The following is a 72089-nucleotide window of genomic DNA, read 5'->3' as shown; positions in this document are numbered from 1 at the left end:
TTACTTTTACTATTTCCTCTTGATAGAGGCAGGAGGCAGAGAAACTTTAGACAGACAGGGGTGGATCCCTGGCAAAGCCCCACCTTCAAGCCAAAAAGCCTGACACCCACGGCTCAAAGTGAGAACTTCCGTCTCTGTTTGCCTGCTCTCCCTGTTGGTTTTTTCTGAATAATGTGTTTTTACCACTTGAATGTTGCCTTTTCTAAAACTACTTATGGCCTGCCCCACCCCCCATCCTGTGCTTGTAAGGACCCCAGATTTAGCTGGTAGAGAGAAGCAGCTGTACTTCGGAGAGAGGCAACCTGATTTCAGAGGAGGGAGGCAGAGGCTGCTTGACTTCAGGGCAGAGTGACCTGTCCTTTTTGTCCCCTTTCCGGTTCCACTCTCTGCTGAGAGCCACTTTCATCACTCAATAAAATTCTCCACATTCACTCTCCTTTAATTTGTTCATGTGACCTCATTCTTCTTGGACACTGGACAAGAATTCAAGACCTACCAAATGCAGGTACCCAAAAAGGCTGTCACACTGGCCCTTTGCCCTCACTGGCAGAGGGCAGCTGCCCCACGGAGTGAGGCAAAAGGCCCACTGAGCTGATAACACACTGCTGTCTGTGGACAGCACAGCTAAGAGAGTATTGCAACATGCCCTCTGGGGCCCCAGGATTGCAGGCACTCCCACCTGGATGCTGACGCAGGGCCTACACAGAGTTTGCTCTGCTGGTGCCAAAGTGGCTGCTGGTTCCTGCACTAGCTCGCCTACTTGCTCCCTCTGGTAAGGGGTGAAGTGTGGTGGACTGGAGTCAACAGAGTTTGCTCCTGCTTGCACGGAAGTCAGAAGTGGCTGGCTGATTCCTGCACTGGTTCTCTTGTGTGCTCCCTCCTGTGAGGGGTGAGCACGGTCAGCTGAGTACAAGGGGCACCCTTCTCATGAGTCCCACAAAGGGTCAAGAAAATATCCTGTCTCACTCTCATCCATGTCCCCTGGAGAGCATGTACCTCCAATGCTGATGCTGTCTTGGGAGCAGGAAGAGGGAAAGAGAATCAGGAGTCTTGGGTGATTTTAACCTTTGGTCAGAGATACTTTATGACAAATTTCCACCAAAGGGGCAATTTTAACAAATACAACATTCCGTGGCAGACACTGCTTCTTTCTGTAATTAGCATAACACAAAGAAAACATTTCCCTCTACAAATGGAGATAGGAAAGAGACAGATAATGGATCCACTGGCAAGGGGTGGCTGCCCTCCACACTATTGATTTTTCTAGCCCTGAAATGCCTCAGGCCAAATGCAGTCAGCTGAGAGGTGGTAATGGAGAGGGAAAGGGTCTATTGTGTGCATATGTAATGCATACTGCTAAGTTGATGAATCTTCTGGAAGGACTCTGTTTGCTGTGGAAAGTAGGCCAGGGTATGCAGGCCATCCGTTGTGTGGAAAATTTCATTAGAAACAGAAATTCTCCACTCAGTGTAGGCATCGTGTTCTGCCTGCTGACTCTGTGGGTTCCTGGCAAGGCCAGTGAATGAGGACCCCGCAGCAGCTGCACACATTTTGAGAACAGTATTTTGTTGAGTCTCAACACATAATTCTTTCCCTCTTTGATGGGCCTTACTATTAGCAGCAGAATAGACTTGCTTGGTTCCAGGCAGAGGATGGAGCTCAGAAACTACGTCGTTGCTGTGAGGACACGAACGTGCCACACACGTGTCTGTGGACCAGCTCCCTTCGTGTGGGCAGCGTCACAACTGGCAGGATTGCAGCTCAACTTTGTGCTCTTTACTTTGACCTAATGTGTCATCACAAAACTCCACTATAAAATTATGTTGCTATACTTTGTTGTAAGTTAAAAATTATATGTTGTACATAAAACTTACCTATTTTTATATAAAATAAAAGTTAGGCTTCATGGAGGAAATTGCCTGCTGTGTTCCAGGCAGGGGAGCTCACAAACCTCCCTGCACTTTGCAAGTGAGTGAGGGGCACCTCATCGCCCACGGAAAAGCAGAGTTTCCAAGTCAGGAACAACTCTCTGTTAAGAAGAGGGCTCATGTTTGAAGGAAACTCATATAACAGTCACATAAGATATGTGTGACTTAACCAAGTGGCAAACGAGCATGAGGTCCTGGCATTTTTGGGGTATGTTTTGAAATGATTTCTATCTGTGTAGGACATGGTTTTTTTATGTTTTTGATTTTATTTTAGGTTTAGGGAGTATGTATGCGGGTTTGTTGCATGAGTAAATTGCATGTTGCTGAGGTTTGGGGCGTGAATACTACCATGATATCATCATCCAGGCAGTGAGCATAGTACCTGATAGGTAGTTTTTTTTTGTTTTTTTTTTTATTCGACTTTTATTTTAGGTTCAGGGCCAGATTACAAAAAATCACTGGTGGGTTCTATGTTCTACGCTTAGTACCTGGGTGACAAAATAACCTGTATACCAAAGCCCTGTGCACGAGTTTACCTGTATAATGACTCTGCAGCAATGGGCGCACAGAGGGGAACGACATGTAGGATGGAGTTCAAACCTGAAGGGATCAGGAGAAGGAGAAAGAGTTGGTAAAAATAACAATAAAAGTGCACCATCTGCGGCTAGGTGAAAAGTCAGTGGGCGGGGGCATTCCCAAACTATTCAAACTCATTCTCGGGCCTCAGCTACCAGCAGAGGACGGATATTATTGTTGGTTATGTGCGAGTTTCAGTGTTGTGTTTTCCCTCTCAACCCCGGAAAAGCTGATCTCAGGAGCAGTTGGAGGAGCTCTGGGCTCTCCTAGACCAGTCTGAGGATGCCACATAATACAGAATTTTGGGCTTTTGGAAAGACACCGAGATGTGCTCCTCGAAGCCTTCTGAGCCCGGATCAGTGACACATGGAGGACGCTGACCCAGGCAGCACAAGCTGCCGGCAGCCTCTTTCCATGCGGCTCCGCAACTTCTCAAGAAGGGAATCCGCAGTGAGACTTGGGTGTATAAGGCACTCTGGGGTCGAAAAATCGAAAGTCATGATTAAAAATGACCTATCGGCATCTGTGCAGAGCCTGTAGACTGGTGCTGGGGACCGTGTGTCCCCTCGGCCCGTCGGATCTTATTGATTTGTCTGGTCATTCAGTCTGGTTGATCAAGCCCAGGCCAGGCAGCTCAGCAGGAGTGACAATGGCGAGTGTGGGGTGCACACCTCGCAGGTGAGGCTTCTGGGGCAAAAGGGAGAGCCAAAAGCCTTTGCCTAGGACACTCTCAGAGTAACTGACTCACGGACAAAGAGGACGAGATTACTAACATTTTTATTCTTGTGATTTCGTGAAAAAGGAACAAGTGCAGATCATTTTGCAGACTCGGGACCCTGAACGAATCTCCACTGGGGATACAGGTACACATTCCATCTGCATCTTTCAGGCAGACAAGGGGAATGAGCCAGGAAATTCTCTGCCTTTTGAGAAAAAAATGCACCTACAAAAAGGTGCAAAAGCAAACAAAGAAACAAAAAACCAAAGGCAAACCTCGTTCTGTGTCAAGGCTTTGCAAATGCCAAATGGAAACTTGGTTTTTCTTTGCAGCCCCCTGCAGCCTCCTCCACCTGCCCATAAGTTCTAGAGGCACTGCCTGGGGCAGATTCTTGGCAGGAGGGATTTGTGGGGCACCATGGTTCTCTTTTGCCCCTGGAAAGGGTAGGCTGTGGTGGGGAAAAGAATGTGTAGGTCCTCAGGCTCTTTGCTTTCTTGAGGAAAAAAATGACTCAGCTTTCTTGGTGGTTAGAGCCCACATAATTTCATTTCAAGGGCTTGATTTATATGTGAGAAAATTGCACATACACCCAATATACAATTGTTGAGGGTTTTTATAGATCCCCTTCACCACCAGGGGGCCCATAACTCCAGGTTAAGAATACCCTGAGAGAAAATTTTGCAAAGTGCAGGAAATAAAACCAAACCATATTTCCACAGCCACCACAGTTAACATTTTGCTTTTCTTTTCAGTCTTTCTCAAAAGTTTATGCTTTCAAAAAGCCCTTTTCCATAAAAATTCTTCACAAACTCTTTTTTGATGGCTACATAATACTCCGTCTCCGAACCATAGGTTACTGTTGGATTTTTAGGCTGTTCCCATTTTTTGACCATTAGAAACAGCACTCTTGTCATCACTGTGTGGATATAATTTTGTCTGTTTTTCATTTAATTTCTCTTGTATATATTTTTAGAAGTGGAACGACTAGGTCAGAGATGTAAATAATTTTTAACCTCTTGATACACATTGTTAAATTCTCATTTTCAGACATGCTGTCCCAATTCACAATTTTGACAGCAGTAGGGTGAGTGGAGTGGGCTTCCTATGGCATCCTTGCTGTCATAGGCTGTTAGCCTTTTCAATGTTTACAATTTCGTGGGCAAAACATGCCATTCCAGTATGGCTCAAATCTGAACTTCTTTAATGACCGTGAGTGCAAACATTCATACAGGCACTTGTTTGCATATTTGTGTTTCTTCTTCTTTGAAGGTTCTGTCTCTTGTTTATTTTTTTTCTTTCTTCTTTGAGACAGAGTCTTGCTCTGCTGACCAGGCTGGAGTGCAGTGGCACCATCTTGGCTTACTGCAACCTCTGCTTTTCCGAGCTAAAGTGATTCTCCCATTTCGGCCTACTGAGTAGCTGGGACTACAGGTGTGTACCACCATGCCCAGCTAATTTTTGTATTTTTGGTAGAGGCAGGGTTTTGCCACGTTGGCCAGGCAGGTCTTGAACTTCTGGGCTCAAGCAATCCTCCTGTGTCAGTCTCCCAAAGTCTTGGGATTACAGGCGTAAGCCACCACACCTGGCCTCTTTTTCAATTAGGGTTTTCTCACCAAATTTGTGGGCTCTTGAAATATTATGAACATAAACTTTCTACTATTTAATGTGAACATTTCCCCTTTTGCTTACTGCGTTATTTAATTTTATTTATGGTAATTTCAGTTCTATTAGGGTTTTTTTTTGCTATTTTTTATGCAAAATCTCCTAGCACCATGCAAAAGGAAGATAACTATTCACCTACAGTTTTTCTAATACTTTTATGATTTCAGATTTATATTTCACCTTTTAATCCATTCAACATTTACCTTGATAACATATCTTGATAACATGAAGTTAGACTAGACAGCTGATTAATTTTTCCCTCAATGAGGTCAATAATTTTCCTAGCAGTAAGTATTGACTAATCCATGACAGTTGGGTTTGTTAAAATATGTTAAGTTCTTATCTATAGAAGTATGTGGTAGGCAGAATTATAAGACATCTCTGAAGATTATACACATCCTGGGACTATGAATTTTCACTTAATGTCCTTTGTGACAAATTTTACTCTTGTGATTAGGTTAGGGTATGTAGCATGGTTGACCTCAGATAGGGAGACTGTCTTGTGGGCTAACCTAGTCACATGAGCCCTTCTCTGGCTCTGCTGGCCTAGAAGACAGCAGAGTGCCTGTAGTCAGTCAGTGAGGAGACATGTACCCCAGGCCCATGGCTACAAGGAACTGGATTCTGACACGACAATAATGAGCTGGGAAGCAAATATTCCCCTAGAGCCTTCAGATGAAGACTCAGCCTGTCAACACCTTGATTTTATGCTTGTGTGACTCTGAGCAGAGAACCCAGCCATGCCATTGCAAAATTCTGAGCTACAGACCTGTGAGCTGGTGAAGTGCTGTTTTAAACCATAAGTGTGTGATAATTTGTTACACAGCATTGAGAACTATTACACCTACCTGATATATATACACCTGGTATAATGTGTTCAAATTAAATTTGAAGAATACAAAGTCATTGCCAGTGGACAAACTGGGTGAAAAAGGTGGTTCCTTCCATGAGAGGGAGCAGTGTGTCATGCAGCACAAAGGACACTAACAAAACAGCATTTTTCCAGAATTACAAAAAGCATAGAAAGAGCCCCTGACACCCTTCAGCCAGATTCTCCAATTTTTCACATTTTACCATATTTGCCTCATCATTCCTTCTCTCTCTGTAGACAGAGATGTAATTGTAAACACACATACACACACACACATAGGTCTTTTTTTATTCACAATGTTTACTTACACCAGTGTGTCAGTTTTCCACACCAACAACCAATTCTGCAACTCTCCAAACACAAACTGAGTGTCCAGTAACTCAGTCCTATTCTTGTGGGCAAGCAGTGACTGCCTGGGCCAGTGGTGCAGGGGTAAAATAATTTATCGAGACAGTTGTAGGCAAAGAAAGGCAGATTTATTAGAGGAAGTAGGAAAATACATTGTAAGAAAGCAATGGACAGAATCAGCAAGAGAGGAGCTGACTGCAAGGAGACAAAGGCTTGGTGGGGATTTTATAGAATAGTGTTTATGCTATAAGCTGAAGAAGAGTTTGTGCAGTACTGAAAATGCCGAGGTTGCAGTGAACTGGCTTGCAGGTATCTGGTGACAGTTGGGCACAGGAAGATTGTGAGTTATTTGCACAGGAGGGTTATGTGTCCTGGATCATGAAGAAAGGCAGACTTAGAGCTTATCTGTTTTCTCTTTTTGTTTTTCCTTAGTCCCACCAGTCTTTTCCCTAATTAGGACTCCATAATTCTGACATGAACTGCCTGGAGTTAGCTGACCCCACAGGTTTAAGGGCTCAGTCCCACAAGATAGTCCCCAGTTCAGACTCCAGTTGCAAGAACCAAATCCTCAGGTTGTCTACATTTCTGTCTAATTTAGCTACAAAATTGGGGTTCCCACACCCCCTCCCAGGTTTAATAACTTGGTAGAATGACTTACAGAACTTAGAAAAGTGCTTCACTTACCGTTACCAGTTAATTACCAGTTAATTATAAAGGAGCAGCCTGAAGGAAGAGAGACAGAGGGCAAGGTGTGGGGGAAGGGCGGGGAACTACCATGCCCTGTTTGGGCACCTCATCCTCCCACCATCTCCATGTATTCTCCAGCCATGAAACTTTCTGAACCCCTAATTCGTTTTTATGGAGGCTCCATTACATAGGCATGATTGATTATTGGTTATTAGTGATTAACTCCCCTCCAGCCTTTCCTTCCTCCCTAAAGGTCAAGAGTGGGGACAAAAGTTCCAAGTTTCTAATGAAGGCTTTGTCTTTTTGGCCACTAGTTCCAATCCTCAAGCTATCTAGGGAGCCACCAAGAGTTGCCTCATTAGAACGAAAGATGCTTCACCCTCCATTCCAAGATGGCTGAATAGGAACCACTCCAGTCTGCAGCTCCCAGCGTGATTGACGCAGAAGATGTGTGATTTCTGCATTTCCAACTGAGGTACTGGTTCATCTCATTGGGACTGGTTGGACAGTGGGTGCAACCCATGGAGGGCCTACTGAAGCAGGGCGGGGCATTGCCTCACCCAGGAAGCACAAGGAATTGGGGGATTTCCCTTTCCTAGCCAAGGGAAGCCGTGACAGACCATACCTGGAAAAACGGGACACTTCAGCCCAAATACGGCACTTTTCCCATGATCTTAGCAACTGGCAGACCAGGAGATTCTCTCCTGTGCCTGTCTGGGAAGGTCCCACCCCCACGGAGTGCTGCTCACTGCTAGCACAGCAGTCTGAGATCAACCTGTGAGGCTGCAGCCCAGCAGGCAGAGGGGCATCTGCCATTGCTGAGGCTTGAGTAGGTAAGCAAAGTGGCCAGGAAGCTCTAACTGAGTGGAGCCCACTGAAGCTCAGCAAGGCCTACTGCCTCTATAGACTCTACCTCTGGGGGTAGGGCATAGCTGAACAAAAGGGAGGCGAAACTTCTGCAGACTTAAACATCCCTGTCTAACAGCTCTGAAGAGGGCAGTGGTTCTTCCAGCATGGTGTTTGAGCTCTGAGAACGAACACACTGCCTCCTCAAGTGGGTTCCCGACCCCTGTGTAGCCTAACTGGGAGACACCACTCAGTAGGGACCAACAGACACCTCATACAAGCGGGTGCCCCTCTGGGACGAAGCTTCCAGAGGAAGGATCAGGCAGCAACATTTGCTGTTCTGCAACCTCCACTGGTGATACCCAGGCAAACAGGGTCTAGAGTGAACCTCCAGTAAACTCCAACAGACCTGCAGCTGAGGGACCTGACTGTTAGAAGGAAAACTATCAAACAGAAAGGAATAGCATCAATATCAACAAAAAATGCATCCACACCAAAACCCCATCTGTAGGTCACCAACATTAAAGACCAAAGGTAGATAAAACCACAAAGATGGAGAGAAACCAGAGCAGAAAAACTGAAAATTCTAAAAACTAGAACACCTCTTCTCCTCCAAAGGATTGCAGCTCCTTGCCAGCAATGGAACAAAGCTGGATGGAGAATGACTTTGATGAGTTGACAGAAGTAGGCTTCAGAAGGTCGGTAATAACAAACTTCTCCGAGCTAAAGGAGCATGCTCTAACCCATCACAAGGAAGCTGAAAAACCTTAAAAAAAAGTTAGACGAATGGCTAACTAGAATAAACAGTGTAGAAAAGACCTTAAGTGACCTGATGGAGCTGAAAACCATGGCATGAGAATTACGTGACGCATGCACAAGCTTCAATAGCCAATTTGATCAAGCAGAAGAAAGATATCAGTGATTGAAGATCAAATTAATGAAATAAAGCAAGAAAACAAGTTTAGAGAAAAAAGAGTAAAAAGAAATGAACAAAGCCTCCAAGAAATATGGGATTATGTGAAAAGACCAAATCTACGTTTGATTGGTGTACCTGAAATTGACGGGAAGAACAGAACCAAGTTGGAACATGCTTTTCAGGATATTATCCAGGAGAACTTCCCCAACCTAGCAAGACAGGCCAACATTCAAATTTGGAAATACAGAGAACACCACAAAGATACTCCTCTAGAACAGCAACCCCAAGACACATAATTGTCAGATTCACCAAGGTTGAAATGAAGGAAAAAATGTTAAAGGCAGACAGATAGAAAGGTCAGGTTACCCACAAAGGGAAGCCCATCAGACTAACAGTGGATGTCTTGGCAGAAACTCTACAAGCCAGAAGAGAGTGGGGGCCAATATTTAACATACTTAAAGAAAATAATTTTCAACCCAGAATTTCATATCCAGCCAAACTAAGCTTCATAAGCGAAGGAGAAATAAAATCCTTTAAAGACAAGCAAATGCTGAGAGATTTTGTCACCACCAGGCTTGCCTTACAAGAGCTCCTGAAGGAAGCACTAAACATGGAAAGGAACAACCGGTACCAGCCACTGCAAAAACATGCCAAATTGTAAAGACCATTGATGTTATGAAGAAACTGCATCAATTAATGGGCAAAATAACCAGCTAACATCATAATGACAGGATCAAATTCACACATAACAACATTAACCTTAAACATAAATGGGCTAAATGCCCCAATTAAAAGACACAAACTGGCAAATTGGATAAAGAGTCAAGACCCATCAGTTTGCTATATTCAGGAGACCCATCTCATGTGCAAAGACACACATAGGCTCAAAATAAAGGAATGGAAGAAGATCTACCAAGAAAATGGAAAGCAAAAAAAAAAAAAAAAAAAAAAAAAAAAAAGCAGGGGTTGCAATCATAGTCTCTAGTAAAATGGACTTTAAACCAACAAAGATCAAAAGAGATAAAGAAGGCCATTACATAATGGTAAAAGGATCAATTCAACAAAAAGAGCTAACTATCATAAATATATATGCACCCAATACAGGAGGACCCAGATTCATAAAGCAAGTCCTTAGAGACTTACAAAGAGACTTAGACTCCCACACAACAATAATGGGAGACTTTAATACCCCACTGTCAATATTAGACAGATCAACAAGACAGAAGGTTAACAAGGATATCCAGGACTTGAACTCAGCTCTGCACCAAGCTGACCTAATCAACATCTACAGAACTCTCTACCCTAAATCAACAGGATCTACATTCTTCTCAGCACCACATAGCATTTATTCCAAAACTGACCACAGAGTTGGAAGTAAAGCACTCCTCAGCAAATGTAAAAGAACAGAAATCACAACAAACTGTCTCTCAAACTACAGTACAATCAAATTAGAACTCAGGATTAAGAAACTCACTAAAAACTGCACAACTATATGGAAACTGAACAACCTGCTCCTGGAATGACTACTGGATAAATAACAAAATGAAGGCAGAAATAAAGATGCTCTTTGAAATCAATGAGAACAAAGACACAATGTACCAGAATCTCTGGGACACATTTAAAGCAGTGTGTAGAGGGAAATTTATAGCACTAAATGTTCACAAGAGAAAGCAGGAAAGATCTAAAATCGACACCCTAACATCACAATAAAAAGAACGAGAGAAGCAGGAGCAAACAAATTCTTAAAAGCTAGCAGAAATAACAAAGATCAGAGCAGAACTGAAGGAGATAGAGACACAAAAAGCCCTTCAAAAAATCAATGAATCCATGAGCTGGTTTTTTGAAAAGATCAACAAAATTGATAGACTGCTAGCAAAACTAATAAAGAAAAGAGAGCATAATCAAATAGATGCAATAAAAAAATGATAAAGGGGATATCACCATCAATCCCACAGAAATACAAACTACCATCAGAGAACACTATAAATACCTCTATGCAAATAAACTAGAAAATCTAGAAGAAATGGATAAATTCCTGGACACATACACTCTCCCAAGACTAAACCAGGAAGAAGTTGAATCTCTGAATAGACCAATAACACGCTCTGAAATTGAGGCAATAATTAATAGCCTACCAACCAAAAAAAGTCCAGAACCAGACAAATTCACAGCTGAATTCTACCAGAGGTACAAAGAGGGGCTGGTACCATTCCTTCTGAAACTATTCCAATCAATAGAAAAAGAGGGAGTCCTCCCTAACTCATTTTATGAGGCCAGCATCATCCTGATACCAAAGCCTGGCAGAGACACAAAACAAAAAAAGAGAATTTTAGACCAATATCCCTGATGAACATCGATGTGAAAATCCTCAATAAAATACTGGCAAACCGAATCCAGCAGCACATCAAGAAGCTTATTTACCATGATCCAGTCGGCTTCATCCCTGGGATGCAAGACTGGTTCAACATATGCAAATCAATAAATGTAATCCATCACATAAACAGAACCAACTAGAAAAAACACATGATTATCTCAATAGATGCAGAAAAGGCCTTTGACAAAATTTAACAGTTCTTCATGCTAAAAACTCAATAAACCAGGTATTGATGGAACGTATCTCAAAATAATAAGAGCTATTTATGACAAACCCACAGCCAATATCATACTTAATGGGCAAAAACTGGAAGCATTCCCTTTGAAAATCAGCACAAGATAAGGATGCCCTCTCTCACCACTCCTTTTCAACAGTGTTGGAAGTTCTGGCCAGGGCAATTAGGCAAGAGAAAGAAATAAAGGGTATTCAATTAGGAAAAGAGGAAGTCAAATTTTCCATGTTTGCAGATGACATGATTGTGTATTTAGAAAACTCCATTGTCTCAGCCCCAAATCTCCTTAAGCTGTTAAGCAACTTCAGCAAAGTCTCAGGACACAAAATCAATGTGCAAAAATCACAAGCATTCCTATACACCAATAACAGACAAAGAGCCAAATCATGAGTGAACTCCCATTCACAATTGCTACAAAGAGAATAAAATACCTAGGAATCCAACTTATAAGGGATGTGAAGGACCTCTTCAAGGAGAACTACAAACCACTGCTCAATGAAATAAAAGAGGACACAAACAAATGGAAGAACATTCCATGCTCATGGATAGGAAGACTCAATATCATAAAAATGGCCATACTGCCCAAGGTAATTCATAGATTCAATGCCATTCCCATCAAGCTACCAATGACTTTCTTCACTGAATTGGAAAAAACTACTTTAAAGTTCATATGGGGCCGGGCACAGTGGCTCAAGCCTATAATCCCAGCACTTTGTAAGGCCGAGACGGGTGGATCATGAGGTCAGGAAATCGAGACCATCCTGGCTAACACGGTGAAACCCCATCTCTACTAAAAAATACAAGAAAAAAACCCCCAAAAAACTAGCCAGGCAAGGTGGCGGGCACCTGTAGTCCCAGCTACTCGGGAGGCTGAGATGGGAGAATGGCATAAACCCGGGAGGCGGAGCTTGCAGTGAGCTGAGATCCAGTCACTACACTCCAGCCTGGGCAACAGAGCGAGACTCTGTCTCAAAAAAAAAAAGTTCATATGGAACCAAATAAGAGCCCACATTGCCAAGATAATCCTAAGCAAAAAGAACAAAGCTGGAGGCATCACGCTACCTGACTTCAAACTATACTACAAGGTTACAGTAACGAAAACAACATTGTACTGGTACCAAAACAGAGATATAGACCAATGGAACAGAACAGAGGCCTCAGAAATAACACCACACATCTACAACCTTCTGATCTTTGACAAACCTGACAAAAACAAGAAATCAGGAAAGGATTCCCTATTTAATAAATGGTTCTGGGAAAACTGACTAGCCATATGTAGAAAGCTGAAACTGGATCTCTTCCTTACACCTTATACAAAAATTAATCCAAGATGGATTAAAGACTTACATGTTAGACCTGAAACTATAAAAACCCCAGAAGAAAACCTAGGCAATACCGTTCAGGACATAGCCATGGGCAAGGACATCATGACTAAAACACCAAAAGCAATGGTAACAAAAGCCACAATAGACAAATGGGATCTAATTAAGCTAAAGAGCTTCTGCACAGCAAAAGAAACTACCATCAGAGTGAACAGGCAACCTAGAGAATGGGAGAAAATTTTTGCAATCTACACATCTGACAAAGGGCTAATATCCAGAATCTACAAAGATCTTAAACAAATTTTCAATAAAAAAACAAAAAGCTCCATCAAGAAGTAGGCAAAGAATATGAACATGCACTTCTCAAAAGAAGACATTTATGCAGCCAACAGATACATGAAAAAATGCTCATCATCACTGGTCATCAGAGAAATGCAAATCAAAACCACAATGAGATACCATCTCATACCAGTTAGAATGGCGATCATTAAAAAGTCAGGAAACAACAGATGCTGGAGAGGATGTGGAGAAATAGGAATGCTTTTACACTGTTGGTGGGAGTGTAAATTAGTTCAACCATTGTGGAAGACAGTGTGGCGATTCCTCAAGGATCTAGAACTAGAAATACCATTTGACCCAGTGATCCCATTACTGGATATATACCCAAAGGATTATAAATCATGCTACTATAAAGACACATGCACACATATGTTTATTGCGGCACTATTCACAATAGCAAAGACTTGGAACCAACCCAAATGCCCATCAGTGATAGACTGGATTAAGAAAATGTGGCACATATACACCATGGAGATACTATGCTGCCATAAAAAAGGACAAGTTCATGTGCTTTGCAGGGACACGGATGCAGCTGGAAACCATCATTCTCAGCAAACTATCACAAGGACAGAAAACCAAACACTGCATGTTCTCACTCATAGGTGGGAATTGAACAAAGAGAACACTTGAACACAGGGAGGGAAACATCACACACTGGGGCCTGTCATGGGGTAGGGGGATGGGGGAGGGATAGCATTAGAAGAAATACCCAATATAAATGATGCGTTAATGGGTGCAGCACACCAACATGGCACATTTATAACTATGTAATAAACCTGCACATTTTGTACATGTACCCTAGAACTTAAGGTATAATTAAAAAAATATATATTATATACTTGTAAATTGCCAAGAGAGTAGATTTTAAGTATTCTCACTACAAATCATGTGTGAGGTAATAGAAATGTTAAATAGCTTTATTTAGCCATTGCACCAACACTACATACTACAATGTAAGTATATATAGTTTTGACTTACCTAATAAATAAGTTTTTGAAAAGAATAAGATACATCTATATGTGCTGACATAAAAGAATAGACATGATATATTGTTAAGAGAAAATAAGTGGAATATAAATTTTTATCTGATATAAATTTTTAAAATCATGCAGTTTAATTTATTCCTTCTGTAGACAAGTGAATAACATGGGAAAAGGTTGAGAAACATTGCAGAGAGTATTTATTTTTACTTCCCAATAATTTCCTTGCTACTCCAAATAAAAAAACTGTTTTTTCAGAATCACCTCAACTATGTTCAACTTCTATCTTGTTAGATGGGGAAGAGCAGCCACCCTCACTCCTGGGTGAGAGAGGCTCATTCAGGGATCACTGTCCTTCACTGCCTTGTGTTCAGTCTAGAGAGGCTAAGTAATGTTTCTGAGGACACATAGCTTATAAGACACAAAGCAATACTAGACTCAGGTCTGTCTGTTTCAAGTACCTGCAATTGTAATCTTCACACCATAAAGCCAATCAGAGTGTATTTCAACAAAAAAAGGAACAGTATAATCAAGTCTATAAATGCCCTTGACTAAGATTTTCAGCCCACTGTGTCACCATGAAACTCGCTCTTAATTTTTAGATACAGGACAAAAACGAAGGTGAATCAGTGACATGCTTCCTCTGTATGAATAGCTATTGTAGGCAGCAGGAGTAATAGGGTGATAGGCCTGCATTGCAATAGCAAGGTCCGCAGTTGCTATTAAATCTTGATAGGCCCCACTGTGGGACAAAAGGCATGCTTGCCATGCCAAGACTGGGTAAGATCCAGAAAACCCCAGTCTCCACCTGTGTTCTAGACTGAAGTCCACAGATCTGGTCCTCAAGTCTCAGAAGGCTTCATCCTATCCCTGAAGTTTTCTAATTATAGCCTTTTCCAACCAGGGTCCCAAAAGAGAATTAGCCTACAGACAAGTGATTTCAGTGACTAATTCTCCATTTCCCAAGAATGCAACATAGCTAGTACCATTGTAGACGGAGAGGAGATAAGCTAATTTGTTAGGTATTTGGTTGCCTTAATGGACTGGAGCTTTTATTCTATCAGCAATCTTTATTGAGAAAGGTCAATTGAAGTTTCCAGTCTAACTTGGTTTACAGTGGGAGTACACAAGGTTGATGTGGAGTCTTCTACTTTATCTGGGAAGAAATATCTGACTGTATTTGAATGGGCACCGAGCCTGAGCCCCATGAACCCAGTAAAATGGTGTGGCCTCATCTGGTCCGGGCTAGACATGCCCCTTTCCCATCCAGCCCTTCCTGAATCCTTGGGTGAGGATGCTTATCCAGCCCAGCGGAAGACTCAGGGTTATTTTGGGAAGGACAGACACACGTCCTCGTCCTGGGACAGGGCAGGCTATGACCACTGAAATGCAAACGTTAAACTTGTCACTTCCAAGATGTGCCCAACTCTCCTCCTCCTGCTCCAATTCAGTTCCCATAAATGGACAGAGAGCTGATTCCCCCTGGCTTCATCTCAAGACCAGGTCACTATGTTCCCAAAGTCTAACTTGGCTCAAACGTCTTTACCTACTAAGGTTGTTTTTCTGCTGCTGTGGTGGAATTGCTATTTTCAGTAGCCGAGAAAAATTCAATATTTATTTTTCTTGGTGGGAAATCCACAGTGCAGTAGGTGGTTCCTGGAAGCTGTTTATTCCCCCTATTGTATTGTCTTCAGCAAATGACCGTGATTAATAATATTTAAAGGGATTAATCTCATTCTGCAGGAGGCAAGCAGTAGAGCAGATAGATGATATAAATAGAGATATTGAAACAGATATAAATACAGATATCTCTTGCCCATTTTAATTCTACATATTTACAGCCTCAGGGCATAATACAGATGGACAAAGAACCTAGCCGGCAGCAACTGAATAAAATTCCAACAGGGAGATTTATTACTGCCTCTGGAAGTAAATCGTAGCTGATATTCTGGACTGAGTTTACTCTGAGCATGTGATCTTACTCAATCAGATCATGCTAAATATAGACTTAGAGAGGACTCATGGCAGAACGTTGACTGAGGCCATAAGCTGCCATCTGGATTTTTTGTATCTTTTTTCAGAAAACAGTGAATTCATCCCGGCATTCAACTTCCTTAAGATCAAGCACAGAGGTCAACTGCTGTGGATTTGTAGAGGGGAGTTCACACTGCTGTGAAAATATATTCCCAGTTATATTTGAATTTCTATTTTTAGGACAAAATTCTGCTATTTTTTTACAAAAAGCCCCCTTGCCCTCATACCTCATAACATGCCACTCTTTATAGGATTATCACTCATGATTATTCTGATGACAGGAAGCATTGATGATGACTCATTGATTTTTTTCTATATGCCCAGAGGAGTTGGTGTGATCTTTCTGGAAAAGAAGACCTTCTTTGACACACAATGTTTATGAAAATATCAGAGGTTCAGGTTTGGGTAATCTGTCTCAAACTCTCCCCCCAGCCCCTCTACTCTCTCCAGGAAGAACACAAAATGAATCCTGCAGGATGACTGAAAACTCCTCTGTTGATCAGGGCGTTCAGCAAACAAGTCCGTACAGCCCTGCTCACAGTCACTCCACTCTGAAACTGGTTCTGCTCTGGGAAATTATTTCTTGGGTTTAACAAAGTCCCTTAGGCTGATGCCTGTGTATTTTTCTTTATTCTGCTTCAATGTAATGTAGAACTTTAGAATCGTAGAGCACTAGTGCTGTAAGGGAGCTTAGAGCCTAGCCTTAGAATTTAACAGGAACAAAAGCTTGGGCTCAGGAAGCCTGGGTTCCCACAGCTTGTTAGGAGTAGAAGAAAGGCTTGGTCTCCTTGGCCTGCAAGGATTTCTTTTCTACCATAATGGCTGTATTTGAAGATATATTTAAATCCCTCCTCAGCCTCCATTTTTCAAGTTGAGATGTTCTTTAGTCTCCCAGTAAGTATAATTTTCCAAACGTTAGACTCTTCTCTCATATTTTCTCCTCTTTCTCCATGTGCCCATTAAATTATGGTGCCCTGTGCTCAGAATAAGTAGCAGACTTTAGCTAATACTGTCTGGGATAGTATTATAATTCATAATAATCCATTGACTGTGTAGAAATAGCTCTTAAGCTCTTAATTCATAACATGTCTGATAGTGATATATACCCCGAGGGTATAGAAATGAATAACAATAAGGTTCATTCTTCAAGGACCTTGAAGTCATGCAGGAGAGATGTGTATTGAGTGGTTGACCATAGCTAGGTAGGAGGTAGGAGGTGTGCATGTGTGTTGGGGAGAAGCGTTGGGGCACAAAAGAGTGTGTTCTCATATGTATAGGATTTTAAAAGAAATTTTAAGTCATTTTTTAACCAAAAGTGGGGTGTTTTAGCTGGATCTGAAAGAATCCAGCAATGTTTAAGAATTGAAATAATGCTGTTACTATTATTTGTGTATATGTTTGTGTATCTTGGGTATTATTCGGAGTCATGGGATCACATTAGTTATGGAAAGATCACTTTGGTTGCAATGTGAATAACGGATTGAAGGGGAAAAAAAAGAAAATTCATTTAGGAGCCTAAAGTAATATTCCAGGAAACAGATGGTATAGATTTTGGCAGAGCTGTGTCAGAAGACTAATCCTGAGGATTTAGTGACCTCTTGAATGCTGTGTGTTGAGGAAGAGGTCAGCAGTGATTTCCAAGGTTGTGCTTTGGACAACTGGGTTGACTAATAATAACAGGCTTGTGGTTATTCTTTTAAATATATCAAATGATCATGGAATAGTAGAGGGTTTTGGGTGGAAGATAAGGAGTCCAATTCTAGCCACGTGGAATTTGAACAACTTGGAATTATCCAGTTTGCATTATCCAGTGGGCAAAATGATACATGGGTCTGGAGGGCAGGGGAGAATCCTGGGATAGGATATAAGGTGGCAGTTAAACCAAAAAGTGGATGACTGTATTCAGGGAGATGTTAGAGTATGAACAGAAGAAGGTCACTTGTCAAAGAATAGACAGGATGCCTCATGAAGGAGACTGGAAAGAAATGCTCGGATGACATGAGGAGAACCAGAAGCATGTGGCCAACAGGCCTCATGTCCTTGAGGGATCAAGTGACGGAAAGATTAAAATCTATTAAATTCTGCAGTGAACTTGCAATTGGTGATCTTAGGGCAATTTATTGGGGTGTGGAAAGCCCTGAATCCAGAATGCAACACACTGAAGAATCAGTTTCTTCCTTTATTCTATTGACAATGCTGTGTTACTTTGATTGATTTTTATATGTTGGAACCACTTTCACATTCCTGGGATTACTCTCACTTGGTCATAATGTATAATCCCTTTAATATGCTCCTGGATTCAGTTTGCTGGTATTTTTTATTTTATTTTATTTTTTGGGGGATGCAATCTCACTCTGTCCCCCAGGCTAGAGTGCAATGGTTCTGCCTTGGCTCACTGCAACCTTTGCCTCCCAGGTTCAAGTGATTCTCATGTCTCAGCCTCCCAAGTAGCTGGGATTACAGGCATGTGCCACCACACCAGGCTAATTTTTGTATTTTTAGTAGTGAAGATGTTTCACCATGTTAGTCAGGCTGGTCTCGACCTCCTGGCCTCAAGTGATATACCTGCATTGGCCTCCCAAAGTGCTGGGATTACAGGTGTGAGCCACCATGCCCAGCCTTCAGTTTGCTAGTATTTTGTTGAGTGTTTTGGCATCTACATCCATAGGAGACTTTGGTTTACAGTTTTCTTTTCTTGTGATGTCTTTATCTGGTTTTGGTATCATGGTAATGCCGACCTCATGGAGTGAGTTAGGAAGTTTTCTCAATTCTATTTTTTTGGAAGAGTGTAAGAAGTATTTCTACTAATTCTTTAAAATTTGGTAGAATTCACCATCTGGTCCTGAGGTTTTCTTTATTGGAAGTTTTTGGATGGTTGACTCAATCTCTTTATTTGTTATAGGTCTATGCCAGATTTTCTGTTTCTTCCTGAGTCAATTTTGGTAGCTTATGTGTCTCCAAAAATTGTCCATTTCATCTAGATTATCTAATTTTTTGGCATATAATTGTTCACAGTATTGTTTTACAATGCTTTTAATTGCTCTACGATCATTAGCAACATCTTCTTTGTTCCTGATTTGAATAGTTTAAGTCTACTCTTTTTTTTTTTTTTCTTGGTTAGTCTAGCCAAAGTTTTCTCAACACCATTGATCTTTTCAAATAACTAATTTTTTAAATTAATGTTTTCCACTGTCATTCTATTCCCTACTTCATTTATCTCTCCTATAATGTTTATTTTTTTCCTTCTTCTTGTTTAGGTTTAGTTTGCTCTTCTTTTTCTAGAGTCTTTTAAAAAAACTTCTATTTTAGGTTTAGGGGTATTTGTGCAGGATTGTTATATAGGTAAACTGTGCGTCATGGGGGTTTGGTGTACCGATTATTTAGTCACTCAGGTAATAAGTATAATACCCAATAGGTATTTTTTCTTGATCCTCTTCCTCCCACCCTCCACTATCAAGTAGGCCCTGGTGTCCAGTTGTTCTCCTCTTTGTATCCATGTGTTCTCACTGGTTAACTCCCACGTATAAATGAGAATATACAGTATTTGGTTTTCTGTTTCTTCATTAGTTTGCTTATGATGATGATCTCGAGCTCAATTTATGTTGTTGCAAAGGACATAATCTCGTTCTTTTTTATGGCTCTGTAGGATTCCATAAAAGTGGTATATACGTACCACTTTTCTTTATTCAGTCTACTGGTGATGGGCATTTAGGTTGATTGCATGTCTTCGTTGTGAACAGTGCTGCAGTAAACATATGTGTGCATGTGTCACTATGGCGGAACAAATTGTGTTCCTTTGGATATATATCCAACAATAGGGTTGCTGGGTTGAATGGTAATTCTGTTTTCAGTTCTTTGAGAAACTGCCACACTGTTTTCCACAATGACTGAACTAGTTTACACTCCCACCAGCAGTGTTTAAGTATTCCTTTACTCTGCAAACTCACCAGCATCTGTTATATTTTTGGCTTTTTAATAATGGCTCTTCTGTCTGGTGTGAGATGGTACCTCGCTGTGGTTTTGTTTTGCAATTCTCTAAAGATTAGTGATGCTGAGCATTTTTTCATATGCATGCTGGCTGCATACATGTCTTCTTTTGAAAAGTGTCTGTTCATGTTCTTTGTCCACTTTTTAATGGTATTGTTTGTTTTTTGCTGGTAAATTTAAGTTCCTTATGGATTCTGGATATAAAACCTTTTTTAGATGCATAGTTTGCAGATATTTTCTCTCATTCTATAGGTTGTCTGTTTACTCTGTGGATAGTTTCTTTTGCTGTGCAGAAGCTCTTTAGTTTGATTAGGTCCCATTTGTCAATTTTTGGTTTTGCTGTAATTGCGTTTGGTGTCTTTGCCATGAAATCTTTGCCAGGTCCTATGTCCAGAATGGCATTGCCTAGATTTTCTTCCAGGGTTTTTATAGTTTTGGATTTTACATTAAGTCTTTAATCCATCTTGAGTTAATGTTTGCATACGGCTTAAGGAAGGGGTCCAGTTTGAATTTCTTGCATATGGCTAGCTAGTTATCCCAGCACCATTTATTGCATAGAAAATCCTTTCCCTATTGCTCATTTTTGTTGGCCTTGTTGAAGATAACATGGTTGTAGGCATGCAGCATTATTTATGGGCTCTCTATTCTATTCCATTGGTCTATATATCTATTTTTGTACCCTTACCATGTTGTTTTGGTAACTGAAGTCAGGTAATGTGGCCGTGTGTAGTGGCTCGTGCCTGTCATCGAGCATTATGGGAGGCTGAGGCCAGCGGATCACCTGTGGTCAGGAGTTCCAGACCAGCCTGGCCAACATGGCAAAACTGTCTCTAGTAAAAATACAAAAATTATCTGGGCATGGTGATGCATGCCTGTAACCCCAGCTACTCTGGAGGCTGAGGCAGGAGAATCACTTGAACCCTGGAGGAGGAGGTTGCAGTGAGCCGAGGTCACTCTACTGCACTCCAGCCTGTGTGACAGAGTAAGATTCTATCCCCACCCCCTGACCCCCCCACAAAAAAAAGAAAAGGAAAAATGAAGTCAGGTAACATGATGCCTCCAGCTTTGGTCTTTTTTTTTTTTTTTTTTAAGGATTGCCTTAAAGAGCTATTCAGGCTCTTTTTTGGTTCTATATGAATTTTAAAATAGTTTTTTTTCTACTTCTATGAAGAATATCATGGTAGTTTGATAGGAATGGTGTTGAATCTGTAAATTACTTTGGACAGTATGGCCATTTTAATGATATTGATTCTTCTTATTGATGAGCACAGCATGTTTTTCCATTTGTTTGTGTCACTTCTGATTTCTTTGAGCAGTGTTTTGGTATGCTGTGTTTTTGGTTTAATTCACCTGAAAATATGTTTTAGTTTCCCCTGTGATGTGCTCTTTGACTCACCAGTTATTTAGGAGTGTTTAATTTCCACTCTTTGTGAATTTTCTAAATTTTCTTCTATTAATGATTTCTAATTTCATTCTATTGTTGGAGAATATACTTGGCATAATTTTTATATTTTTGTATTTGTTGAGATATGTTTTTCTGGACTAATGTATGGCCCATTCTGGAGAATAGTTCACTTGAGAAGAATGTGTATTCATCTGTTATTGGGTGGAGTGTTCTATAGATATCTGTTAGATTGCATTGGCTTATAGTGTTGTTCAGGTTTTCTATTTTCTTGTTGATTTTCTATCTAGTTTTTCTAGACATCATTGACAATTACTATTAAAGTCTTCAACTATTATTGTTAAACTCTATTATTTGGCCTTCAATTGTGTTAATTTTTCTTTTGTGTATTGTGGTGCTCTGTTTTTAGGTGCATATATGTTTATAAGTGTTATACCTTCTTGATGAATTGACTCTTTTATATTAATAATTATATAATATCCTTTTTATCTCTTTAACAATTTTTATATTGAAGTCTATTTTGTTTGATATGCATATAGCCATTCCAGCTCTCCTTTGATAACTATTTGCATAGAATGTTTTTTCAACATTTTACTTTCAACCTACTTACATCTTTAAATCTCAAGTGAATTCTTGTAGACAGAATATAATTGAACCATGTTTTAAAAATAATCCATTCTGGCTGGGTGCAGTGACTCATGCCTGTAATCCCAGCACTTTGGGAGGCCAGGGCAGATGGATCACGAGGTCAGGAGTTCAATACCAGCCTGACCAAAATGGTGAAACCCTGTCTCTACTGAAAATACAAAAATTAGCTGGAAGTGGTGGTGTGCACCTGTAATCCCAGAAACTCAGGAGGCTGAGGAAGGAGAATCACTTGAACCCAGGAGGTAGAGGTTGCAGCGAGCTGAGACCACACCACTACACTCCAGCCTGGGTAACAGAGCAAGACTCTGTCTCAAAAAAAAAAAAAAAAAATCCTTTCTGCCAGGCTATGCCATTTAATTGGATAGTTTCATCCATTTATACTTAATAGAATTACTGATAAGGAAAGACTTCTGCCATTTTGCTATTGGTTTTCTATATCTTATATCTGTTTTCTTCCTCAATTCCTTCCTTAATTTTTTTTTGTTGAATAGGTATTTTCTTGTGTTCCATTTTATTCTCTTTTCACTTCTTTTGCAATGTTTTAAAATATATTTACTTACTGGTTACCTTGGAAATTGCAATTAACATTTTAATTTATAATAATTCATTTAGATTAATAACAACTTAATTTTCAATAGTATGCCAAAACTTAGCTCTTATACAGCTCCAGTTCCTCTCCTTTTATATTATTCTCACAAATTATGTCTTTATACATTACATGCTCAACAACATATATTTATAATTACTGCTTTATGCAATTGTCATTTAAATTATCTAGGAAAAACAGGGGTTACAAACAAGAAATACATTAACACTGTCATATTATCTATGTAGCTACTTTTACTGATGTTCTTTATTTCTTCGTAATATTTAACTTACTGTTTAGCGTCGTTGTATTTCAGCCTTAGGACCCTTTTAGAATTTCTTGTACAACAGGTCTGCTAGTGACAAACTCAGTTTTTGTGTATTAGAATGTTTTAATTTCTCTGTTATTAAAAATAGAATTTACTTTTTAAGCAGTTTTACGTTTACAGACAAATTGAGTGGAAAATAGAGAGATTTTCTATTTACCACCTCACTCCTTCGCCCTTAGAATCTCCTATTATTAACATTTTGGATTACTGCAGTACATTTGTCACGACTGATGAACCAATATCGATACACATTATTATTAATTAAAGTTAGTAGTTCAGTTTGCATCAGGGCTCATTCTTCGCGTTGTATATTCTGTGGATTTTGACAAATATACAATAATTTATATTCACCACTACAGTATCACCCAGAATAGTCTCACTGCCTTAAAATACCCTGCGCTTTATTTATCCCTGTTTTTCTTCCCAAAGCCCTTAGCACCACAGATCTTTTTACAGTTTATGCAGTTTTGCTCAATGTCATATCGTTGAAATCATGGTCTGTAGCTGTTTCAGATTGACTTTTTTGACTTAATAATTGGTGCATTGCTTTTCTGAGACTATATTTCTATCTCCTGATTAAAGAACAGAACTGGCTATATAATTTGTATTTAAGATTCCTCCATCTCTTTTCATGGCTCAATAACTTATTCCATTTTATTGCTAAATAACATTCCACTGTGTGGATATGCTGCAGTTTATTCATTCACCTATTGAAGGACACCTTTGTTGCTTCCAACTTTTGGCAATTACAAATAAAGCTGCTATACATGTTTGTGAAGAGCTTTCTGTGTAGACATTTTTCAGCTCATTTGGGTAAATACCAAAAAATGTGACTGCTGAATCATATGGTAAGAGTATGTTTAGTTTTGTATAAAACTGCCAATCTGTCTTTCAGAGTAACTGTACCATTTTGCATTCTCATCAGCAATAAATGAGACTTTCTGTTGTTCATTGCAACACATCCTCACCAGTGTTTGTTTTTTCCCTAGTTTCATTGAGGTATAATTGACAAGTAAAATTCTATAAATTTAAGGAGTACAACATAGTGATTTGATATACATATATATTATGAAATGATTACCATAATCAAGTTAATCTTTTACCTCACCTAGTTATCTTTTTTCCAGTGCTAGTAGAACATTTCTGCATAGTAGAACATTTAAGGTCTACTCTCTTAGCAAAGTTTTAGCATAGGAAAAAGTATTGTTAACTATAGTCACTACACTATTTTAAACTGATAACAACTTAACTTTGATTGCAAACAAAAATTTATACTTTTACTTTTCCCCCTCACATTTTAGTTTATTGATGTTACAATTTATATCTTTTTACATTGTGTATCCAATAACAAATTATTGTAGTTACAGTTATTTTTAATATGTTTGTTTTTTAACTTTTATACCAGAATTAAAACTGATTTATGCATCATTATTGTAACACTAGGGTATTCTGACATTCATTATATATATATACCTTTATTGTGAGGTTTATACATTCATGTTTTTATGTTGTTGATTACTGTTCTTTTATTTCAGCTTGAAAAACTTCCTTTAGTGTTTCTTATAAGGCAGGTCTGGTGGTGATAAACTCCTTCAGTTTTTGTTTGTTTGGGAAACTCTTTATCTCTTTTATTTCTGAAGAATAGCTTTTCCAGGTATAGTATTCTTGGTTCACAGTATCTTTTCTTTCACTATTTTGAATATATCATCCAACTCCTTCCTGGCCTACAAGGTTTCTGTTGAGAAAATCTACTGGTAGTCTTAAGGGGGCTTACACGTATGTAATGAGTTGTTTTTCTCTTGCTGCTTTTAAGTTTCTCTTTGTCTTTGACTTTTGCCAATTTAATTATAAAGTGTCTTGGTGTAGACTTTTTGAACTCAACCTATTTGGAGACTTTTGGGCCTCATGAGTGTGGATGTTCATTTCTCTTCTCAAGTTTTAGAAGTTTTCAGCCATTTTTTTGTCCAATTGACACTTTTTAATTTTTTTTTTATTTTAAAAATTAAGTTCTGGGGTACATGTGTAGGGTGTAGAAGTTTGTTACATAGGTAAATGTGTGCCATGGTGGTTTGCTGCACCTTTCAACCCATCACCTAGGTATTAAGCCCAGCATGCATCAGCTGCTTTCCCCAATGCTCTCCTACCCCTGCCCTCCCCCAACAGGCCCCAGTAAGTGTTCTTCCCCTCCCTGTGTCCATATGTTCTCATTATTCAGCTCCCACTTATAAGTGAGAACATGCAGTGTTTGGTTTTGTGCTCCTGCACTAGTTTGCTGAGGATAATGGCTTCCAACTTCATCGATGTCCCTGCAAAGGACATGATCTCATTCTTTTTTATGGCTGGATAGTATTCCATGGCGTATACGTACCACATTTTCTTTATCCAGCTATCACTGATGGGCATTTGTGTGGATTCCATGTCTTTGCTATTACGAATAGTGCTGCAGTGAAAATACATGTGCATGTATCTTTATAACAGAATTATTTATATTACTTTGGGTATATACCCAGTGATAGGGTGGCTGGGTCAAATGGTATTTCTGGTTCTAAATCTTTGAGGAATCATCACACTGTCTTCCACAATGGTTGAACTAATTTGCATTCCCACCAACAGTGTAAAAGCGATCCTATTTCTCCACAACCTCACTAGCATCTGTTGTTTCCTGACTTTTTAATAATCGTCATTCTGACTGGTGTGAGATGGTATCTCACTGTGGTTTTGATTTGCATTTATCTAATGATCAGTGATGTTGAGCTATTTTTCTTTCTTTTCTTAAACAGTTTACTTTAATTTCTGGGATACATGTGCAGAATGTGTAGGTTTGTTACATAGGTTTACATGTGCCATGGTGGTTTGCTGCACCTATCAACCCATCATCTAAGTTTTAAGCCCCACATGCATTAGGTATTCGTCCTCATGCTCTCCCTCCCCTTGTTCCCCATTCCCCGACAGGTCCCAGTGTGTGTTGTTCCTCTCCCTGTGTCCAAGTGTTGTCATTGTTCAACTCCCACTTATAAGAACATGTGGTGTTTGGTTTTCTGTTCCTGTGTTAGTTTGCTGAGGATGAGAGCTTCCAGCTTCATCCATGTCCCTGCAAAGGACATGATCTCATTCCTTTTTATGGCTGCACAGTATTCCATGGTGTATATGCACCACATTTTCTTTATTCAGTCTATCACTGATGGACATTTGGGTTGGCTCCATGTCTTTGCTATTAACTAGCACTGCAGTAGATATACGTGTGCATGTGTATTTATAGTAGAATGATTTATATCACTTTGGGTATATACCCAGCAATGAGATAGCCAGGTCAAATGGTATTTCTGGTTCTAGATTCTTTTTTTTTTTTTTGAGATATAGTCTTGCTCTGTCACCCAGGCTGGAGTGCAGTGGTGCGATCTCGGCTCACTGCAAGCCCTGCCTCCTGGGTTCATGCCATTCTCCTGTCTCAGCCTCCCAAGTAGCTGGGACCACAGGTGCCTGCCACCATGCCTGGCTAATTTTTTTGTATTTTTAGTAGAGATGGGGTTTCACCGTGTTAGCCAGGATGGTCTCCATCTCCTGACCTCATGATCTGCCCGCCTTGGCCTCCCAAAGTGCTGGGATTACAGTCGTAAGCCACCGTGCCTGGCCTGTAGATTCTTGAGGAATCACCACACTGTCTTCCACAATGGTTGAACTAACTTACATCCCCACCAACAGCGTAAAAGTGTTCCTATTTATCCACAGCCTTGCCAGCATCTATTGTTTCTTGACTTTTTAATAATCACCATTCTGACTGACATGAGATGATATCTCACTGTGGTTTCGATTTGCATTTCTCTGATGATCAGGGATGTTGAGCTTTTTTCATAGGTTTGTTGACTGTGTAAATGTCTTCTTTTGAGAGGTGTCTGTTTGTATTCTTTGCCCACTTTTTAATTGGGATGTTTGTTTTTTTCTTGTAAATTTGATTAAGTTCCTCGTAGATTCTGGATATTAAACCTTTGTCAGATGGATAGATTGCACACATTTTTTTCCCATTCTGTAGGTTGTCTGTTCACTCTGATGATAGTTTTGCTTGCTATGCAGAAGCTCTTTAATTAGATCCCATTTGTCAATTTTTGCTTTTGTTGCAATTGCTTTTGGTGATTTCATCATAACATTTTTGCCCATGCCTATGTCCTGAATGGCCTATTGCCCGGATTTTCTTCTAGGATTTTTATAGTTTTGGGTTTTACATTTAAGTCTTTAATCCATCTTGAGTTAATTTTTGTATAAGGTGTAAGGAAGAGATCCAGTTTCAATTTTCTGGATATGGTTTCACCTTATTTATTTATTTATTTATTTATTTATTTATTTATTTTTGAGACAGAGTCTTACTCTGTCATCCAGGCTGGAGTGCAATTGCACAATCTCAGCCCACTGCAACCTCTGCCTTTCAGATTCAAGCAGTTCTCTAGCCTCAGCCTCCCAAGTAGCTGGGACTACAGGTGCACACCACCATGCCTGGCTAATTTTTGTATTTTTAGTAGAAATGGGGTTTCACCATGTTGGCCAGGCTGCTCTCAAACTCCTGACCTCAACTGATCCTCCTGTCTTGGCCTCCCAAAGTACTGGGATTACAGGTGTGAGTCACTGTAACTGGCCAGTCATTATTTTAAAAAACACATTCTATCCTTTTCTCTCTCCATCTTCTCCTGGAATTTCTATAATGCAAATTTGTTTCTCTTGGTTGTGTCCCATAAATCTTATAGGTTTTCCTCACCGCTTTTGATTTTTTTCCTTTTGTCCTCTGATCAGATCATTCCAAATGACCTATCTTCTGGTCCTCTGATTCTTTATTGTGCTTGACTGAGTCTGCTGTTGAAGTTCTCTACTGACATTTTCAGTTCAGTCACTGCATTCCGAATCTGTGGGATTTCTATTTGGGATTTAAAAAAATTTATGTTGTCTTTTGTTTCTTTGTTGAACTACTCATTTTGTTCATGTGCTGTTTTTCTGAATATCGCTTAGCTATCCACTTATGTTTTCTTGTAGTTCATCAAACTTTCCTAATAGGATTATTCTGAACTGTTTTTTAGACTGTTTATAGATCTCCATCTCTTTTGGGTAGATTATTAGAGGTTTGTTAGTTTCCTTTGATGGTGTCATGTTCCCTGACTCTTTCCAATTTTTGTATTCTTTTGTTTGTTTCTGTGCATTTGTGGAAGTGCTCTCCTTGTCTAGCTTTACAAGTCCACTTTGGCAGGGATATACCTTAACCATTCAGTCCAACCTAGGGTCTAGACAGACCAGTTGGTAGTGTCATTGGGCAGGTGGGGCTTGCTGTTAATTCTCTAGTTGGGCAGGACCACTGACTGTACTCTGAGCTTGGGTGGGGTTGCTGGATGGACTCTGAAGTCAGGTGGGTCAGCTAGCAGGGCTTGTAGTCAAGCAAGGCTGCTGACTGGGCTCCGAGTTCAGGCAGGTTGTTGGCTGGGCTTCTTAGTTGTGTGGTGTCACTAACTGGGCTCCACAATTGCCTCTGGTTGTGGAGTTGTGGGCTGTGGTCCTGGCAAGGTGATGATAATGGTTGGACCCCACAATTAGGTGGAATGTCTCAGCCTCACCCCCAGGTTCTGGGATTGTCACAAAGGTGTTCTTGTCTGTGAGTAGTTGCTAGTTGGACTTTGTGTATTGGGAAATAAAGCTGAAAACTTCCTATTCTGACATCTTACTGATGTCACTAACACCTTTAGTGTTTTCAATTTTAGCCATTCTAATAGAAATGCAGTAGTATAGTATCTCATTGTTTTAATTGCTTTTTTTTTTTTGAGACAGAGTCTCACTCTGTCACCCAGGCTGGAGTGCAATGGGGTGATCTGGCCCACTGCATCCTCTGCCTCCTGGGTTCAAGTGATTCTCCTGCCACAGCCTCCTGAGTAGCTGGGATTACAGGTGCATGCCACCATGCCTGGCTAATTTTTGTATTTTTAGTAGAGACAGGGTTCCACCATGTTGGTCAGGCGGGTCTCAAACTCCTGACCTTGTGATCCGCCCGCCTCAGCCTCCTAAAGTGCTGGGATTACAGGCGTGAGCCACTGCGACTGGCCTTAATTGCTTTTCAAAAACTTCCTTAATGACATATAATGTTGAACATATTTTCATATGCTTATTTGCTATCTGTGTATCTTCTTCAGTGAAGCGTCTGTTCAGATCTGTGGCCTCATTTTCAGTTGGGTTGTTTATTGTCTCATTACTGAGTTTTAAGAGGCCTTTGTATATTTTGGATACCAGTCCTTTAACAGATATATGTTTTGCAAATGTTTTTTCTAGTCTGTGTTTTTTTTTATTGTCATAATCTTTTGCAAAGCATATATTTTTGATTTTACTGAAGTCCAACTCATCAATGTTCTCTTTCATGGATTGTGTCTTTGGTGTGGCATCTAAACACTAAATCCAAGGACACTTAGGTTTTCTTCTATATTACCTTCTAGGAATTTTATAATTTAGCATTTTACAATTAGGCCTATGATCCATTTTGAGTTAATTTTTGTAAAAAGCATAAAGGCTATGTCTGGATCCTTATTTTTCCTGTGAATGTCCTATTGTCTCAACCTAATTTGTTGAAAACACTATCCTTTCTTCACCAAAATGTTTTTGCTCCTTTGTTAAAGATCAGATGACTGTATTTATGTGGATCTGTTTCTGGTATCTGGATTCTGTTCACTGATCTATTTATTTATTCTTCTGCCAATACCACATTGTTTTTATTACTTTAGCTTTATCGTAAGTCTTGAAATTAGTTTCTGTCCTTCAACTTTGCTGTTTTATAATATTGTCTTGACTATTCTGGGTCTCTTGCCCCTCTGTATAAACTTTAGAGTCTTATTGTCCTTATCCACACAATAGCCTGCTGAGATTATAATTGGGATTATGTTGAATCTACAGATCAAGTTGGGAAGAGCTGACATCTTGACAATATTAAATCTTTCTATTTATGTACATGAAATATCTCTCCATTTATTTAGGTATTCTTTGACTTCCATCATAGTTTTGTGGTTTTTATGCAACTCATATAGGTCTTGTACATATTTTGTTAGGTTTTGTTTTGAAAACCCCTAGCTAAATTGGTGTTCCAGTACCACAGTGGCTAGTAACCCTACCCTAACAGGAAATGAAGAGTAGTAAATGGGGGTGTTTATAGAGTGGCTTTCACGGGATCCTTATTTTACTTGGTAGACAGCCTAATGCCTCATTGTCTGACCTATGGCCAGTGTCCCTCACACGGGAAACTTGTTTACCTTAGCAGATGACCTTGTGGTTCTTGTTTGAGCTGTGTCCGATTTATGCCTACCTGAGTATTGCTTTGGTGCTGGGAGCCCAACCTTGAGTTCTCCTCAGTTTCCCAGGGAAAACCCAGCCTGGGGTAGCCCTTGGTTCTTCAGATGGAAGGCACAAATTCAGATTGAAGGCTCATCTGCTTAAAGGAAGCAGTAGAAAAAACAGAGAGCCCAGTTTGCTAGGCAGGAGAGAAACCTCTAAGTTCTTATCTTTGGCCACTGGCTTGAGCTATTTGAGCATGCCGTTCTATTTCTAATGCCTAGACACAGCAACCTTTGCTGTGCCATTTCCATTACAGATTTATACCCAAGGACTTCACCTCTTGGTGATAATAAAAACAATATTGTGTTTTTAATGTTCAATTTCAGTGTTCATTGTTGCTATGCAAGAAAGCAATTAACTTTTTAAAGAAATTATTACCTTGCATTCTGCAACTTGCCTGTAGGTTAATTCTCCTGTGGATCCTTGGCTGAAGAAAGCTGTGATGAGAAAGCTCCGGGAACAGATTTAGGCCTTCTGAGGCTTCCGAGACTGTCATTCATTCAACAGATAATTATTTACCACTTCTCTATGACAAGGTACCGTGGGAGGCTAAGGATGCAGGATTCCTACCCTGGAGAGGTGAATAGCCCCATAGGCATTGCTAATGACAAGTTTGCACATGTTATCAGAGGGGAAGAAAAAGAATTTCCAGGTATGAGGGAAGACTCTTGTTCCTCTTAGATGTCTCCATAACAGGAGAGCATAGTGGCCCCAGAAAATTAAGCTAACTGGGTGCCACTAGGAAGATATTTTCCTAGTCTATATCTCCCAGGGCAGAACATTAAAAATTGTTTTCCTCCAAAGTATATTTTCATGGAAGATAAAGATCAGAATTATACTGACCAGGAGAGATGGTGAATTAGAATGAATCTCATCTTCAGTGCTATTGATTTTGTTCAAGAAGCTAATCTCCAGATAGGGGTCACGGTGTGCCTTGGTAAGACACTGCAAATATCAATTCATTTAATGAAACACACAAGTTATGAATAATTATGAAAATATATTTGCATAATGTGAAATAATCTTAACTGCATGTGAAAATACATTCAAAATGCCACAAAGCATTAACTGAACATATTGTTTATGTTTTTTTCTACTAGTCATTTGTTCTTTATTCATTTTGTTTTCTACCAGTTCTCAGTGGATAATTGGTACCAAGCTTCTACATTTAAGAAAAATTTAGGAGAGAAAAACTTAAAATAAAGAAAATTTTATCCAATATTGTATATGTATGAGTATTTGGTAAAAATTTGGCATAATTTAATTTTAGCAGCAGGACATCTTGTTCAGGGTAGAGAGAAAGGGCATTATTTGAAAACTACTAAACTACTAATCTGAAAATCATGGAGGAGGATCATGTAGGAAATTCTCCTGAAATGGCAGAAACCTTCTCTTTATCTCCTGTCGGCAAGTCATTCTTTATTCCATCCCATGGGGAACTTCATTATGAACCCTCATTGCCTCACTCTGTAATGGAAAAGCAGAGGTGGAAAACCCTGTCAACTAAAAGTTCAAGATCTGGTCTTAGCTGCATCATTACTTGATTACTTAGGGCAAGTCAAAAATGGTTTTTGCTTCATTTTTCTCATCCACAAAAAAGAAATAATATCTCCTTGCTGGCCTCACATTAATTTTTTCCATGAAAATAAAAAGAACCAATGAATAAATGTAAAGAGAATTAATTCAGTTGCTTGAGGATTATGTGTTCATTATTCTATCTTTTCCTGGGTCATAAGATGAGGAGTTCCTTATGGTAGACAACCTCCATGGCAGTTCCCAACCTCCCAAGATTCCCACCTCCAAAGATTCATGCCCTTGTGGGTTACTTTCTGGATTGTTCTGTGTGACCAACAGAATATAGCAGGAGTAATGACATATCACTTCAACAGGCTATAAAAGACTCTGTTGCTTCTGTTTTTTTTTTTTTTTTTCTCTTTCTCTCTCTCTGATCACTCACTCTGGTAGAAGTCAGCTGCCATTTCACTAAAAGTCTATCATGTTAGTCTATTTGCATTGCTATAAAGAAAACCAGAGGCTGGGTAATTTATAAAGAAAAGATGTTTATTTAGCTCATGGTTCTGCAGGCTGTACAGGAAGCATGGTGTCAGCATCTACTTTTGGGGAGAGCCTCAGGGAGCTTCCGATTATGGCAGAAAGTGAAGGCAGGGGGCAACATGTCACATGATGAGAGATGGAGCAAGAGACAAAAAGGGTGCTACACTCTTTTAAACAACCCGATCTTGTGTGAAATCAGAGTGAGAACTCACTCATTACTGTGAGGAGGACACTAAGCCATTCATGAGGGATCCACCCCCAAAATTCAAACCCTCCCACTAGGCCCACCTTCAACATTGGGGATTACATTTCAACATGGGATTTGGAGGGGACAAACCATATCATTCTGCCCCCAGCCCTCCAAATCTCATGTCCTTTCACATGGCCAAAAACAATAATCCCTTCTCAATAGTCCTCCAAAGTCTTAACTCATTCTAGCATTAACTCAAAAGTCTCACGTTCAAAGTCCTAAGTCTCATCAGAGACTCAAGGCAAGTTTTTTCTACCTATAAGCCTGTAAAATTATAAAAAACAAGTCATTTACTTAGAAGATACAATGATGGAACAGGTATTGGGTAAAGATTTCCATTCCAAAGGGAAAAAAATTGGCCAAAAGAAAGGGGCAACACGACCCACACAAGTCTGAAACCCAGCAGGGGAGACATTAAACCTTAAAGCTCCAACATAATCTTCCTTGACACCATGTCCAGCATGCTGGGCACAGTGGTGCAAGGTGGGGGTTCCCAAGGCCCTAGTAGTTCTGTCCCTGTGATTTTGCAGGGTGCAACCCCTCTGGCGGCTTTCATGGGTTGGAGTTGAATGCCTGGAGCTTTTCTAGGCTCAGGGTATAAACTGCTGATGGCTCTACATTTTCTGGTCTGGAGGGCAGTGACTCTCTTCCCACAGCTCCACTAAACAGTGCCTTGGTGGTGGAGACTCTGTGTGGAGGCTCCAACCCCATATTTCCCTTCAGCACTTCTTTAGCAGAGTTTCTCTGTGGGGGCTCCACCCATGTTGCAGGCATCTGCCTGGGCACTCAGGCTTTCCAATACATCCTCTGAAATCTAGGAGGAAGCTTCCAAACTTCCTTCACTTCTGCATTCTGCACATCTGCAGGCTTAACACCATGTGGAAACCACCAAGGTTTATGGCTTGTGCCATTTGGAGTTGTGGCCTGAACTGTATCTGTGGTCCTTTTCACTGAGGCTGGAGATGGAGTTGCCAGGATTCTGGGAGCAGGGCAATGGAGCCCTGGCCTGGCCCCTGAAACAATTCTTTCCTCTTGGTCCTCTAGGTCTGTGATGGGAGGGTCTGCCTCAGAGATTCTGAAATGCCTTCAAGCACTTTATTCTGTTGTCTTGACTATTAGCACTTGGCTCACTTTTAGTTATGTTACTCTCTCTAACAAGTGGTTGTTCCTTAGCCTGCTTGGATTCTTCGCCTGAAAATGCTCTTTTCTTCTCTACCACATAGCGAGGCTGCAGATTTTCCAAATTTTTACACTATGCTTCCCTTTTAATGACAAGTTCCAACTTAAGTTTTTCCTCTGCTTCCATATCTGATCTTAGATTGTTAGAAGCAGCTAGAGCACATCTTGAATGCTTTGCTGCTTAGAAATTTCTTCTGCCAGATATGCTAAGTCATCACTCTTAAGTTCAACCTTTCATAAAACTGTAAGACATGGACACAGCGAAGCAAAGCTCTTTGCTAGGGTATAATAAGGGTGACCTTTGCTCTAGCTCCCAGTAACTTCTTCAGTTTTGTCTGGGACCTTATCAGCTTGGCCTTCACTGTCTGTATTTCTTTTTTTTTTTTTTAAGTTTTGTTTGTTCTTATAGTTTCCTGTTGGAAAAATACTGTCTATATTTCTATCAGTACCTTGGTCACAACCAGTTAACCAGTCTCTAAGAAGTTTCAAACTTTCTCTTGTCTTCCTGTCTTCTTCTGAGCCCTCCAAACTCTTCCAATGTCTGTCTGTTACCCAACTTCAAAGCTTCTTCCACATCTTCAAGTATCTTTATAGCAACATCCCACTCCTCAGTAACAATTTTCTGTGTTAGTCCACTTGTGTTGATATAAAGAAATACCAGAAGCTGGGTAATTTATAAAGAAAAGAGGTTTATTTTGGTTCATGATTCTGCAGGATGTACAGGAAGCATGTTGATGGCATCTGCTTCTGGTGAGGGCCTCAGCAAGCTTCTAATGATGGTGGAATGTGAAGAGGGAGCAGCATGTCACATGGTGAGAGAGGGAGCAAGAAAAAGGGAGGAAAGAGCTGCCTGGCTCTTTTAAGTGACCACATCTTACATGAATTCAGAGTGAGAACTTACTCATTACTGCAAGGAGGGCACTAAGCCATTCATGAGGGATCCACCTCCATGACCTTTCACGAGGTCCACCTCCAATACTGGGGATCACATTTCAACATGAGATTTGGAGGGCAAGCACATCCCAACCGTATCACCTATGGAGGATTCTACATAATGAGAAAATGAGGCCTCTTGCCAATGGCATGTGAATGACTTGAAGTGGCTATTTCCTGGAAGCAGATCTTCCAGCCCTAGTCAAGCCTTCAGATAACTGCAGTCCTGGCCAATAACTTGACTGAAACCTCATAAGAGAGCCTGAGTCAGAAAGACCCAGATAACCCACTTCAAGATTTTTGACCGTCAGGAACTTTGTGAGTTAATACAGAATTGTTGCTTTAAGTTGCTAAGTTTTGGGGGTAATTTGTTATGCAGCAATAGGTAACTAACAAATTCCCCAAGTATGAAAATACATGTATTTGCCCATGGAATCCAACCCAGTGCTGGTCACATAGAGGGCGTGAAATTCAACAAATACTTGAAAAACGAAGTGAAATTAAAGGGAAGAATGACAGGGAAGCAGAATGTATGTAGGCACACTTGCCATTTATCCCCAGCTAGGAGGCTGGCTATTTGTCTTACACAGATGGCCAGAATGATGATATGAAGGTCTTTTTTCCAACTTCCTTGGCCTGATAACAAATGTGCTTCCAGGTGTGACAACCTGAGCCATTGTTTCAAATGAGCCCAGCCTTCTTCCCCTCTTTTTTGAAAAAAGCTCTCATTTTATTGAGGTATAATTGTAACACAAAAAAATGTATTTAATTAATGTATACAATCTGATGAATTTGGAGATAAATATATGCCCATGAAACCATCCTACAATCAATCTGCCTCTTTGTGGACACAGTTCTATGTGTGACCCTGTAGTTAGGGCAGACTTTCAGCATAACAACCTCAGAAGCCCAAGTGTGGAAAGGCATGATAATATCACAATGAGGAGGAGGAGGTCATTGTATCTTTCAATATAACTGTGTCCATGACTTCCTGTCTCTGTACACACATTTTTCCTTCCCTACCTTTAGTTAGATCCTCTTAATTGCTCTAGTGTGTTATATGCCATTCAGAGATTTGACCTTAGGTAGGGGTGGGAGCTAGTGATGGCAGTCACCTTCATATTTGGTGCTGGAGCTTGAAGGTACCCAGAGAAAGGGTACCTGGAAAATAAGATGAATATGAAATGGGGAGAGCAAGAAGGAGATGAAATGCATCAGCTGGAGCCCGGGAGAACAGATAGAAACGCAGACCCTTTATTGTTTTCCCTCTGCCCTTGATGGTCTGCATGTCCTGGAGGAGCCAGGTCTTTCATCACACACAGCTGGCCCAGCAGTCAGAGAACCTGAAGGAGGACTGGGGGGAAGGTGGAGCAGCAGGAGGCCTGGCTGTGCCTCGCACCAAGGAGGTGCATCCGCAGATGAGGGGTGAATACCAAAGGCATGTGAATGACTTGAAGTGGCTATTTCCTGGAAGCAGATATGGTAAGGTGAGTTACAAGATGGTGGCTGCTTCATGTCTGTGCTTCAAATACTGCACTAGAGTCTTTCTTTGGCTCCCTCTGGCCAGAAACACATGAGAAAGGCAACTGTGGAAATGTGGTTCAGCCTGGCCAAGTGGACACCTTACAAAGCTGCCATATCTAGCCTCAAAGAGATTCTGTCAGACAAGGCCAAAATAAAATAAGCTAATTTAATAAAGTTGTTTGTTTTAAATTGTACTAGAAAAGCAGTAATCAATTTTTCTGTCATTCCTCTTTGACATTCTTAAACATAATTCAGGATCCCAAATAGCTTTTGTTTATGTGGATCATAGCTATTGATATTTATTGTTTTAGAAATTAAAACAAATAAATCTAAAAATTAACTTATTTATTTAAAAATAAGAATATAAACCATTACATGTTAATATAAATAAAATCTTTTTATAAAAATAACTACATTTTCCAAAATAAAGGCTATTTAGGGAGATGAATGGCATTGTTTTACATTTTAAAAATATCTTTAATGCCTACCTTAATAGAAGACAGCTGGATTCTCATAGCTGGCTCTGCACTCAGTCTGTCGTGATGTCACTCATCATGTAGCCTCTGGAAAATTCCATTCTAGACTTATAAGAGGATGAGACAAATAATGTCTTAGTGTTACCATGAAAATAGTTTTGACTTCATGAATCCCTTGAAAGGATCTTGGAGACTCCTGGAGTCCCTGGACCATACTTTGAGAACCACTTTACTGGAGAAAAATGCGTTGTTCTCTAATTTTGGTGAAGCACTGGGGAAAAAAAACTACAACTTGGAAGTTGTGGTTCTAAACCTCTGAGCTATAAAGCCTACGGCTATCCACAAGTGAATTCCTGAGGCAATGGTCTGGATAATACAACTTCAAGCAATATGCTAATGACTCCATTATTTGACTAATTCAGGTATTTGTCCCTACCATTGCAAGAAAATCACAACAGTATTTTGTCTCTGTAGATACTAATAGTAAGAGACAAAATAATTGGAAAAAGACAGGGCTAGAGAAAGAACAGGGACAGGAAGAGAGAAGAAACAGAGAATGTCACTGGTGCAAGCATCTGTTTGCAGACCCCAGAGCCCATTTGCTGTTAAGGAACATGCTCTGGAGTTATGTGTATGGACTCAGAAGAGGTTGACCTTAGAAGCCGTTTCACCAGCCTCAGGAATCAGTTTCCACGCATTTCCTGAAGTTGTAGACAGTGGACCAAGAATTTTCCTGGGTGGGAGGAGTGAGCTCATTGTGAATATTTACACATTTTCAATGCCCTTGGCTCATCCCTAGCACGTTTACCAGCAGAATGTAAACCACATTATTGTACCGTTTGCATGTTTATCATTGAGGTTTCCATGTGACTCAAAATATTTTTGCAGGGTTCTTTCAAGAAATATTTGTTTTAAAGATGATTATAAGGCAAAACTCTTTTCTCCTAGAAAACATGAACATATTCATTGAGCAACTAACTGCTGTTCAAGATAATATAAATTTTTATAATATCCTTATTATAAATCAAAGCCCTTATTTGGAATCAAAGTCCCTAAAAGATCAACATTTTTTTGTTTTCACCAAGTCGTGGGCCTTAGTCCAGTTTTCAGAAATATTTTGGAAAAGTACCAGCTTGGGATACCAATCATCCAGATATTATCTGGACATAGCCACTATTTTTATAATCATTACCCTCTCATTGAACCTTCATGGAATGAAGATAAAGTCATGGTCAATGTTTTCCTGAAAATAAACTTTAAAAATGCAACATGATTTTCTTTCCAATTAAATTAAAATGATGAGACATTAAAAACAATTTTATTTCAATATTTTTTGGGGTACAGGTGGTTCTTCGTTACAAGGATAAGTTATTTGGTGGTGTTTTCTGAGATTTTAGGGCACCTGTCACCTGAGCAGTGTACGCTGTACCCAGTACGTAGTCTTTTATCCCGTACCCGCTTTCAGCCTTCCCTGCTGAGTCCTCAAAGTCCATTATACCATTCTTGTGTCTTTGAGTCCTCATAGCTTAGCTCCCACTTATAAGCAGCAAATACGATATTTGGTTTTCCATTCCTGAGTTACTTCACTTAGAATAATGGCCTCCAGCTCCATCTAAGTTGCTGCAAGAGACATTATTTCATTCCTTTGTATGGCTGAGAAGCATTCCATGCTATGTATATACACTTTCTTCATCTACTTGTTTGTCCATGGGCATTTAGGTTGGTTCCATATCTTTGCAATTGCACATTTTGTTGCTATAACCATGTGTGTGCAAGTGTCTTTTTCATATAGTGACTTCTTTTCCTTTGGGTAGATACCCAGTAGTGGGATTGCTGGATCGAATGATAGCTACGCTTTTAGTTCTTTAAATAATCTCCGTACGTTTTCCAGAGTGGTTGTATTAATTTACATTTCCAGCAGTAGTGTAAAAGTTTTCCCTTTTCACCACATTTTTGACTTTTTACTTATGGCAATTATTGCAGGAGTAAGGTGGTTTAAATAATCATTTCCCAAATGATTAGTGGTGTTGAGTAATTTTTCTTTTCTATTTACTGTCGAGTATTTTTATTTAATATGTTCATGACATTCATTCAAGTTGCTGCAATTAGCAGTAGTTAAGTTATGCTCTTCTTTTGGTGTTTTATTGTATGACTATTTTACAATTTATTATTAGTTTTTAAACTTTTATTTTAGGTTTGAGGGTACATGTGAAGGTTTGCTACATAGGCAAACGTGTCATGGGGGTTCGTTTTACATATTATTTCTTCATCCAGGTATTAAGCCAAGTACCCAATAGTTATCTTTCTGCTCCTCTCCCTCCTCTCATGCTCCCTCTTCAAGCAGACCCCAGTGTCTGTTATTTCCTTCTTTGTGTTCATAAGTTCTTATCATTTAGCTCCCACTTGTAAGTATACAGTATTTAGTTTTCTGTTTCTGCGTTAGTTTGCTAAGGATAAGAGCCTCCCACTCCATCCATGTTCCCACAAAGGACATAGTCTCATTCTTTTTTATGACTGCATAGTATTCCGTGGTGTATATGTACCACATTTTCTTTAACCAGTCTGTCACTGATGGACATTTAGGTTGATTCCATGACTTTGCTATTGTGAATAGTGCTGCAATGAACATTTGTATACATCTGTCTTTATGGTAGAATGATTTATATTCCTCTGGGTATATATACCCAGTAACGGGATTGCTGGGTTGAGTTATAGTTCTGCTTTTAGCTCTTTGAGGAATTGCCGTAATGCCTTCCACAATGGTTGAACTAATTTACACTTTCACTGACAGTCTGCAAGTGTTCCCTTCTCTGCAACCTCACCAGCCTGTGTTATTTTTTGACTTTTTAATAGTGGCCATTCAGACTGGCGTGAGATGGTATATCATTGTGGTTTTGATTTGCATTTCTCTAATGATCAGTGATGTTGAGCTTTTTAAAATATGCTTGTTGGCTGCATGTATGTCTTCTTTTGAGAAGTGTCTGTTCATGTCTTTTGCCCACTTTTTAATGGGGTTGTTTTTCTCTTGTAAATTTGTTTAGGTTCCTTACAGATGCTGGATATTAGACTTTGTCAGATGCTTTGTTTGCAAATATTTTGTCCCATTCTGTAGGTCGTCTGTTTACTCTGTTGATAATTTCTTTTGCTGTTCAGGAGCGCTTAAATTTAATTAGATAACATTTGTCAATTTTCCTGTGTCTAGGATGGTATTGCCTAGGTTGTTTTCCAGGGTTTTTATGGTTTTGGGTTTTACATTTAAGTCTTTAATTCAAGTTGAGTTAATTTTTGTATATGATGTCGGGGTTCAGTATCAATCTTCTGCATGTGGCTAGCCAGTTATCCCAGCACTATTTATTGAATAGGGAGTCCTTCCCCCATTGATTGTTTTTGTCAGTTTTGTCAAAGATCAGATGGTCGTAGATATGTGATCTTATTTTTGGGCTCTCTATTCTGTTCCATTGGTTTATTTGCCTGCATTTGTACCTGTACTATGCTATTCTGGTTACTGTAGCCTTGTAATATAGTTTGAAGTCAGGTGATGTGATGCCTCTAGCTTTGTTCTTCTTGCTTATGATTGCATTGACTATTTGGGCTCTTTTTTGGTTTCATGTGAATTTAAAATAGTTTTTTTTCCAGTTCTGTGAAGAATGTAATTGGTAGTTTGATAGGAATAGCATTGAATCTATAAATTGCTTTGGGCAGTATAGCCATTTTAATGATATTGATTCTTCCTATCCATGAGCATGGAATGTTTTTCCATTTGTTTGTATCTTCTCTGATTTCTTTGAGCAATGTTTTGTAATTCCCATTGTAGAGATCTTTCACCTCCCTGGTTAGCTGTATTCCTAGGTATTTTATTCTTTTTGTGGCAGTTATGAATGGGATGGCTTTTCTGATTAGGCTGTTGTTGGTGTATAGGAATGCTGGTGATTTTTGTATTGATTTTGTATCCTGCAACTTTGCTGAGGTTGTTTTATCAGCTGGAGGTACTTTTGGGCTGAGACTGTGGGGTTTTCTAGGTATAAAATCATGTCGTTTGCAAACAGAGGTAGTTTGACTTCCTCTTTTCCTATTTTATGCCCTTGATTTCTTTCCCTTGCCTGATTGCTCTGGCTGGGACTTCCAATACCATGTTGAATAGAAGTGGTGAGAGAGGCATCCTTGTCTCATGCCACTTTCAAGGGGAATGCTTCCAACTTTTGCCCATTCAATATAATATTTGCTGTGGGTTTATAATTGACGGCTCTTACTATTTTGTGGTATCTTCCTTCAATACCTAGTTCATTGAGTGTTTTTAACATGAAGGGTGTTGAATTTTGTCAAAAGCCTTTTCTTCTGCATCTATTGAGATAATCATGTGGTTTTTGTCTTTAGTTCTGTTTATGTGATGAATCACACTTATTGTTTTGAGTGTGTTGAACCAACCTCTCATCCTGGGGGTGAAGCTTACTTGATCATGGTGGATTAACTTTTTTTTCTTTTTTGGAGACAGAATCTTGCTCTGTCACCCAGGCTGGAGTGCGGTGGCATGATCTCGGCTCACTGCAACCTCTGCCTCCTGGGTTCAAGCAATTCTCCTGCCTCAGCCTCCTGAGTAACTGGGATTAGAGGGGCCCCTGACCACGCCCAGCTAAATTTTTGTATTTTTAGTAGAGACAGGGTTTCGCCATGTTGCCTAGGTTAATTTCAAACTCCTGAGCTCAGGCAATCCCCCTGCCTTGGCCTGCTAAAGTGCTGGGATTACAGGCATGAGCCACTGCGCCTAGACTGGATTAACTTTTTGATGTGCTACTGGATCCAGTTTGCAAGTATTTTGTTGAGCTATTGCTGATTTGATGAACACTGCATCAATGTTCAAGGTATCAAGATGATGCTGGCCTCATAGAATGAGTTGGGGAGAAGTTTCTCCTCAATTTTTTGGAATAGTTTCTGTAGGAACGGTACCAGCTCTTCTTTGTACATCTGGTAGAATTTGACTATGAATTCATTAGGTCCCGGGTTTTTGTTTTTGTTTTTTTGGTTGGTAAACTATCTATTGTTGATTTAATTTCAGAGTTCATTATTGGCCTGTTCAGGGACTCAATTTCTTCCTGGTTGAGCACTTTTTCATATGTTTGTTTGTTGGCTGTTTGTATATCTTATTTTGAGAATTGTCTATTCATGTCTTTTGCCCATTTTTTAGTGGGATTGTTTTTTCCTTACTGATTTGAGTTCTTTGTAGATTCTGGATATTAATCCTTTGTTGGATGCATAGTTAATGAATATTTTATCCCACTCTGTGGGTTGTTTGTTTACTCTGTTGATTATTTCCTTTGCTGTGCTAAAGGTTTTAAGTCTAATTAGGTTCTGTCTATTCATTTTTGAGTTTGTCATATTTGCTTTTGGGGTCTTAGTCATGAATTATTTGCCTAAGCCATTGTCTAAAAGAATTTTTCCAATGTTATCTTCTAGAATTTTTATAATTTCTGGTTTAGATTTACGGTTTTGATCCATCTTGAGTTGATTTTTCTATAAGGTGAGAGATGGGGATTCAGTTTCATTCTTCTACATGTGGCTTGCCAGTTTTTTCTAGCGCCATTTGTTGAACAGGGTGTCTTGCCCCAATTTATGTTTTTGTATGCTTGTGGAAGATCAGCTAGCTCTAAGTATTTGGCTTTATTTATAAATTCTCTGTTTTGTTCCATTGACTGACATGCCTATTTTTATACCAGTACCTTGCTGTTTAGGTAACTATAGCTTTGTGGTATAATTTGACATTGGGTAATGTGATGTCTCCAGATTTTTTCCTTTTGCTTAGTATTGCTTTGGTTATGCAGGTTCTTTTCTTGTTCCATATGAATTTTAGTATTGTTTTCTAGTTCTATGAAGAATGACAATGGCATTCTGATAGGAACTGCATTGAATGTGTAGATTGCTTTTGGCAATGTGGTCATTTTCACAATATTGATTCTTTCTATCCATGAGCATGGGATTGTTTCCATTTGTGTCCTCTATGATTTATTTCAGCAGTGTTTTGTAGTTTTCCTTGTAGAGATCTTTCACCTCCTTGGTTAAGTACATTTCTACATATTTTACTTTTTTTTGGCAGCTGTTGTAAAAGAGATTGATTTCTTGATTTGACTCTCAGCATGATCATTGTTGGTGTATAGCAGTGCTATTGATTTGTGTACATTGATTTTTGTATTTTGAGACTTTATTGAATTCATTTATCAAATCTAAAGAACGTTCAGGGTGAGTCTTTAGGGTTTTCTAGGTATACAATCATATCATCAATAAACAGCAACAGGTTGACTTTCTCTTTTCCAATTTGGATGCCCTTTATTTCTTTCTCTTGTCTGATTGCTCTGGTTAGGACTTCCAGTATTACGTTGAATATAAGGGGTGAAAGTGGGCATTCTTGTCTTGTTCTCGTTCTCAGGGGAATGCTTTCAACTCTTCCCCATTCAGTATAATGTTGGCTGTGGGTTTGCCATATATGGCTTTTATTACTTTGAGGTAAGTCCCTTCTATGTCTATTTTGTTGAGGGGTTTTTTTTTTAATCATAAAGCATTACTGGATTTCGTCAAATGCTTTTTCTGCATATTGAGATGATCATATGGTTTTTTAAAAAAATTTCTGTTCATGTGATGTATCACATTTATTGACTTGTGTATGTTAAACCATCCCTGCATCTCTGGTATGAAACCCACTTGATCATGATGTATTATCTGTTTGATATGCTGTTGGATTCAGTTAGCTAGTATTTTGTGGATGATTTTTAGGTCTATATTTGTCAGGGATATTGGTCTGTAGTTTTCTTTTTTTGTTATTTTATTTTATTTTTTTCCTGGTTTTGGTATTAGAGTGATACTGGCTTCATAAAATGATTTAGGGAGGATTCTCTTTATCTTTTGGAATAGTTTCAGTAGAATTGGTACCAATTATTCTTTGAATGTCTGACAGAATTCAGCTGTGAATCCATCTGGTCCTGAACTTTTTTTTTGTTGTTGGCATTTAAAAAATTACCAATTCAATATTGCTGCTGGTTATTGGTCTGTTCAGCATTTCTATTTATTCCTGACTTAATCTAGGAAGGTTGCATATTTCCAGGAATTTATGCATTTTCCCTAGATTTTGTAGTTTGTGTGCATAAAGCTGTTCATAGTACCCTTGAATGATCTTTTGTATTTCTGTGGTATTGGTTGTAATATCTCCAGTTTATTTCTAATTGAGCTTATTTGTATCTTTTCTCTTCCTTTCTTGGTTCATCTTGCTAATGGTCTATCAATTCTGTTTATCTTTACAAAGAAACAGCTTTTTGTTTCATTTCTCTTTTGTATTTTTTTTCTTTTTGTGAGACTGAGTCTCCCTCTGTCACACAGGCTGGAGCACAGTGGCCTGACCTCGACTCACTGCAATGTCTGCCTCCCTGGTTCAAGTGATTCTCCTGTCTCAGCCTCCCAAGTAGCTAAGATGACAGGTGTGCACCACCATGCCTGGATAATTTTTGTATTTTTACAAAAAAATACAAAATTATTTTATATTCTTTTGGAGACGAGTTTCACCATGCTGGCCAAGCTCTTCTCAACCTCCTGAGCTCAAGTGATCTGACTGCTGTGGCCTCCCAAAGTGTTGAGATTACAGGCATGAGCCACTGCACCCAGCCGTCGTGTTGTTTTTGTAGTTGTTGTTGTTGTTTTCTTTCAATTTCATTTAGTTCTGCTCTTATCTTTGCTTTTTCTTTTTGATCCTGGGTTTGGGTTTAGTTTGTTGCTGTTTCTGTAGTTCCTTGCGGTATAACCTTAGATTGTCTATTTGTGCTGTTTCAGATGTTTTGATGTCAGCATTGAATGCTATGAACGTTTTTCTTAGTACCACTTTTGCTGTATCCCATAGGTTTTGGTAAGTTGTGTCACTATTATAATTTATTTCAAGTAATTTTTACATTTCCATCTTGATTTGATTGTTAACCAAAAAATTATTTAAGAGCAGATTATTTAATTTCCATGTATCTGCATAGTTTTGAGGGTTCCCTTTGGAGTTGATTTCCCATTTTATTCTACTGTGGTCTGGGAAGATACTTTATATGATTTCTACCTTCTTAAATTTATTGAGACTTGTTTTGTGGTCTATCATATGGTCTATCTTGGAGAATGTTTCATGTGCTGATGAGAAGAATGTATATTCTGCAGTTGTTTGGTAGAATGTTCTGTGAATATCTGTTAAGTCCATTTGTTCTAGGGTATAGTTTAAATCCATTGTTTCTTCATTGACCCTCTGTCTTGATGATCTGTCTAATGCTATCAGTGGAGTATTGAGGTCCCCCACTATTATTGTGTTGCTGTCTATCTTATTTCTTAGGTCTAGTAGTAATTGCCTTATAAATCTGGGAGTGCCTGTGTTGAGTGCATACAAATTTAGGATTGTAATATCTTCCTGTTGGACTCATCCTTTTATCATTATATAATGCCCTTCTTTGTCTTTCTTTTTTTTTTTTTATTGTTGTTGCTTTAAAGTCTGTTTAGTCTGATATGAGAATAGCTACTCTTGCTTGCTTTTAGTTTATATTTGCGTGAAATATCTCTTTCCGCCCCTTTATCTTAAGTTTATATGAATCCTTATGTGTTAGGTGAGTCTCTTGAAGTCAGCAGATATTTGGTTGGTGATTTTTTTTATCCATTGTGCCATTCTGTATCTTTTAAGTGGAGCATTTAGGCCACTTACATTCAACTTTAATACTGAGATATGAGGTACTGTTCTATTTATCTTGTTAGTTGTTGCCTAAATACTTTGTTTTTACATTGTGTTATTGTTTTATAGGCCCTTTGAAATGTATGCCTTAAGGAGGTTCTATCTTAGTTTATGCTGAGCTTCTGTTTCAAGGTTTAGAACTCCTTTCAGCATTTCTTGTAGTGTTGGTTTGGTAGTGGCAAATTCCCTCAGCATTTGTTTGTCTGAAAAATAATTCATCTCTCCTTCATTTATGAAGCTTAGTGTTGTTGAATACACAATTCTTGACTGACAATTATTTTGTTTAAGAAGGCTAAAGATATGTCCTGGGTCTCTTCTGGCTTGTAAGGCTTATGCTGAGAAATCTGCTGTTAGACTGATAGGTTTTCCTTTGTAGATTACCTGATGCTCTTGTCTCACAGCTCTTAAAATTATTTCCTTCATGTTGACTTTAGATAACCTGACGACTATGTGCCTTGGTGATGATCTTTTTGCAATGCATTTCCCAGGAGTTCTTTGAGCTTCTTGTATTTGGATATCTAGATCTCTCAGACCAAGGAAGTATCTAAGACCAGGGAAGTTTCCCTCAATTATTCTCTCAAATAAGTTTTCCAAACTTTTAGACTTCTTTTCTTCCTAAGGAGCACCAGTTATTCTTAGAGTTCGCTGTTTTACAAAATTCCGTATTTCCTGATGACTTTATTTATTTTGATTCTTTTTTTCTTTGTCTTTTCTGATTGGGTTAATCCTAAAGCCTTGTCTTCAAGCCCTAAAATTCTTTCTTCTACTTGTTCTAGTCTCATGGGCAATTTTTATGTCATGTCTTTTCTGATTCTAAAACTGTTGCATATTTATTATACCAAAATCGAATAAAACAGGGCATTAAAAAATCACTTGTAAATCTACTACTGCTCAAACATGTGTTTTAGTGTATGTTCTTCCAATAACTTTTTCTAACCCTATCTATATATACAGTATATATATTCATGCATATCTGTATGTATGACTTTTAAACAAAATTGAATATTGCATCAAAATTTTGAAAAGCCCAGGGCATCCATTTTGAGTATCTCAATGAGTTGAAATTTCCCTTGTGTGAGAGAAGGAGCTGGCTTGCATCTCTACTTGGTGATTTGGGCTGGGAGTGACTCCAGTATTACTGCATGGTCATCAGCTTATGAAAAGCTCCCTGCAGGTAGGAATAAGGTGCCCAGAGACAAAGTGGCTTTGAGTCCCTATGTGTCAGTAAAGGGCACAGGGTGAGGGCAGGTTTGGGATGTTGGGCATATTCATTCTCAGCCAAGAGAAGGAGAGAACCTTGCCCACCCCAGCTCTTGGCTGGCAGCATGGCAGCACTGGGCACTCAGTCTCACAAAGGTGCTGGGCTCAGAGAGCAGGAATTGGTCAGGAAAGAGGGGCCAGAGAGGGCAGCAGAAGCAACCTCAGTCTACCCATCTGTAAGGGTCCCCCTTTAGTAATGAAGAGGAAGCTCTCAGGAAACTAGTAGGAAGAGGGTAAGAGAAATAGTAAGAAAGAGGAAGAGAAAGAGCAAGTATGTGACTGAGGACATGTGTGTGTGTGTGTGTGTGTGTGTGTGTGATGTATGTGTGGTGTGTGTATAGTGTGCCTATTGTGTATGGTGTGTAAAGGAAAATAAAAAATACCACGACTCCCAAACTGAAGCAGGGAGGCTGAGCCATGCAACACCAGCTTCCAAGTGAATAGCTCTAGCATTGTGCACTAGCCAGGTCCCCATGGACAGGTAGGAAGCCTCAGGGATCTATCATGGGCTGCCCCACAGATCATTCAGGAGTAAATTTTTTGCTGGCCTCCCATAAACAAGGGCATGCCCATTGTAATTTTAGGTGTACAATCTAAGTCTAGCTCCTAAAACTAAAGTCTACTCATTCCATATTGATAATGTCAATTACAAGCTTATCTTCCCAGGTTCGGAATGAAGACTCCTCCCTCCTACCCAGAGGTGGCTGCATAATTCACTTTCCTTTACTCCCTATTTTTCCCTTCAAACATTCACCTTTTCTTATGTGAAATGCAGATTAACTGGGCACTAACTAAAGTCTAACAGGAATGTAACCATTTGCTTTACTACCTACCTGCCCCTCTTTCTGTCTGCCATCCCTCAATTTAAGGAAATGTATAAATACTAAGTCTCCTGAAAACATCTTTGGAAAAACAGCCACAGATGTGCCTGTGGCTCATTTTTCTTTTTTTCCAGACATGCCCTAAAGCTGACTTAATAAGCCTTGGTACTTTAGTCACTCATCTTGGTTATCAGGTGTGTGCATGTGCAAGGTGTGAAGGGTGTGTGTGATGTATGTGATAAATAACCAGCATTTGGAAGCTGACACCACAGGAGTGGCCACCCAAGGCCCAGCCATTGGAAGGGCACACCAGACAGGGACAGAAGACCCCAGGAGTGACAGAGACTGACCAGTTCAGGGTCCAGAGCTCATCCCAGTCTCTCTTCTGGAGACCTCCCTCTTGGTCTAGAGCTGGTGTCAAGAACTCTAAGCCTAGGTGGAGTGAAGGAGGAGCAACAATGCCATACCTTGCCCGGAGCGCAGAGTGGAATGTGAGAATGAAAGTTCTGGCTTGAACTCCTCTAAGGCTCCCCATGTCCTCCAGATCGAGCCCCAATCCCTCCCCGGGCCCCGGACTCTGCGGCTCCTTGCGGGTTTATCTGCCCACAGGCCACATGTAGGGGGCTGCTGCTTGTGTCCTGCACCCTGCCTTGCTTTCCCAGCTCTGGGCTGTGAATCCGTCTCCTTAGGACATGTGTTAGTTCCCTCTGTTGAATTCCTTAGGATTCTGTCTCACTGCTTTCTTTCTCCAGAGACTTTTCTCTAATGACCCCCAATCTGGGTCAGGTGTCCTCTGTATGCCCTATGGCCCCTGGTACAATCTCTTGTCTTGGCCTGCCCCGACCAGAGTAACTTTGAACAAACTGTTTTGCTTCAATGGGCTTCCGGCTTCTTCATCTAGAAAATCAGAGTTGGACTATGCGATGTGAAGTCCTCTTGTGTGAGAATCTTTGTGATTCTCCAAATTATTTTTTAATATTAGTTACTTAACCAGCTTTTAACTTCTACTCCTCTAAGCAGCTGGAGGAGAGAGGAGGAGGAAGGTGACCTGGCAATTCACCTTTGGAAACTCTTTCAGCTCTTTGCCCAAAAATGGGAACTTGGTTTCTGGGCTGTCCTGGCCATGTTCAAAGGCTGGAAACTACTTGGATTGATCAAATGAGGCCAAGGATATGAGGAGATAAGAAACTGTGTTATGGTTCCTAGTTTTCCCTTCCAAGGTCAGTTGCTCCCCTGTCTTCATACCTAGAGGGGCATGTGGTCATTAGCCAGCTGCTTTGAAAGGAAAGGAAATCACTTCTCTAGAAGCAGAACCCTCCCACACCCAGGTTCAGGAGGCTTTGGCAATTGACTCACTTTTCAGACCAGTGAGGAATGGTTTGAGCTTTAGAATCACAATCTAAGAAGAAGAAGGTCCACCAGATGCCTGCCTTTAATGACAAGAAGAATTTTGTTTGAATTAGTTGTTTCATTACAGCTGCATGTACATGATAAGCTGTTTCAGGTTGAGAACTAGAGCAACACAGGAGCTCACCGGGTACTTCCACACATCCCACCCTGTTTTGTTATTGCTGCTGTCATTTCTTTCCTTTTAACAATTTCTCGTTTTGAAATAATTTTGGACTTACAAGAAATTGCAAAAAATAGTATAACGTTACCGTGTATTTGGTTCTCATCCCAGTCCCCTGTGTGCGTGTGTGTATGTGTGCACACTTGTTCGTGTGTATAGTTCACAGGTTTTTTTTTTTGACGTATTTAAGAATAAATTACAGACATGTGGTTCCCTTATTGGAACACTTAACTGTGCATATTCAAAACCCAGGGGTATTTTCTTTTGTAACTATAGTGCAACTATCAAAGCAGGAAATTAACATCAATACCATTCTATTGTCTAATCTACAGACCTTATTCCAGGTTTTCTAGGTGTCGCACTATTGTTATTTTTCTGATCCAGCATCCCACATTGCTTTTCGTTGTCCTGTCTCCTTGACGTCCTTTAATCTGGAATAGTTCTTTAGTCTTTTTTTTAATCTTCCATGGCTTTGATGTTTGTGAAGAGTGGTGTTCATTATTTTGTTGAATATCCCTCCAAATGGGTTTGCCTGATGTTTCTGCAGAACGTGTGTGTGTGTGTGTGCACGTGTGTGTGCGGTGTGTGTTTGTGATGCGTGTGTGAGCATACAGTTCATGCATTTTTGGCAGAGATACAACAGAAGTGGTGCTGTGTCAGATCAGGAGCAACGTGGTAGCAACTTGCCCCATCGCTGGTGATGGTAGCGACAGTTACTTGGTGAACACAGTACCACAGGTTTCTTCACTGCTAAGTTCCTATTTTCCCCTTTGTCATTAATGAGAATCTTGGGAGGTGATACTTTGAGACTATGCAAATATCCTGCTTCTTATCACACATTTGCCAGTTGATTTTAGCATCTTCTGATGATTTTTGCCTAAAACAGTCATTACAGTTGTGGGTGCCAAGTGGTTTTCTAATTCTGTCATTCCTTTTGCATATATGAGTTGGCATTGCCCTGCAAGGAAGAGCTGGCCCTTCTCCCATATTTATTTGCTCATATCTGTGTGGGTGCATGGATTCCTTGTCTATGATATAGGTTATAATCCCTCATTATCACTATTTAGTTCAAATTATTCCAAATTTGACCAGTGGATGCCTTTTTCAGCTGGCTCCTGGGTCCTCTTGCTGTGTCTCCATCCTCTTCTAACACTTCCTTAATTTTCAGGGCTGTGTGACCCTCCAGGCTCATCTTATGTGTTCCCTGCACCAGACCTGGGACCAGATATTTCTCTGAGGAGCCCTCCTTCCTGTTGCTGGAGAATGGCATTGAGCAGGCATGATGATCTGAGTGTTCTGACTCACCACCCCCAACCCAGCTTGTCCTGGGTTGGGGTTTCCTACAGCCACCTGCACTTCTCAATTAGTTTCCCTCTCAGACTCTCTGTCTCCCAGCACAGTCCCCTCCCAGCACAGTCCTCTCTTCTGTGCTCTAGGCTTCATGGTACAATGGCCTGATAAACATTTTCATTTGGATCTTAAAGGAAGCATGTCCTTGTTGTGGGCTGAAGTGCATCCCCCCAACCAAAAAAAAAAAAAAAAAAAAAATCATATTTTGAAGTCTTAACCCTCAGTAATTCAGAATGTGATGTATTTGGAGACAGGATCTTTAAAGAGGTGTTTAAGGTAAAATGAGATCCTTCCAGTGGACTCTAATCCAACCTGACTGGTGTGTTATAGGCAGAGGAGATGAGGACACAGACACACACAGAGGGATGACCATGTGAGTATACAGGAAGAAGACAGTGATCTGCAAGCCAAGGAGAGAGGCCTTAGAGAAACCAACCCTGCCAACATCTTGATTTTGGACATCCAGCCTTCAAGACTATGAGACAGTAGATTTCTGTTGTTTCAGCAACTCCCCCAACAGCCCATCTGTGGTCCTTTGTAACGACAACTGAAGCAGGTGAATATAATCCTTAACAGAACTCATGCCTTCTCTCTGCCTTGCTCCTCACCTTAGTGTGCCCCACCTCAGGAAACAGTGCCACCGTTCAGCCATTTGTTTGTGTCTGTCCTATCAATATTTCTTCTTCATCTTCTTCTTCCTTTTCCTCCTCCTCTGTCTGCTCCTCCTCCTCTTCTTCTTCTTCTTGTTCCTCTTCCTCTTCTTCTTCCTCTTCCCCTTCTCCTTCTCCCCTTCCCTCTCCTCCTTCTTCTCCTTCTCATCCTCCACGTTCTCCTTCTCTTCTTCTTCATTTTCATCTTCATTTTTAAAGCTGGAATAATTCTATAAAGAGAAAGTTTCCTCACACACTTTTTGTTGTTTTGACATCTCATTTGTATAGGAAAAGCAGGATTAAAATGTTTGATTCTTTTTTATTTTCTAGTTTTCAAAATAATGAATTGGCTTCTTAGCATCCCTTAAGTGTGGCAAAGAAGTTTTTTTTTTTTTTTTTAAGTATTATTATGGACTCATGGGAATAAACATATTTTATGTACTTCAAATTGTTGCAGTCCCAGCTACTCGGGAGGCTGAGGCAGGAGAATGGCGTAAACCCGGGAGGCGGAGCTTGCAGTGAGCTGAGATCCGGCCACTGCACTCCAGCCTGGGTGACAGAGCGAGACTCCATCTCAAAAAAAAAAAAAAAAAAAAAAAAAAAAAAAAAATTGTTGCAGTTATTTTTATTGATGTTCAAATGGTCCCATCCTTGGTAAATGGAAGATTAACAAGGTGCCTCCTGAACTCATTTGGCATGGTTCTAGTGGACCTCATAAGAGGCGTTTTTCTTTCTATAACAAGATATTCCAGGATTGTCCTATATATTTCCTGCTCAGATCTTGAAATGCACCTTTCTTTAAGGGTTATTAGTTTTTTTTTTTTCTTTTTTGGGGAAAAGGTACTTAGAGACAACTTAGGTACTAGGCTAGGATGCTTATTGCTGTTGTGTTGATTTTTGTTATTTGGCCTTTTCAGTAGACAGAGCTAGGGAATAGAAAAATAAAATATAAAGATTAAATACATCATGAATCCAAACTGCGACTTCAAATTTAAATTTAAGTGATAGACTTCCCCCCCATTTTTTAGAGCAGTAATCTCTCTCTCTCTCTCTTTCTCTCTCTCTATGTAATACTGTATATGATTTGTCATTTAAGCCATTTTAAGTATACAATTAGTGCCATTAATTACTTTCACAATCTTGTGCACCACCAGCACTATTTATTTATGATTGTTTCATCATCCCAAACAGAAACTCTACTCATTAAGTAAGAATTTTCTCTTCCCCCTTCCCCCAGCCCTTGGCAACCTTTAACTTAACTTTTTGTTTTCAGGGATTGTCCTATTCTGAACATTTCATATAAGTGGAATCTACAGTATTTGTTCTTTTGGGTCTGGCTGATTTCACTTAGTATAATGTTTTCAAGCCTCATTCACGTTGTTGCATATGTCAGAGCTTCATTCCTTTTTATGGCCGAGTAATAAATATCCCACTGTAGGCATAAACAACACTTCATTTATCCACTCATCTGTTGATGGGCACCTGGCTTGTTTGCCCGTTTTGGCTGTCGTGAATAGTGCTGCAATGAGCACTGGCATAGAATTATCTCTTTGAGTCCTTGTTTTCAGATTTTTTGGGTATATACCTAGGTGTAGAATTGCTGAGTTATATGGTAATTCTGTTTAAAGAACCACCAAACTGTTTTCCATAGTGCGGCACCATCTTACATTCCCGCCCACAATATCCTAGCATTCTGATTTCTCCACATTCTTGACAACACTTGTGATAGTTTTTCCTTAGTCATCCTAACCTGTATGAAGTGATATCTCATTGTGGTTTTGATTTTCATTTTCCTAATCATTAGTGATGTTGAGCATCTCTTCAGCTGCTTACCGGCCATTTATATATCTCCTTTGGAGTGTTGACTATTCAAGTCCTTCGACAATACTTTGATTGGGTTGTTTGTCTTTTTGTTGTTGAGTTGAAGGACTTCTTTCTATATTCCCAAGTCCCAGCTGGGCCTCAAAGATCCAATTTCTTCAATCAGTAAATAGCAAGAAAAAAACAAAACAAATGTAAATGAAATCTAGATATTAAAATCTTATGATCTGATTTGAACGTATTTTCTCCTGGTCTGTAGGTTGTCTTTTCACTTTCCTGATGATAAGCCTTGATACACAAAAATTAGATGAAGTCTAATTTATCTATTTTTTTCTTTTGTTGCTGTTGCTTTTTAGTGTCATATCTAAGAATCCAGTGCCAAATCCAAGATTATGAAGATTTATTTCTTTGTTTTATTCTGAGGCTTTTATTAGCTTTAGTAGACGCTTAAATTATAATTTTCCATTGTATGAGTCAGGATAGCTTATACTGTTTTGCAAACAACAAACCCTGAAATCTCAGGATATTAACACAATTTAAAATTATATATTGTTTGGCACACAATGAATTATGGATTAGGCAATCCTCCTACATCTTGTAGCATGGAGTAAAAAAAGCCTGTGAGAGATGTTTTTAAAGACCACCCTTGGGCTGGACGTAGTGACTCATGCCTATAATCCCAGCACTTTAGGAAGCAGAGGCAAGCAGATCACCTGAGGTCAGGAGTTCGAGAGCAGCTGGCCAACATGGTGAAACCCCATCTCTACTAAAAATACAAAAATTAGCCAGACGTGGTGGTGTGCGCCTGCAGTCTTAGCTACTTGGGTTGCTGAGGCAGGAGAATTGCTTGAACCCGGGAGGTGGAGGTTATAGTGAGCTAAATTAATGCCACTGCCCTCCAGCCTCCAGCCTTGACAACAGAGCAAGACTCTGTCAAAAACAAACAAACAAACAAACAAAAAACAAAAAACAAAAAAACCCAAAACCAGAAAAACAAAAAACAAACAAAAATCCCACACCTGGAAGTATGCGATTTTCACCTATTTTCCATCAGCTGGAACTCAGTCACATGGTCTCAACCTAACTGCAATGGAGGCTGGGAAATGTAGTCTTTCTGCCTGCCTACTTGACTATTTTAAATTAAGAAATTATTGAAAAATATCATTTAATCAGGTATGCTATTTTTGCTTTTTGTGTCCTTGAATATTATAAGATGATAGCCCAATTCATTCATGTTGCAAATACAAGACAGATTATTGGTGTTAATTTTAATATTTTATAATTTACGTTAGTTGCTATTTTCTAGCACTGAAACCAGCACTCATTGGAGCTAATGACATTCTATAACGGAGAATCAGGCAGTCCCCTTAGGGAGGGAAGCTCTGTGAAGTGTTTACAATGCCCTTTAGACGGCAGCCTGCTACCAGATAAAGAATGTGAAACAGTTTTGTCACTTTTGGCTCAGAGGATGCTCTCTTTATAAATGTGTTTTGAAAGCAGGAAACAGGACAAAAGCAAAGAAGAAAACAGTGACAGGAACAAAAGAAAAGAATGGAGATGAGGGGAAAGAAAAGAGAAGGATATGGGACAGAAGAGAAGAAAAGGGGTAAGGCTATAGGACTGCAAGAGATATACTCACTTGGCTGCTGTGCCTGTCTCAACACAGCACCCGAGCCAGACAGAAGAAAGCAGTGCTGAGCACTGCCATGTCCCCGTGTGTGCTGAGAGAAACCTGTGACCAGACCTTGAGAACCTCATCACAGCATGCTTGTCATTTTCAAAAAAGAGATATGTTAGGAGGTCTTGATTAATACAAAGTTATCTCAGGATGGAGTATGAATCCAGTGGCCTCCAGAGGAAAGACAGGGCTATGTGTCCTTTGTCACCAGGGCAAACAGTGCCTCCATGCCAGGCAAAAAGCAAATCATGTGGGATTTCTTGCTTCAGTCACGCGGAAGATTCTCCCTGGCCAGAATGTGAGCCTGCAGTAGATGTGGACCATAGAGAATGAGCATCTACTGAAGGTCAAGCAAGTTTATGCAACTGGAGCATTTTATTGGGAAATCACTGGGGCTCTTCGATCTGCATCAAGGTTAAATTAATACAAAATGTGGTGAAATGCTGTGCCCCAAGGGCAAGAGAACACAGCCCTTATGCTCCCTTATGCTTTTACAAGCTTAGATTCCTGGTGTCTCTAGTCTGTGGGTATTAATAAGGTCAGAATTCTCATGACAGTTATTTTCTTTGGTTCTTGCACATACCTGCACGATGCAGAATGTCTCTCCCTTGCTAGTGCACTGCCCACCGCAGAGGCTGTCCACCCTGGGCTCGTGGGTCATCCTCATACTTTTCCCTTCTACACTCATTGAGCTCTGTCACTTGAGAAGCCGTTAGAGGATGCAGTTGTCACCTGCGAGAAAGCTGATGTCAGGCATGACATCTCCCAGGGTTTCCAAATCACAATCCACCCAGCATGAGCACTGCTCAATGTTCCTGGACAAGAAGGTATCATCTCACAAATTTATTCATGCAAATAGAATCACTTGACTCCCCCACCTGCTCACCCAATTTTCCTTTATAGTTTGAATCCCGGCTGAGTCCCAAGAAGGACCCTGTTATACAACTAGCACATTCTTTGTTTTGAGGACTCTGTATTCTGTAACTTCTTGCATTATAAACCAAACTAACATGATTTCCTGCCTCCCCTGATTTCACTGGTGCCATCATCATTCATTGAGAGGTTGATGTACAGAGCTTTTCTCTGGACACATGGTGGAGAAGACGACAGGCTGGCCAGCCACTGGGAAGCATGTCCCATGTCTGCCATTCATATAAGCTCTTCAATGTATTTTCTCTGTTTATCATCACACAAACGTAATGAGTTATCATCGCTCCTGTTTTGTATCTGATGAACATCATTTCCAGGTCTCAGCAGTGAGTAAGCGGTTGGATTAAGTAATATGCTTTTCACTGCTATTCTTTGCTGTCTTCCTGCTCTGAGTGTATCTGAAACAGAAAGGAGAGAGAGTAAGTGTCACACTGTGGTTCTCCAAACTGACCTCCTTCAATGTCCCTAAGAAAGAAGAAAGAGTAATCATCTTATTATCAGAAAATGATTCTAATGATTGAGCTGCTGATATGTGTTATGAACACAAATCTCAGCCCTAAAACTCAGATGTGTAGGTTTTTAAAAAATCACCTGTAATTCAGCTTCATATCTACATCAGGCCTCATTCCTCTCAGCTGGTGGAGCAGGGTAATTCCATTTCTTTTAGGGCTCCCTCACCCTGGAGATGGGTGAAATTTGTGGGGCTTGTGTGGTGACCCACTCTCAAGGTGGTGGTTGGTGCCCAGTTGATCTTCGTCATCTCTGTACAGAGGTAATACCTTGGTCTTGGTCTCAGTCATTGTCCTGGGATGAGGTGTAAAAAAATGTGTTGTTTTATGCCTCGCATTAAGCCACACCAATCTTTCCAAGGATGCCAAGGCAGGCAGTCTTCCACGCGGCCAGGGCCTTGCTGTTTCTCTGTAGTTTGCTGGAACGCCTGCACAGCCATGGCCCGTTCACCAGAGCAGTTCCCCTGCATCCACCCAAACCACTCTCCACAAAAGCCATAAAGCCTGGAAGCAATGAGACCAAAATGGTCTCTCTGCTCAAGTAGGAGGAATAAAGCAAAGTAAAATCCTATCCAGCCACATAAATTAAAAATTTTCCAATTATTATAAAATGCTTTTCTTCTTCCCTCTTTCTCTTCATCTGCGCATACTCTTGGGGTTTATCTCTCTTCTAGAAACTTTCCCTAATTGCTCTGATGCCAGAAATATTCTTTTCTCTGAACTCCCATTTTTCAATTAACATCTGACACATCTTTTATTAGCTTAAAAAACAAAGTTAGCATCTTGTCTTCTTAACAGATTTTGCTCCCCTAGGTCTGGGGTCGTGTCCAACTTCTTTATCCTTTTTTTTTTTTTTAAATACCTACATAATGCTAGGTATAGGGAGTAGCCTAAAGAAAACTGTATTGAACATTTAAATTACTAAATAGGTACATGTTCAAATATACACGTACCTATATAGGCTACATGTTGTATTATTTGATTTTTTTTCAAATAATACAAGAGTGCATAAAGTCATTTCCAATTCCTTCTTTATCACTGGAAATATTCTTTACTCTGAAATCAACTTTGTCTGATATTAATATAGCCACTTCAGTCTTTTGTTTTGTTTTGTTTTGAGACAGTCTCCCTCTGTTACCCAGGCTGGGGTGCAGTGGCGTTATCTTGTCTCACTGCAGCCTCTGCCTCCTAGGTTTAAGTGATTCTCCTGCCTCAGCCTCCCAAGTAGCTGGGATCACAGGCACCACCACCATGCCTGACTAATTTTTGTATTTTTAGTAGAGACGGGGTTTCACCGCGTTGGCCAATCTGGTCTTGAACTCTTGACCTCAAGTCGCCTGCCTGCCTTGGCCTCCCAAATTGCTGGGATTACAGGTGTCAGTCACTGCCCCCGGCCATCCAGTCTTTTTTTGAGAAGAGTTAGCACAGTGTATTGTTGTTGAACATTTTAGTTTTAATCAGTTTGTCTATTTATATTTAAAGAGAATTTCTTGCGTTTATTAGGTCTTGTTTTTTTGATTCGATATGACAATCTCTGACTTTTTATTGTGCATTTAAACCATTTATACTTAATATGATTATTGCTGTGGTTAGGTCTAAGTATCTCCTCCTGCTATTTGCTTTCTATTTGTAACATTATTCAGTGTTACCCTTTTCCTCTATTTTTGCCTTTTTAAAAATTCATTGAAATTTTTTATGGTTCCATTTTATCTTCTTTGTTGGATTTTAGCTGTAACTCCTTGTTTTGTTCTTTTACTAGTTGGTGTAGGGTTTAAAATCTTTAACTTAACATAGTCTACCTTCAAGTCATATTATACAGGTTCACTGACAGTATAAGAAGCTTAAATAATATACTTCTATTTGCCCTTTTCCACTTACATAGTCTTTATGGTTTTGTTGTCATACATTCACTTATACGTATGTTATGAATTCGATAGTACATTGGTATTACTCTTGATTAAACAATCATATTTTCAAAAGATTTAAATTCTAAAGTATATATATATTTGCCAATGTATTTAATAGTTATCATTTCTGGTACAGTTTATTCATTTTCATCTGGTTTTCATTTCATTTTCCTTCTGCCTAGAAGACTTCTTTCAATATTTCTTATAATATATGTGTAACTAGAGTCCCTAAAGGAGAGAGGTTGTGGGAAGGGCAGAAAAAATATTTGAAGAAATAATGACTGAAAAATCTCCAAATTTGATAAAATGATAAAGCCACAGATCAAATATGCTTAAGGAGCCCTTTGCACATGAGATATGAGTGTCACATAAAACAGTCCTGCTACTCACTGTTGCTATTTTTGTGTTTTTCTTTTAAATTCTTTTTGTCTTTTTCATTTTGAATAGTTTATATTGTTATGTCTTCAAGTTCACTAAAAGTTCAGTTTGGATCTTTTTTTTAATCTTTTTTTAAGAGACCGGATCTCACTGTGTCCCTCAGGCTGGAGTACAGTGGAGCTATCATAGCTTATTGCAGCCTCAAACTCCTGGGCTAAAGTGATCCTCTTGCCTTGGCCTCCCAAAGTTCTGGGATTACAAGTGTGAGCCACCACACCCCATCAATTTGGGTGTTTTTTAAAAAAATATCTTTCATAAAATGCTCGTCATCACTGGCCATCACAGAAATGCAAACCAAAACCATAATGAGATACCATCTCACACCAGTTAGAATCGTGATCATTAAAAAGTCAGGAACACCTTGTTAGGCATTTTGTTCTGTATCCTGTGAACAACAGTAACTCTTTAAGGGCTTTACTGAAGCTCAGATTTGCAGAAAAATCACTCTGACTTCAATGTGAAGAACAGCTTGAATGAGTTTCAGAATAGAAGGGGTATCGAGTTAGGAAGCCACTATAGATTTCTGAGTGAGAGATGAGTGTAGTTGGGGCCAGGATGGGAGCAGAGATGGAAAGAGGTGGGCTGACCTGAGATACAAGCTGTGGGGTGACTCTTGACCCTTCCCGACTGTACCCTATTAGATCAATCACCAAGTTCATATGAACGCCTTTCTGAGGGGAATATTATTTTCACAGAGTAAACACATTTTTTATTAATACGTTCATAAATATACTTTGTTACAGTTCTGACTATTGCATGCAGTACCTCAGAAAGGAAGCCTATTTATTAACTTGTACCCAGAAAGGACTCTAGTGAATCTCTTCTGATATTTGCCCAAGAATTCCCCTAAAACACTCAGTAAAGAAAAACCTCATTCCAAAGGCCTAGTTCAATATTCCTCAAACTGTAGTGTGCATGAGAATCACCTGGTAAGCTTGTTCAAACAAATATTTCTGGGCCCCATTCCCCAGAGTTTCTGATTCAGTAGGTCTGGGTTGAGGCCAGTGACTTTTCATCTCTATCAAGTTCCTGGGTGATTTTGATGCCACTGGCCCAGGGACCACCATGTGGGAATCACTGGTGAATCAGAAGCACTGTAGCCAAGAGGTGAACTTCCTGGATTTGACACAAAAACTCTGTCCCTTTCCCATGCTGTGACTTGGTCAAGTGACTCACCCCTCTGTGCCTTTGTTTCCCCATCTGGGTCTTGGTGAGGCTTAGAGTGAGAACTGTTTGGAAAGCATTAGGACAGATGTATAAGGAGCATACACAAGCTTTTATACATAAGAAAATAAGTTCCATGTGCCTTGCATATTCTACAGTTCTCAGTGTATGGTGAGACAGATCCTGCTTTCAGTTCATTCTTGGCGAATGCTAGTCAAAATTCTATGTGATGTCACCACAGAAATCCTCAGTTAACAGTCTTGGAAAGGACCCAAGCTCTGCTCCATTTCCACCTCCTAGGGTTTGTGTAAATTCTCAGCAGGACTGTGCATTAGGTGAGTGTCTGCTTCTCCCCTGGGTCCCCATAACTTTGCCTGCTCCTAAACAGGCAGTCACATCTGGGAAGAGACAGTAGATAATGGAGCCAGAGAGTTGACTCACCACGTGGGATGGCTGTGGGCAAGTTTCCCAGGTTGCACAAGACACGGGGTTTTCTGAAACAGATGGAAAGACCGCCTCTGCTGGCCGCTGGCTGACTTCAAGATAGTCGTGCTGTGTCAAGAGGTGTGAGAAGAAAAGACCCATAAGAGACCCTGTCATCCAAGTTTTAGATTCCCCTGGATTCCTTAGCGATAAGCCATGCATGGCTCATTACACATTCCATTTATGAAATTTCCACGGGCAAAAACTCGAATGCCCTTTAACTGGGTGTGCACATGGGCATCGCATAGTTTTCCAGAGTAACCCAAGATACTGGGGTGGAGAGAAAAATGGAACCAGAAGACAAGCCGGCTTCTACCAAAGCCACCCAGCAGTCAGCCAGCCCAGACTCTCAGATCGGGACCTGGGGGCCAGCCCTAGGTAGACAGGCAAGACATCTTCCAAAGGCTCCCACATCCTCTTAAAGTGAGAGCCAGACATTAGCAATCATTCTTACAATTTTTAAAAACCATATTATCAGCTGTTATTTTAAATATCCCTAACCTAGGATAGTTAATAACAGAAACAGAAAACATTTAAGATTTTTAAGATATAATAATTGAAGATCTTGAGTCAGGCTTTAAAATTAAAGCAACTTTGAAATGAGGTCAAAGCTAGAACATTCAGCAAGGAATCTTAATTAGAAAAGTGTGACTGGGCAAGACTAGAACAGTTCTGAGCAAATGATTTTGCTACCAGGAATGGTAAATTCCAAGGAGGCAAATTAGCAGTAAGTTGCAGAGATGATCACTTGAGTAAAACACAAATAGGGTTAATTTTTTTCACTTGGTCAATTGTATTTCTCATACCAAGCTGAAAAATGCTCTCTTGTAATTTTTATTTTACGATACTGATTCTTTTGTTTTGCATTGCCCCTGCCATTGCAATGTGGACAAAGCAACTTTTTCCATCCTATTTTAGTTCTCAGAGTATATCGATTTTTAATTTCCTGGAGCCAGTTTTCTACACAATAATATTTTATTCACCATGAGAAGTAGTGTCTGTTTTAAACACTTATAGACTTGTTTCTCCAGGGAAAAACACAAGCTAGAAAGAAAAACTAAAATTTCATTTGATGAGATTCAAGTGGCAGTTGGGGTTTGAATGTAGAAGTGTTGTTTTCTTATCCAGAGGAGTCACTGGAAGTCCATTAAGGAAATGCTATCTAGTCAAAATTTGTTTACTTGCTGGAGATACGACATTTTCTGAGGATTCAAAGCAAGTGGGAAATTGCCAGTCTTGCAAGCCTGATTTCAGAAACAAAAAAGAAGAGACAACATATAAAGTTTTCTCTTTGTATATATGAACACACGTATATATTTAAATTAATACATTAATGGATCATATTATTATAACATTTCGTTTCAAAAATTTTCTTTTTGTATTTTTGCTCTTCTTCTTCTCTTTCCCTTCCCAAACTTTCTGTCTTCTGCACAGATCACTCATGATAACAGTATGTGGCCTATAATTTCAGCTCACTCGCCCTTACCTGCATGTATGTGCGCAGATGTTAGAGAGTGCTTTTCTTCATTTTTGTTAGAAATGGGATAAGGAAACAAACTTTTTTTCTGCATTTGGTTTTATTTACTCCAGAATTGCTCATGGAAATCTCCCAGAGTCATCAATGTGGCTCTAATTCATTCTTTTCAATGGCTGTATAATAGGTTGTGGTGTGGATGAGCCAGAATTTATTTAGTCATTCCTCTGTCATTAGGCGTTTGTTTGAGTTCCAGCTTTTTGCCACTGGGAACAATACTGTAGTAAATGCTTATGTCCTTGCGTTTTCATTGCAGTGGGGTAGATGAAGGTGGCTCTAGACATTTTAGTTTTGAGTTTAACCTCTTTTTGCCCATCTTTATTTGCTGTAGGGCTACAAAGATTAAAAAAAACACAAAAAAACAACTTAACCTTTATCAAGCCCTCATAGCTGAGAACGGCCACGGAGCTCAGTTTAAGGCAGAGAAGTGGCTTTGGCTGAGCATCTTCTGATACAGGCTGAGTATGCCTAGTGAGAAAATCCGAAATCCAAAATGCTCCAAAATCCAAAACGCTTCGAGTGCTGATGTGATGCTCAAAGAAATGCTCATTGGAGCATTTAAGATTTTTGTATTAGGGATGCTGAACCAGTCAATATAAAACATACATTTCAAAATTTGAAAACAATCAAAATTCAGAACACTTCTGGTCCCAAACATTTTGGATGAGGGATGCACACTCAACCTGTACCTCTTTCTTCCTGCTTGGAATGCAGCTGTTGCTAAAAGTGGCAGAGGTGAGAGAGAGAGCGAAAGAAAGAAGGAGCCTGCTATGTATGATTTAGCCATGTTTCAACAAGTATTTTTGAGCGTCTAATCACAAAGATATGGAATCATTCTAAGTGTCCATCAATGGATGATTGGATAAATAAAATGCGGGGCGTGTATATATATGTATGTAGGAATACTACTTAGCTGTAAGAAAGAAGAAAATCACATCTTGCAGCAACATGGATGGAACTGGAGGCTGTTATCTTAAGTGAAACAGATCAGAAACAGGAAGTCAGATACCACATGTTCTCACATAAGTGGGAGCTAAATAAAGTGTACACATGGACATAGAGTGTGGAATAATAGGCCTTGGAACTGGGAAGGGTGGGAGGGTGAGCAGGGTGAGGAATAAGAAATTACTCAATGGGCATGATCTACACTATTCAGGGGATTATTTCACTAAAAGCCTGGACTTCACCACCACGCAATATAGCCACATAACAAAGCTTCACTTGTACCCCTTAAATTTATAAAAATAAGAAAATGAAGAATAGAGATACCAAAGAAAGAAACACGGTCCCTGGCTTCATGAGATGTGTAAGTGCTTTGCAGGTACAAGACGAGGTGGCATGAAGCCATGATGCACAGGGAGCTAGAGTGATCTGGGGCAGGTGGTGATCACAGAAGCCCTAAAGGAGGGTGGTGTTGGTTAGGAAAGGCGGGTGGGGAGAACTTTCTGGACAGGAGTGCTATAGTGGTAAGACCTTATCTTGTTTCTTGGAACAGAGAAAAGGTCAGCATGGCCATAGCCCAGCACTGGAGGGAGCAGGCCGGGTTTAGTCTTGTTGGTCTTTCAAGGAACTTGAACTTTCCTGTTGGTGAGGAAGGGAGGTAGGGGTTTCTGGAAGCAAGTGTGAGAGAGCCCTTGTGAGCGTATTGGGTGAGGGATGACACTGGGTTAGATCAACAAGGTGCAACTGAATTTAGAAAAAAACTGACAGTTTTGAGATGTAGCTTTCCTTAGTTTTAAAGATTATTATAAAACAATGGCTGCAATGAAAGCTACTTTTTTTTTTTTTTTTTTTTCTGACTTGCCTGATCATCTTTTTAGAAGAAACTAGAAGTGACCCTCTGGGTCAAAATTGATGCCTGTTGAACAGAAAACCAAATATTTCATTTTCTCACCAAATGTGGGAGCTAAGATATGAGGATGCAAAGACATAAGAATAATACAATGGACTTTGGGAATTTGGAGGGAAGGGTGGGAGAGGGGGCGAGGGATAAAAGACCACATATATGGTGAAGTGTATGCTACTCCGATGATGTGTACACCAAGATCTCACAAATCACCACTAAAGAACTTACTCATGTAACCAAATACCACCTGTACCCCAAAAACTTATGAAAAAATAAAATAAAATGATAATAATTAAAGAAAAGAAAAAACATGGATGCCCATTAAGATGCTGCCACCAATGATCAGATTGCCATCCTCAACTGCTATGTGGTGAGCACTCCCACAGAGCAGCAAGGATGGAGTTTCCAAGACCCTCGTCAGCACTGAGGGACTGCGGTCAGACTCAGACATCCCGAATCCAATGGTGGAAAAGAGAGTTTTGGTGGTATTTGGATTTCTTTTATTGGTACTGTGGTTGAATTTCTCAGTAATATTACAACATCACAAAACATTCATTTGCCTTTAGGAGTTTATAATTTCTTAAAATGAAATGCATAATTACATAAAATCCAAGAAGAACGAATTTAGGACTTTCCATCTTTTAAAACCACACCTCCCACTAGTTACCTTAGGATTTGCTCTTCTTTACAGATGTAGTGTGCACTTGGAATAGGTTTAAGTTCACTTTCCATAGTAAAAAAAGTGATGCCATTACAAAAGGCTGGTGGGGAAAATGCCTTCACTTTTTTTTTTTTTTTGAAACAGGGTCTCACTCTGTTGCCCAGGTTGGAGTGCAGATCTCAGCTTACCACAGCCTTGGCCTCCTGGGCTCAAGGGATCCTCCCACCTCAGCCTCCCAAGTAGCTGGGATTACAGGCGCCTGCCACCATGCTCAGCTAATTTTTGTATTTTTTTGGTAGAGATGGGGTTTCACCATATTGCCCAGGCTGGTCTCAGACTCTTGGGTTCAAGCAATCCATCCGTCTCGGCCTCCTGAAGTGCTGGGATTATGGGCATGAACCACCATGTCCGGCCCATAGTCTTACTATTATGGCTACTCATTTCCTCATAGAGTTACAGTGAGAATTAAACAAGAGGATATAGAGAGAGGCCTTGGTACAACACTCACTCTTTAAAAAAATTTCCACCAAATGCTACTTGCTTTTTCCTGCTATTTGTTTTCCAAATATATTCATAACAATATCTACAAACAAATGAACCAGTAGCTTCAACAAACCAAAGGAAAAAATTATGGCACTAGGTTTTTAAAAACATGCACGTCATCAGTAAAAGCAAGGTGAAATAACAGATGTACTAAATAATTGTTATATGAATAATTCAGTATGGACCAGGCATGGTAGCACATGTCTATAATCTCAGCTACTCAGGAGGCTGAGGTTGGAGGATTGCTTGAACCCAGGAGTTTGAGACCTGCCTGGCCAATACAACGAGATCCCATTTCAAAACAACAATAAAATAATTCAGTATGAATTCGGCTTCTCTTCTTGTTGGGCTACAGAAATGAGCAAAAGAGACAATTAGCTTCGAAAATACTGAATGTATGAACTATCTCATCCACCATCCAGTAGGCACTGACCAGGTTCTGGGCACTGCGTGACGCGTGAACACATTTCTAGTTCTGAGGTAGGCCTGTTAGTTAACTATGCTAAAACGAGCATAAACCTAAAAATACCAATACAAATGCCCAGATTATGCCAAAGTTCTGACACCTTGCGTAGTCCCATGTCTGTCCACGGACAGTTATCGCTGGTGGGGAGCTGAAGCATGGAGGTGTCAATATAAATCTAAAGTTTGTAAACTATATAGACATACGCATGTGTGTGCTTATACATATGTATGTGTGCATGTGTATATATGTATATACAGGTTATTGGTTGGGTGTAGATATGCGTATACACATACACAACCAATAACAGCCAGTAGAAATGAGAAAAGTTTTGAGAAAAGAATGTCAATTCCCTTCTCTCAAGACAAGTATTTTTATTCCTTTGCAGTTTTATAGAAAATTCATTGCTTCTCAAACACCATTCTTCAAGCATTTAAATTAATACCAATCAGACTGAATGGGATTCCAATGCAGAAAAGTAAACAGGAACATGGGACCCACAAGGAGTGTTTGTGCACGGTGAATGTAAAGGCTTGGGGTCAAAAGTTTTGGGAAATGCTTCAGCCTCCAGGCTCCTGGCCACCCAAGAGGCACAGCCTGGGAGAATCACGTCAGCATCATTATCCTGAAATCACTGGCCTCGTTAACATTATCAGGGCCTGCTGGCATCTGAACCCAGGAAACTGATTCAGTTATAGATGAGCTAGTCTGAAAACATCCTCAATGAAGCATCGTCCTTTTTGGTTTCTTTTTCTTTAATGTGCCTTTAAAATTAGTGAGAAAATAGGCTGCTGTGTTAACCTCACATGCAAGGAACACAGTTACATTTCCACATACTTACTATTTTTTCCAGACGTTCAGAGAAAGGCGCATGTTCATTAGTGATCTTGGAATCACTTCTCAGGCCTGGAGATAATAAACGATTCTATCATATGCTCTGGCGACTTAGTTATTCCTCAAAGCCTGGGTTTTCAATGGCAAAAAGCATGAGTCACAAATTAAAGAATCATTTCTGGCCAGCTCCCAATGTCATGCTATTCACAAGGAGATTTGCTTGTCAAGAGTTTATGTTCTTTTGGTTCCGTTTGGTGGATATGGCAGGATGCTAACCATGTAAGTCAAAGCAGTAAGGTAGGTGCTTCACTGTGTTCGGTCAAGACAAAGGTTGGCCTTTTAACCCGGGCAACCAACCTCAGTGTGTGAGCAGGGAAAAATGGGATGAGAGTGGAGTAGCCCTGATGTCCTCTTTACATAAAACCCTCCTGCCGACAGTAACCCACATGAGCGAGGCTAAGCAGTCAGGGAAATTTCAGTTGGGATGCTGAAAGATAGCTTCCAGGTGGGTTATACAACACAGAAGGTTAAGTTTTTTGTAGGTAACCTTCATAATTCAACTTTTTTTGAGAACATGTTATTACAACATTTTTTAAAAATTGATACTTATGAAAGGTTTACATACATAGGTTTAAAATGTAAATGTAAGCGTACTTCTTTAAATATGCAACTTGTGGTGTTTTCTCCAGTGAATAGAAGTGTTCGACAAAGAGAGAACGGTGGGATCAAAGAATAATTCAACATTTCATTCTAGATTATCAGTTTGATTTGGCTTATCAATTATGGAAATAAATTCTAAATAATTTTGCACTGATGTGCTGTTTCCATTATTGTCTTAGTATAGGAGGGGGATATTTGGGATAATATTCTTTCTGGCTGCTCCTGTAGAGAAATGAGTGATTGCTAATAAGCATCCTCAAGCCTGCACATGCCCACGAATGCCCCTCCTTCAGGTGGCTCTCTAAGAGGCTGAGCTCACCTGCCAAAACTGCTGGCATGGCTCACAGCATTGCTGGAATCCTTTCTGGGAATTCTCCTCAGAATACGCATGACAGGCCTGTAATCCCAGCACTTTGGGAGGCCAAGGCAGGTGGATCAGGAGTTCAGGAGTTCGGTTGGGGTCAGGAGTTCAAGACCAGCTTGGCCAACGTGGAGAAACCCTGTCTGTACTAAAAATACAAAAATTAGCTGGATATGATGGCACGGGCCTGTAATCCCAGCTACTCGGGAGGCCGAGCGGGGAGAATCGCTTAAACCCAGGAGGTGGTGGTTGCACTGCAGCCTTCAGCCTGGGTGACAGAGTGAGACTTCCTCTCAAAAAGAAAAAAGAAAAGAAAACATAAATAAAAAAAGAATACGCATGACAGCTTCAATCACCAACAGTTCACCTTCGTTCTCTACGATGAGTTTGAATCTAAAAATCAGTCAAGTATCAGTAGGTGTCAAATCTTATTAAAAAAGCTAGTCATGAAGCAGGGTAATCAAACAGAAGTAGAACAAACTGACTGCTCTTTCATCCATGACCTATGAACTGGTTGTGAAGTTGGTTCCATGTGAGGAAGCTAGTGTTTATGGTACCGCATTTGGAAGGGAGGGGCTCCAGCAGGTATTCAGTAACTACCACTTCACTGTCAGAATTTAATGTGTACAACTCATTTAGTAAGTCTGATGCTCTATTTAAAGAACACTCCTGGCCCGGTGTGGTGGCTCATGCCTGTTGGGGAGGCTAAGGTGGGAGGAGCACTTGAGACCAGGAGTTTGAGACCAGCCTGGGCAACATAGCAAAACCCTGTCTCTAGAAAAATGAAAAAGAAAGTATCTGGGTGTGGTGGCACGTGCCTGTGGTCCCAACTACGTGGGAGGCTGAGGCGGGACGATCACTCGAGCCCAGGAGTTAGAGGTTACAGTGAGCTATGATTGTGCCACTGCACTCCAGCCTGGGTGACAGAAACCCTGTCTCTCCGTCTCTTAAGAAAAAAAATAAATAAATAGAAGGAACACTTCTACCTTGCAGGAGAGCTGGGGTAGCAATGTGGCAATGGAGACTTAAAATATCTCAAGAATACCATGAAACAGGGCCAGTTTCAGGTTGAGTCTTGTGTCTGGGCCCTAATTTCCTTGTGATTGGGCTACTGGTGATCATGCAGTTGTCTTCTGGATGAAAGGAGCTGGTCTGTGGAGAGATCTCTGGCCACCTGAAGATAAGGGGAAGAGGTGAGTCTTTAGGGCCTCAACCCAACTTCAACCAGAGTACCTTTTCTTTCATTAGTTTGATGTGGTTTTTAAAATTAAAACAAACTTTTAATTGTTGTGAGTACACACACACACACGCACACACACACTTATGCGGTACATGAGCTGTTTGGATACAGGCATGCAATGCATAATAATTACATGATGGAAAACAGAGATGTTCATTCCCTCAAGCATTTATTCTTTGTGTTACAAACAATCCAATTGTACTTTGTAAGTTATTTTATAATGTACAATTAAATTATTATTGACCACTGTCACCCTGTTTTGCTAGCAAGTACTAGGTCTTATTCATTCTTTCTATCCCCTCCTACCCCCCAGCTCCCTACTGCCCTTCCCAGCCTCTCGTAACCATCCTTCTATTTTCTATTTTCATGAGTTCAATCATTTTGAATTTTAGATGCCACAGATAAGTGAGAAGATATGATATTTGTCTTTCTGAGCCTGGCTTACATTACTTAACATAATGACTTCCAGTTCCATCCATGTTGTTGCAAATGATAGGATCTATTTCTTTTTTGTGTGGCTGAATAATACTCCATTGTGTATACGTACCACATTTTCTTTACTTGTTCATCTGTTGATGGATACTTAGCTTGCTTCCAAATCTTGGCTATGGTGAACAGTGCTGCAAAAAACACAGGAGTGCAGTTATCTCTTCAATATATTGATTTCCTTTCGAGCATGTACCCAGCAGTGGGATTGCTGGATCATATGGTAGCCCTATTTTTAGTTTTTTGAGGAATCTCCAGATTGTTCTCCATAGTAGTTATACTAATTTACATTTCCACCAACAGTGTACGAGCGTTTCCTTTTCTCTACATTCTTTTCAGCATTTGTTGTTGCCTGACTTTTGGGTAAAAGCCATTTTAACTGGGATGAGATGATATCTCATTATAGTTTTGGTTTGCATTTCCCTGGTGATCAATGACGTTGAGCACCTGTTCATATGTCTGTTTGCCATTTGTATGTTTTCTTTTGAGAAATGTCTATTCAAATATTTTGCCTTGTCTTGATTGGATTAGTAAATTCTTTCCTTTAGAGTTGTTTGAGCTCCTTATATATTTTGGTTATTGATCCCTTGTTAGAGTGTTAGTTTGGAGATATTTTCTCCCATTCTGTGAGTTGTCTGTTCACTTTGTTGATTGTTCCTTTGCTGTGCAGAAGCTTTTTAACTTGATGTGTTCCAATTTGTCCATTTTTACTTTGGCTGCCTGCACTTATGGGGTATTATTCAAGAAACCTTTGCCCAGACCAACGTCCTGGAGAGCTTCCCCAATGTTTTCCTGTAAGTTTCACAGTTTGAGATCTTAGATCTAAGTCTTTAATCCATTTTAATTTGATTTTTGTATATGGCAAGAGATAGGAGTCTAGTTTCATTCTTCTGCATATGGATATCCAGTTTTCCTGGAACCATTTATTGAAGAGACTGACCTTTCTCCAATGTATGTTCTTGGCACCTTTGTTGAAAATGAGTTCACTGTAGGTGTGTGGATTTGTTTCTGGGTTCTCTATTCTACTCCATTGGCCTATGTGTCTGTTTTTATGGCAGTACCATGCTGTTTTGGTTATTATAGGTCTGTAGTATAATTTGAAGTCAGGTAATGTGATCCTTCCAGTTTTGTTCTTTTTGCTTACGATAGCACTGGTTATTCTGGGTCTTTTGTGATTCCACATAAATTTTAAGATTTTTTTTTCTATTTCTGTGAAGAATGTCATTGTTATTTTAATAGGGACTGCATTTAATCTGTAGATAGATTTGGATAATATGGACATTTTAACAATATTGATTCTTCCAATCCATGAAAATGAAATATCTTTTCGTCTTTGTTGTCCTCTTCAATTTCTTTCAGTCCCCTTCCCTCACAGACTGAATCCCAGGCCACCACACAGGAGCTGAAGAGACCAGGCTCCTCCCTCCTGCCTGCGGCTCTGCCCCGTTCTTCCAGTACTCGTGTGGGCATGCTCAGACAAGGCTCTGGGCAGGTTCCCTCATCTGCACAAAAGCACCTGATGTAAACACTTGTGGGGTAGGTCGGAAATTCTCTGAGGACCCCGTTTTATCTGCCTAGACATTTGGCCTTCTCATTTGCATGATGTTAAATGTTATCTTTGTCACCTAAATAAACTGCAAGTTCTGTTAATGTTGCTCAGTCAGTCACTACTCATGCTGATGGCCTAGGTCTGTGCAACCAGAGTCTAAACTGCTCCTAACAATGAAGCCTTCAGCCTCTGTCACTTCCTCAGGGAGGCGATTGCAGAGCTGGATAGATCCCTTCGATTGGCTCTTAAGAGCTTTCCATTTTATCTCTCTCCTTTTTGTCTCTTCAAATGAATACATTTCACAAAGGTGTAGAAGGTTACTGTGGGAGCATCTCTCTTCCTGAAAATGAAGGCAGCCATCACTGAAACATTGCTTAGAGCCACTTTGAGAGCAAAATGATGGCAAGTTTTAATGACTACAAATGTCAACCTCAACCAGATATAAGACCAAGAAATAAGAACATTCATTACTATTCTTATTTGTCAGCAATAAACAGCTGGAAAATAAAATGGCACCATGAAAATGAACTACCTAGGCATTATCTAATAAGGATGTGTAAGACATTTATGGAGGAAAAACTTAATTCATTATTACAGGACATGAAGGAAGACCTGAATAAATGGAAAGATAAGCCATATTAATGGAAGGGAAGACATCATTTATCAAGAAGCTGATTTTTCAAATGTTTAACATAACAGCAATGAAAATCCTAGCAGAATATCTAGAGAACAAAACAGTGATTTTAGGCCGGGTGAGGTGGCTCATGTCTGTAATCCCAGAACTTTGGGAGGCCGAGGTGGGTGGATTGCTTGAGGTCTGGAGTTCGAGACCAGCCTGGCCAATGTGGTAAAACTCCATCTCTACTAAAATACAAAAACTAGTCAGGTGAGGAGGCGGGTGCCTTTAATCCCAGCTGCTAGGGAGGCCGAGGCAGGAGGATTGCTTGAACCCAGGAGGCAGAGGTTGCAGTGAAATGAGATTGCACCATTGCACTCCAGCCTGGGCGACAGAGTGAGACTCTGTCTTAAAAAAAAAAAAAAAAGAGTGATTCTAAAATTTATTTGGAGAAATAGAGATTCTCTATTTTGAGCAAAGAGCCAAGGGGATGGGTTAAGAAACACCTTACACAATGTTTAGACATATCACAAAACCATAGTAATAAAACAAACCCCCAAACACCATGGTACCAAGAAAGGATTATGCAAAGAGACCAGTGAAACAGAATGGAGGGCCCAGTAACAGATCCAAGGGTTCACGTATATCTTTTACATATGAGGTGACATCACAGCTTTACAAGAAAAGGTAGATTATCCAGTAAATGTTGATAGAAAAATTGGCTTTCTAAACTGAGTAAAATAAAACTGCATCCTAATATCGTGCCATATTTGAACAACACGGGTATAGACCTAAATGCAAAAGGTAAGACTATAAAGTAAATGAAAGAAAAAATAAAATATTTCAGCAATCTTGGAATGTGAGATGATGTTTTAAACAAGGCCCTAAAAGCATGAAGAATAAGGCAAAAATTTAATAAATTTGATGGTATCAAAATTGGAAAATTTTTCTTCCATGAAGAACATGAAATCTGTTCCATGAAGTTAACAGAAAGAACACTGGTAGGTGTTTGTAGTGTCTAAATCAGTAAGATGATTTACATTTAGAATATATGAAGTATTCACACATCAACAAGGATAGAAGGCAAGAAACAGAGAAATCAGCAAAGCATATCATTAGGTTAATTTACAGAAGGAGCAATCTAACAAGACAAGAGGTCATTCTCACTAATAGTGAGAAAAATCCAATTAATTCAATTCAAATTAGTCTAGTATAATCAAATTAGTAAAAATGTAATAGTTGACTAATAAAAAGATCTCTATTTGCAATGCATTTAACCATTTCTCCTTTTCCAAAACCTACTAAGATCACATAAATGTATAGTTTTACTTTTATGTTTAAGTCTTTACTAAAGTGAATAAATAAATGAATCAGTAAATAAGTAAACAAGATCTACCTACAAGAACAAAGAGAACAAAAGAAAAGAAAATGCAGAT

General features: G+C 39.8%; 1 long non-coding RNA gene across 1 annotated transcript; it reads right to left on the bottom strand.

Annotated features, from left to right (window-relative positions):
- Positions 1 to 35495: 35495 nt before the first annotated feature.
- Positions 35496 to 59590, bottom strand: LINC02843 (long intergenic non-protein coding RNA 2843). The gene is made up of 4 exons (XR_005240249.2): positions 59390 to 59590; positions 55013 to 55757; positions 36561 to 36650; positions 35496 to 35709 (listed from the first exon to the last, which is right to left on the bottom strand). It is a non-coding gene; the product is annotated as a long intergenic non-protein coding RNA 2843 (long non-coding RNA).
- Positions 59591 to 72089: the final 12499 nt, after the last annotated feature.

This window comes from Chlorocebus sabaeus, chromosome 12, assembly GCF_047675955.1.
Source record: "Chlorocebus sabaeus isolate Y175 chromosome 12, mChlSab1.0.hap1, whole genome shotgun sequence".
Taxonomy (NCBI): Eukaryota; Metazoa; Chordata; class Mammalia; order Primates; family Cercopithecidae; genus Chlorocebus; species Chlorocebus sabaeus.
The sequence above is the reverse complement of the archived record's forward strand: the minus strand, read 5'-3'. Positions and strand labels throughout refer to the sequence as shown.